This window comes from Plectrocnemia conspersa, unplaced genomic scaffold, assembly GCF_051122295.1.
Source record: "Plectrocnemia conspersa isolate PC_06_02 unplaced genomic scaffold, ASM5112229v1 ptg000001l, whole genome shotgun sequence".
Lineage (NCBI taxonomy): Eukaryota > Metazoa > Arthropoda > Insecta > Trichoptera > Polycentropodidae > Plectrocnemia > Plectrocnemia conspersa.
Window position 1 is genome coordinate 8722629 of NW_028277165.1, and position 72089 is coordinate 8794717.

The 72089-nt window shown below is 30.2% G+C and overlaps 1 protein-coding gene and 1 non-coding gene across 2 annotated transcripts; both read left to right on the forward strand.

The window, feature by feature from the left end:
• Positions 1–4512: 4512 nt before the first annotated feature.
• On the forward strand, positions 4513–42835 carry LOC148238708 (uncharacterized). The gene is made up of 7 exons (XM_088205490.1): positions 4513–4678; positions 4748–5041; positions 5102–5383; positions 5451–5723; positions 5789–6067; positions 6129–6427; positions 42500–42835. The coding sequence occupies exons 1-7, from the start codon at positions 4513–4515 to the stop codon at positions 42833–42835; spliced, it is 1929 nt and encodes a 642-aa protein (XP_088061616.1).
• A 3075-nt stretch (positions 42836–45910) lies between these two features.
• On the forward strand, positions 45911–45982 carry TRNAG-UCC (transfer RNA glycine (anticodon UCC)). The gene has a single exon. It is a non-coding gene; the product is annotated as a tRNA-Gly (tRNA).
• The last annotated feature ends 26107 nt before the right edge of the window (positions 45983–72089 follow it).

A 72089-nucleotide genomic window follows, 5' to 3' on the forward strand; every position in this document is an offset into this window, starting at 1 on the left:
ATATTTAAAGGTATTTTTTTACCACATGCTATATGTCGTAATAAAAATTATGTTGATATAAACAATAGTTATACATAATAAAAAAGTTCAAAAGATAATGTAAAACAATAAAAAACATTGCTTATTACTTTATTGCTCTTCCAAATATTTAAGCATGCCTTGAATGTTTTTAGATAGTAAAATACTATTATACATATTTTTATCAAAAAACAATTTTTAATATAAATCACGTGATATCGGAATTTAAAGTATTAGTATTTATTTTAAGTACCATACCATTTAGTTATATTTAATTACTCTTATCAGAGTAACAGATTTTTAATTTACTAATACATTCTTTAATAGATGTAGCATTAAAATTAAATGACACGCAATATCACAATACTTATGTATCATATCAATTATATTACAAATTTGCCGATAAAATAATTTTTACGATTTAATCAAATAAAAGTACAATGTTTTGGACTTTTTCCCTCACTGTAATATTTTTATATATTCTCCAAGTAATTTTTGAAGATCAAGATAAGCTTTTGATATTTTACTGACTGCTTAGCTGGGCCTGGTTTAAAGTGAAAGTGAAAGTTGAAGTTCAATGTCTTGGTGGATGTTCCTGATAACAGTTTCTGGTAATTGTGAGTTCAGAAAAAATCATCTTCAAGCTTATATGCACTATGAGAATTAGAAAAAATCATTCGCTATTCCAGGTCTTAATTTTTATACTAATGTGATGATTCGGGGCAGAAACGGGCTATTTGTAATTGTATGATATTTTTAGGCTTTGAGAGCAATGGCAACCAAGATAGAAAAGCTAGTAACAGTGTATTTCATATACATATATTAATTACAACATATATAATGAAATGTGGCGGTGGAGCTCAAATGGCATGTCTTCGCTGGAATGTCGAGTTGAATTATTATCGGCTGTGATCTGTCGTAATGTGTTATTGTGGCAATTCTGAAAGATCTGTTAATGTGTCTTGTGCAGTGATTTTGTACAAAATTCATATGAAAAAATATGCGATTTATAGAATTTCAACAACTCAATTTTTTTTAATATTATTATTTTGCCGTTTGTTTTAGTTATGACGATTTAAATACATATTTAAAATAAGATGATAATTTTTGCAAGAAAATGCACAATTGAGTTGTAAATAATACAGCGGTACATCGATGTTGTAATACACAAAAACCTAAAAAATAATTATCAACTGTGTTTTTAGAGCTAATCAGTGTTTTAAGAAATATAAAAAATTTAAATATTTCACTGCGAATACAATAAACGACTATTTACAAATAGTTAAAAATGATTAGAATAAGGAATAGTTAAAATAAATAATATAGTACGTATATTAAAATATACGTAGGTCTGTGCATGCCATCGCATTAAGTATCGACCATTCGGCTTTGTTCAGGTCTTCTATATTTGTGCTCTGTCTGCTCATATTTAATTTTATCGTGTTAATATTTATATAATTTAAATTTTTAGTAACATTGACTTTGTTAAAATTGAAGTTTAAAAATATTTATGAAGTACAAGAGATTGCTCAATTAAGTAATCATTTAAAGTAGGTAATAAGAAAACACAATTAAGTGAATCAGAACAGCGCACAACAATTTATTAGCTTTGAATATTATTAATCCACTAGTTCTGGATCACTTGACAAATGAGTGCCGCATGAACTGAATAAAAAATTAAAAAGTTTGTTCTTATCTTTTGTTACGCAAAATCAAAGTTTTGTAACAAAAAAAATTATGACAACATAAAGTGGTTTTTAAGAATAATTTAATATAGTTGCAAAGCATTTTTTTTAACAAAAATTAAATCAAAATAAAGTTGTGGTCCTCGATTGTTTGTGGTCTTTGCTTTTTTAAATCCGTAACCGTTACAGCTAAGAGTTATTATCAAGAAATCGATTTTAAATCTATTAAAAATTGAATGCGATTATTTGAGAAGAAAGTTTTTTCTATGTTATTGTCTTAATTGCATTAAATTTTAAACAGTTAATTCAATAAAAATTCTATAAAAAGTTAATTTTATAAAAAAATATAATAATATAATAAAAAATATAATGATGTCTTACAGCAATTAAGTCTTTGTTACCAATTTTAAAAGACACAAAATACTTGTTTACCGTGGAATGACATGGATAAAAACAATGTTGCTGGTCCACTTAAGCCTACTGATAGTTATTATAAATATATTTGTGCAGCTAAAAATAACAGAGCATCGACGGATTGTAGGTCAAGAATACAATGCTTTTTGCTAAGAGGTAATGGGATTCGAATACAAAAACGATTCGATTTTTTTTTAAATATCTGAGAAACTAATAGCATTCCATTTTAAAGCCATATTTAAGGATGCTTTAACAAACGTATTGAACAAAATGCGAATCTTTCATAAATTGTTTTGGTGAAACGCGCTTTGCATCATGTACAGCAATGTTCAAACATCACTACAAATTCCTTGACGAAAGTGTAACAATGTGATACTTAGCAGGTTACATGAAACAGCATTGATTTCTCAAATAATTTTCAGTAACATTAAGAAAATTTCCTTGTGTCTTATTTATGTAAATACAAAGTGAGTTTAAAACAAATTTCTGCTTTAAAATGTGTGAGCTAAAATCGTTGCCTCAAACACATAAAAAATGTTAATGCTTTCATATACAACCTCTATTTAATGCACATATTTAAAAAAACAAAGCTTTTAGTTGGAGAGATTAACACATGACATATTTTTCCATTACAGATAGAAATAAAAAATGCTTTTAAATTTTACAAAAATAATTTATAACTTAAAACAATATTATATTCCCAGCTAAATTGTCGCTTTTTAATAAATGGTATTAAACATATACATATGTTAACATAATGTTTCTTTTTTATATATATGTGCTATACTTTTTTACCCTTATTCAGCGCATTATGGATTTAAAGCTAACTAGGATAAAAATGTATTATAAGGATGTATTATTAACCTTTTAGAATACGTGGGAGTAAAAGTCTCTCCTATATATTTATAATTAAGTCAACGATATTAAAGTTATATAAATATTTTAAGGGTAAGCAAAGAGTATCTTCGTTCTTTCAAATATTATTTTATTTTAAATTCCGTCTTTGCATCTTGACATTTACAAACTCAATACGTTACAGCGGCTTATATTAATGACATATTCGCAGCATTGCTTAAATGCAATCTATTGTTTCATTGCACAGGATATGTGAAATGGAAGTGTAAGTAAAAAAATGGTAACGCAACTACTAGGTATTAATCATATACTACAGAAAGGAATATTTTGACAATATTTCAGCTACATAGTAGATATCAAATAAAAAAATCTGATACTAAAAAAAAAAAAAAAAATTCTAGAACTGATTTTTAAAATCTTAATATTCTTCTGCCGGGATCACACCATGATTTTGCATCGGAATTGGTCTCAAAGATATGCATAATTTTAACTATCACCTATGAACGATCTAAAAGCACTTTTAAAAATACCGTCAATATCTACATGCAATGGTCGGCGCCAAATACACAGGATACGTTTAGTGCCAGATGCAATAAAAATATGGCGCAATACTTATTAATTTTAATAAACTGATTTAAGCCATCATACGAAAATAGATTGTATTTTTTAGTTTTATAGAAGAGGGGTAGAAGAAAAGATCGGAAATATATTTATATGAGAGTAGAGTAGCGATTGCATCCCTTATTCTTGAATACTGAGGCCACAACATCAGAGTTCAAAAACGCTTCATTTTCACACAGATAAAAATGTTTTCTGCTATACATACGAAGGTCTGTGTTTTATAATAAGGCTAATGTATGTATAGTAAGTCGTTGGGGAAGTCTGTCAAGTCGATAGTCAATTAAATAAATTTGGAACATCCAACAATATGTGCTAATAATTATTTAATCAAAACATATTTTCTATAGCTTACTTTATCATGCAACTAAGAACAATATGCAGATGAGGTCAGTTTTTTATAGATGCAATATATGAAACGAAAAAAGAGATAACAATATCAAGTCATTATAGTATTTTTTAATTACCTATCAACAATGACAATATCTAAATTGATCGACTAACGCAAACGAGCCCATTAAGATGCCAATAAAGTATCCGATAACAGTTCTATATAAATAGTATAGTTCGAGTTGTCTGTATCAGTCAATAGCCTACCTTGACATCTAACAGTTCAGATCACCATGAAGTGCTTAGTGATTCTATTTTTGGTGTTCGGCTGCGTTTTCTGCGCAAACTTGGATAGACACTGTAAGTATTTCGTTTTATTTTTTGATGATTCAGATTAAAATGCTAGATTTTAATAACAGATACAGTTGATCGGGTTAGAAGATCGCCACATGGTGTAGTGCCAATTTATGGTGAGTGATGATGTTTAAGATGCATATTGAAATAAATTTATTAATAATAAAATGAACCTCATCTAGGATATGGATCTGATTCTCGTGATACGTTACATGCATCTAACGCCCAGACATCTCAAATGAAAGGAACTGATCATTTGATGGCTGGACAAAGCTCGCACGTGTCTCAATCGAAACAGTCAGGTTCTGAATCTAGCAAGAGCACAAAAGTCAAGACTGGATCGAATTTCGCAGCTGGGAATCAAAAAATTTCAACTGGACAGTTTGGAGCTATGAACGCAGGACGTATGTGATTCAGTATTATTAGGTATATTAAATACTATCTTTTAATAATTAACATATTATGCGTTTCAGAATTTGGTTATGCTGGCTATAACAAAGGATTTGGCATTGGAAATTTAGGAGGAGTCGGCGGGGTTTCCGGAGTCGGTATGACTAGCACTGGTATGAGTTCAGTAAACGCTGAAGGAGTAGATGCTTCTTCTGGTTATGTAACAGGATCAAGCAACACAGAAGTGGAACAATCTGAAAGCAATAAGAATTATAATTCTGAAACTAATGACGCTAGTCAGACAACTGGAATCATCGCTGGCTCTCAGTTTGAAGGAGCTAGTCAATCTGTCGGCCAGCTCGATGTAGATCGACAAGGTAATGCGAAGCATGGTTATATTTGAAGATCAATATCATGTATAATGAATAAAATTTCAGCTTCGAGTTCTGGGTTTGGAGGTTATGCACTGGGAAGGTCTGGACTAGGCGTAAGTCAAGTTGGAATATCACGAGATAGATTAACTGCGTCCAACACTGCTTTGTCATCACATGCTGCTAAAGGTGCTTCTGCATTTGAAGGCGCAGCAGCGAAACACACTAGCTCCTCAAAATCTTCTTCTTCAGAATCAAACAAAGCCTCTAAAATCAAGACTGGAACAAACTTTGCTGCTGGAAATCAACAAATTTCTTCTGGGGCTTTCGGGCAAACCAATTTAAATAGTAAATCCTAACTGAGTAAGTAAAATTAAAGAAGTGTTTATTGATTGCTCTCTGGTATACTCTGTAGCTCAAAAATACGGAATGGCTGGATTTGGAAACTATGGTGGTTTTGGAGTTGGAATGGACCAAAGCGCTGCTAGCGCAAAATTCGGCCAAAAATTAGATGCATCTTCTGGATACGTCACGGGTTCTACTAATACTGAAATTGAGCAGTCTGAAAGTAACAAGCATACAGAGGCTGAAACACATGAGGCTAGCGAAGTAACTGCTGTAAAAGGCGCATCTCAATTTGCTGGAACTGATTTAAGCGCTAGCAAGCAAAATTTAGACCACAGCAGAGGTATGCACGTGTAATTACTAAAACATTAAAATTTATCTAATTTAACTAAATAATTTTTTTTATAGATGAGTATGTTGCTCAAACTGGAATCCGTGGATACCGTACTGGTGTAGTAGGAGCAGTCATGTCTGATTCTAGCAGAGATCATCTCGCTGCTACAATGGTTGCTTCTGGATCAGCTAAAGGATCAAACGCTTTCAGCGGAGGACATACATCACAAGTATCGAATGCGAAAAGCTCATCTTCAGAGAATAGTAAAGCTTCAAAAATGAAGACTGGAAGTAGTTTTGGGTATGGGGCTCAAAATGTGCAAGCTCAACAATATGGTGCCACGCAGCAAAAACGTAAGCAGATGGCTTTTCTAAACTATCAACCTAAACATGTATTAATAATGTATGTTTTTAGATTCGAATGCTGGTTTAAACATCGGTGGTTTTGGCCTTGGTGGTCTGATAACCACGCCGGGTATGAGTGTTAATTCGGGAAACAGTGATGTTAGCAATGTTCACGGACAGTCTATGGCTTCTTCTTCGGGTTATGCCCAGGGTTCTTCTAATACGGAGATTGAAGAGTCTGAGAGCAATAAGCACTCTGAATCTGAGAGTAACTCGGCCAGTCAAAGTGACTTCGCTACTGGAGGAAGTCAGTATGAAGTACAAGGGCAGTCAGCATCTTTGCTAAACAGAGGTCGGGAAACCCAGAAGGTGGGAGTCGTGCACATTTAGATGGTTTTTAAGTGATTTTTATAATAAAGAGTAATGTAAAAATAAAGAATAAATATATATTTTTACGTTAAAATTGTAGTTTTTACTATAATTCAATATTTATAAGATAGGCAAGCATCATTGACTCAGATAAGAAATATCAAAAAATGTCGCAATTCATATTTGTAACAATATTAACACTTTCCACGTGGCACACAATTTTAGCCCTTGGTTCCGTAACGCGGCAATTATTTAATGACATTTGAGAAAAAATCATAAGTGGGATATATGAACGGATAATAACCATATGTCCTTATATAAAGGTACCTTAAAAATCTTTTTTGTTTTTTTTTTACTAAAAGGGAATATTTGGTTATTCGGGTATTCCAAATTATTGATCTCGACACAAGAATGCTACGAACTAAGGTGTCACAGAAGACGCGAATAACTGACGGATCGTCAAAGTGAAAGACGTTCCTCATAACAAAGTCGAGCATCTTGGAAGATTTATCACTGACGTCGTGTATGTGTAGAGAGAACCTCCACTTGCTCTCAAAAGTGATTCTGAGATCTTTAGTGGAAGTTTCTCTAGTCAAAATGTTCTCATCGAAATCGTAAGAATAAACTGACGATGAACGGGATTGAGAAAATTATGCAATATGCAACTTGAATTTGTAATTGCCGTATGTATGTCATTAATAAATAATATAAAGAGCAGAGGGCCCATGTTTGACCCTTGAGGAACCGCCGAAAGAGTAAAATATTCTTTCGGCAATCGGCCGCCATAGGCTACAAACTGTCTACGATCGCTTAAGTAACTCGAGAATAACCGAGTTAAATCATCCGACAAACCGAAATTCGACAAGTTTTTAAATAATAACCCATGACAAATCTTGTCAAAGGCCTTATTAAAATCTGTTTAAACGAAATTATGAAATCATGTCCATGATTTCAAGAGCAATTGAATTTTTTATTTTTTATTTTATTTGGGTCCACAAAATATACTTTTCACAATAAATAGAATTTACATATAATGATATTTTTATTATTATTTAAAATAATAAAATTTGTACTTTATCTTAAAACAAAAAACTATACACAATGTCACAATAAATTTAGTACGTGCGTCTTCTTTTATTTTTTTGTAGAATGTGAACAAACATAATATTTTCTAAAAATATGTAAATATTTTTAGAAAATGTTTGTTGTTGGTCTTAATTTTAAAATATGGTTTGCAATGACATTGGCTTCTCATTTTGTATACTTTTACAAAGATTTTCTTACAAACTCACATTTTTTCTGATAAGATCGTTGAACATTGCGTATGAATTTAACAAATAAAGAACAACAACGTGAAAGAAAACTTTCTTTTACTACTTCACTGTTTTCCAAGACCATTTACACTCTGGAGCTCCGTGTCCTTTTTGTCAACGTTGCCCATATTTTTATTATAAATAATGACAAAACTAGGTTAGGGATATAACAGTTATTAACACAATAACTGCCTTAGAACGCAATAAATCGCTATCAAATTTTGGAAAATAAAACCTTGTTAATATCTTAGTTTGTTAGTAACCTTTTTATACGATTTTGTTTCAAAATAGCGGCGATGAAAAATAAATAAATAACTTAAAAAAAAAATTAAAAACAACACGGTTTTTTTATGTAAAATAATATTATTATTTTAATTTTAAATTCCTAAGATATAATAATATTGAAATTGTTGAATAAAAGTCAAACTATTTAAAGCATCTGGTTTTACCAGTCCATCATATGATGCGTTGGTGACCTGACTTGGCTGCACATCAATGATGTGCGAAGCGTGGAAAGGGTTAATTAATCATATTTTTTCAAAGCAAATATTATATCAAAGTTTAAGAAGTGATATGATAAAAGTTATTTTAAAATCATAATTACAATATTAATACATATTTTAAAACATATTTTATCCAAGTATATGAATTCAAAAATATAAACGTGTTTAATTCTACTTAATAATATTGCCTTTTTATTGGCTCATTCTGTATTTACGTTGTATAAATTTACTATAATATATAAATTTTGTTCGATTTATTATCACGTTTTAGTCGCACATTATTCGCCTTGTAGATTATAGCCCCACCACCTTCCGACATAGCGCAATATTTTCAATTTTCGAAACTGATGCAAAATTTCGCCCATGCATGGCCCGGGGCCAAGGCCCCTACGTGTACACGGCTCTCTTGTACTACAAAATACACCATCATTAATCTCTGACCATGGCCATATATAGCCGTGGGCAAACGTTCAGCTTTTGTGTGCGGGAATATTTTACAGAGCGCTACGCAATCTGAATATTTATAAGCAAGTCCGTGGATTGATGTAGAAAGCTTCACAATCATTTATTACCTCCTAGCCTCGTATTTAGACTTCATTATTACTTTATTCGCGTATAAACACTTATATATGCTATAGTGACGCTCTATTCACACCAATCCCTTGTCATTTATCTTAATTTTGATGCTCATATTTCATAGTGAAGCCACCGAGAAAAATATATTCTATCAAGATTGATATAGGAAAAACCCAGATGAATAATCTGATACCGATATTTATTTTATACGAAGATATTAATTTTGCCTAAATGCACTTTTTCACAATAATAATATAATTAACTGATTTTTTTGTGTCAGCCTTATATTGGCTGTTATTCAAATGAATAAATAATACACACTCCTTAATGAATTTATAATCATAACTACAAACAGTATTTACTTCATATGTACACTTAAAAGTTAATTACTAGTCTTAAACCAATTACTTGTGTAGTATAAATTCTTAAAAGATTCAGATAATAAACTAAAATAGTTTATATATAAAATAGCATTGTGAACATTATAAATAAATTGAGCCGCTGTAATATGAGTTTATTAAATGAGTTTACAGTTTAATTATTTACGTGTTGTATTTATGATAATGCAAATGATCAGCGGACGAGGCGCCGCCGGTCATAGTCAACCGTCGACATCCGCCAGTGAATGTGTTGCCCTATGCTATCGTTATAGTTGGCACTAAAAAATGCTTTAAATGACCTGCTTTTTTATTATTTATTATTCAACGAATTTTTATCAAAAGCTAGGCGCGTACGGTGAAATACATTCCCTTTCGCTCTCTTGCATGTTAAGTCACTAGAGTGAGTGAGAGATAAGGGTGTGCCTTACATGCGTTCCGCACGCCTACTTCTTCTCACTCACTCTCGTCACGTATGTGCCTTTAAAACTACATTTTAGAAAGAAAATTAACCACAAATAAAATCTTTTAAGATTTTTTTTCAGCTTATTATGTATTTAATATAAGCGAAACATAAATAAAGCATATTGTTACAGGTTTGTAAGCATAATTGACATTAAAATGTTTATTATTGATATAAAATTAGATGTTTTTCTGACCATTTTTATATTTACCATAAAAACAACGATTGACTTGAATGATTAAAAAGAAAATTTGTATCCGACATAAAAAAATATTATATCAAACTACAATTTAGTCTCAAAACATTAGTAAAATTTGTCAATAAAAATACAGTTTTTTTTAAAAATTGCCACAAAAAAATATTCAATTATATTTTTTAGTATTTTTTTGGAAAATTAGCGGAGAAGATTATCTGTAACTAAATGTAATGTTTTTATGTTTACAACATATCACAGCTATTGTATACCTAAATGTGAATTTCTGTATTGATTTTCTAATTTATAACATTCAATTTATGACATTGTCTGTCAAATTTACTAGCACTTTATCAACGGCAATAAAATGGCAAAGCTTTTCGCCATGAAAACGGGTTGCATTAATCGCTGTTTCGCTTTTGTTTGTTGCAGCAGTCGTTATTGTCGTGCTTCCCCAGAGCGGTTGTTAATTTTCCCTATTCGGACACCAAACTTTTAGCACTTAGTTTCAACAAAGTGACACAATTTGCAAGAATATGGCCGTTAAATTTCTCTCGACAACGCCAATGCGACCGTTCCCAGTTTCATTACCGTAGCGTTAGTTACGAGCGCAATATCACTCTAACATTGTTTCAAGAAGGTCTGTGATTAATATCGAGACACTAATTACAGCTAATTGATTTGAAAATATAACTTGAAAATGTACTTTGGTCGATAATATAGTTCAGTATATACAGTAGCTAACTAGGAATCGTTGAGATGTTTTGTTTATACACATATTTTATTGCATTATCAGATCTTGAATTAGGCTTAGGAATATATTTAGAGCATATTTGTGATTTCATTTTTTTGCATTTAATTATTATTGTATCTAGTAATAGTAAAGCTCGACACAGCACATAGCAGTGAATTCAGCAGAGCGTGAAGCCACTTTATTACCAGCATTGTCTCGGATTGAAAGGTAAATTTTTAACAAGCTTATAAATAAAATATGATCCATTGTGGTATTATTTAAGACTTGAAAGCTACTGGCCGGCAAATGTCACTCATAAGATAAAAGAGAGAAAATAAGGTAAATGGCATTGCGTGGGGTTTAAAAAAATTCCGATAAGGCAAGCTTTGTATTATTTGATCGCAATTTGACAGATATTATGGCTTAGTATCTGTCTACTTAATATAAATAAATGACAGCTGTCAACCATTATATTTTTCCATTGCTTTTATATATTAGTACTTTAAAAGTTTTCAAGTCTTAACTCAAACCATTTAGTAGTAAAAAAATACATTAACAAATATTAAGTTAAGACAAATATCTGATTATTTTAATAAAATAAGTTAATTTTATTAATCATGTATAAAAACAGTGCTTATTGGTCTTAAATATATACCATATATTTTAATAATATAAAAATTACTATGGTTAGCATGCATACATTTATGATAATAAATATGCTTAACTACTTCTTACATAATTTGTTATGTTTGACAGTGTATGAGAGTAGTTTAGTTATATACGATAATAAATGGAGCAAATGGCGTTTTAATGTCCGACATTCGTTGAAAGTAATAAAATATTACAAAATACAATCGTTCATAAATGTTTAGCAAGTAATAAAGTTATGTACCTTTATGTAGTTAATTTTATATGTTAGAAGTATATTAGAATTCACATATTATATATATGCTTATAATAATTTATTGTACACAATGTAGAAAGCACATGAGAAATTACAGCTTTGTAATTAATTCACTAGTAAGCCAATTCCTACTTACATTTTCAATATCATTTCTATCATATACCCGTTGATAATATTATATTTAGCTCAGCTTTGATTGGGAGTGTGTACAGCGGCCTTTAATATTAATGGCTTTATATGCAATTAGATTAGGTTGAAGTATATTTATTGCTGAATCTTGTTGGATTTATAACATAAAGATGTAAAAATAGATTTAGATTAATCAATCATTGATTTATCTAGAAGAGAATTATTATAAATAATATTAAATTTTAGCATTAGGCAAATGGTGAACGTAGTATTGCTTACATGGAAACTGATTGCTCACGCGGATTATTGCTCACATGTTACAAAGCAACAAGCTCAAACGAAAATTGGTCACAAATCACTCACACGGTTTAAGGAAAGATAAGTTTTTTTAAATTTCAATATTAATTGAACACAAAGTGAAAAAGTTGTGATATAATTTTTTTATCGGAAACTTTGTATTTATAAAAATTAATAAATAACAAGATTTTCACATTAAATACTTTTCAGCCCATCTTTTAATGTAAATGTATAAATAAATACGTATGATAGATAAACCACGTTGCTCAATATTTATTTAATATTTAAGAAAAATATCAATTTCAATATTTGTCAATATTTTATCATTTTCGATATAGGAATTTCACCACAAAACAAGAAAAAAAATATTATAAAAACACGTCCTGCGAATTCACACTGTCCCGCGATAATGCCTGCGGCTGGTCACTGCTTTTTCCCACGCCTGTCACGTGTTTTGTTTACAAGCAAAATATTTTTTCAGCCGAGCGCCCGTCGAAACATTTTATATATGTATTTAATTAAAAGTATTTTTTCACAACCGACATGCCAGTCCGGCCCTGCGTCTCACGGGCTGTGTCAAAGAAAAACAGCGCTGGATTTTCGGCTGGGCTGGTGTAAATAGCGGGACTCGTTCTTATGAATATGCATGAGCTTCGCTATCTCCTCGCAAGGATGCTATGCAAATGGAAGATGTACCCCCCTGACGCCCACCCTCGGCCCTAGTGGCAAGTGGCTAGAATTTCCCTTAGTTACCTTAGTTAACAGATAATTTCCGGCTACGGAACTTGGCCGCTGATAACGGACTCGGAGACGTGTATGGACCACCTTCGTTGGAATGTTCATAAATAAACGCTTATTTATGAATAGACATCGATATCGATGATGCTATCGGATTGGATTTGCGACATTGGTTGGGTTAAAAGTTAGTTTATGTTGGGATTTTGATATCGAATAACTTTGGTGTTTTTCGAGAATAAAGTTTACATTGTGTTTTGGTAAATTAACTGTTGATTCTAAATATTCATATAATACTCTATCAAGAGCGATATGAAAAAGATGTGAAAATAAAAAATACGATGATAGCCCTATAGTTTTAAGATCATAACTACAAAAAGGTTTTGGCTTAACCATTTTATTTATTTTACTAGATTTTTATTCAATTTTTACCCTGTTTAATATGTAGAGGTTAAAAAAAATTTAGTTATATTTATTTTTAAATATTGCCATAATTTTTTTCTATATCGTGTTTTTTACTATGATTTTATTTAAAAAATATACTTTGTAAAAATCTCGGCTATTCGAAATAACGGGTTCAAAAAAATTTTTAAAATAGTTTTGTTACAGAAAATCACGGAAAGAAAAGTGATAAAGAAAAAGATGTTATTCAATCGAAATGTCATATTGACAAAAAAATCTCAAGAAAATTTGTTCGCCAGCATTATCCGCCATTGTGAATAACGGCTTTATAAAAAAAAATCGTTAAAAAAACGACAGATAGAGAAGTGTTAAAATAAAAATACGAACATTTAAAAAATTACAAAAAATGTATTTTTTGTTATAATATGTGTTTTTTTTAAGATATAATTATTGCCGTGGTTTTTATACTATATTTATAATATATTATAACATAAAACCTGTTCTAAAAATAGACCTTGTACATTTTTCAAATTTGTTTAGGTATGTTTGTCATATTGTTTCAAAATGGCGGCTATTCAAAACATTAAAAACCATAACCTTGTTGAAAAAATCTTATAAAAAATGTAATCAAGTAAAAAGTATTATAAAATGAAAATAAATATAAAAAAATTAAAATGTGGAGAACCACACAGATAGGTCATCGTCTGTGGCGGATCTTATTCTTGAAACTCGCGTTCTCTCTCTCTCTGACTCTGACCAAAAGTGATTATTTATCAATAAAGATAAATTATACAATAGTGCGATAACACAAAGGCTCTCGTTAAGATTAGAACTAAAAGGTTCCCCTATATACAACACGCAAGGATTCAACGGTGCTTTGAATGAATATTTATTTGTTACAAAACGGTCATGGGAAACAATATATGACCGGAAGACAAATATCACCGTAAGGTCATAATATTCCTGTTACACAATTCAAGCTCGGAGATATCCATAAAGTAATTGTAACTTTCTAAAGGCGTATATTTATTACGCATTGGCTAGATGATCGCTGCATGATTGTGATTTGTCAGCAAGCTTTGCAGCCCTGAATACTTATGCCTAGACTCCAATGAGGGCAGGAAACTTGCAGACGCCCGCCTGCCCACGGACGACATAGTGTCATGGATGCTAGCACCAAAGAAGGATTAACCCCACCATATGAGCAACGCAACAGGGAGAGATCAAACCTCCGCTATACTGTCGGTGCCCCGCTACTTGCAAGATCTCTGAGAATCTTCCGCCGACATCATCCCTCCACCAGATTCTCCACCAATGATTATAGAAAACATCTCGCCAATCATAATCTGTCGCAATATGTTTTGAAATGTAATAAAATTCTCACTAGTTTCCATCTCACAACTGAGTCACACCCCTCAAAATTAGAATTCCGAAAAAATAAAGTGTTTTTTTTTTTACATTTTTTGTCATTTATCCGGTTTTTTAGTACGAATAACTTGTGTAGATTTAATCAAATTGATATTAAAATTTATTCTGTTACAAAAATATCGTTTCAAAATGGCGGCCGCAAAAATTATTTTTATAAACTTTATTAAAAAATTGTAGGGAGTAATAAAATAGTTTTATAAAATTAAATAAAAATTGCTATTAAGCAGTAGATAGACTCCAAAACAAAATTATATTTTTTTAAATTTCGCTCGACAAATGGCTAGTCACGGAAAATCAAATTAAAAGTAAATTAAATGTTTAAGGCAAATTACTTACCTTAAAATCTACAATAATACGCTTTCCTGGTTTAGAGATACGTACGTATTTTAATACAACTTTAATCACAACAAAATATTTCGGTAAGAATCGCGTCAAATGAATCCGTAACTCGATGTTACACCATGATTTAAAAATAAATACTATAACTCACAATTATTCAAGTCGCTGCCACGCCACCTACAAGACCTCTGAGAATCTTCCAGTGACATCATCCCTCCGCCAGCTTCTCCACCACTGTTCGGAAAAAAAATTTCGCCTATCATAGTCTGTCAATATGTAATAAAATCTAATAAAATTCTCACCAGTTTCTTCCTGCGTCTTACTGGCTACGTCACAGATCTTGGGGTTATCAAACCTCGACTTGATATGAACATACAAAGTTCAAATCTCGAAAGATCTTTCTTCCTGTACGCAGCATCAAAGCTAAATACAAAAATAGGTTAGATGCAGGAGATGACATTTAATTGAAAATCTTATCGATTATTTTTTATTTGTGTTACTGTGCATTATTTATTCTTGTATTTGTGTGTATTAGTTTGTTTTGTATTTATGTGTTTCATAGAAAATATGGATTCATTTTGAATTTATCGTTTTACTTTCTAAACCAGTGTTTTCTCAAGAATAATCTGCGATTACATTTTTTATCAGCGGTAGCCTACCCTAACAGTTGTTATTTATAGTTAAAATAATGTTGAGGTGAAATTGGACAACCAAATTTTAAGAAATACTGTCTTAAATTGTTATCAAATTTAAGGGTTACTCAAAGAATAATATAAACTAAATTGGAAAAGGTTAAGACGTCTAAAAAAAATTTAATTTAAATTTATAAAAATAAACCAGTACAAAAAAATATAAACATTATTATTAATTTATCTGATCTAATATGTTTTGCAATTCCTGAACTTCATAGTCACATTTTTTAGCAATTACAGTATATATCGATGATAAGTACGTGAAAAATGGGTTAAAATTATTATTATTTTACAAAGACATATTTTTAGCAAAAATATTAAAAATCACTCAATTTTACTAAGTTACAACCGCAATATTTGCTGCGGTGGCGTAAAATGCGTTTTAACAGCAATCATTCTGCGCTTTGTGGGCGGATCATTTCGAAATTGCGAATACGTTATTTTCAACCCCAACTTAAATTTTACGTAACGGTCGTTAAAAATAAAATTAAAAATAATAAAAAAAGTATAAACGCGAATACCCGCGGCGAAGTTACGCAAAGGCCGCGGAAAAAAGGCCGATTAAAAACGCGAAGAATTTGAAATTCAAATTCGCAACGCAGTTTTGCTCATTTTTTTGTATTTTATATTAATACGAAAAATATGGCGTTTGCTTTTTTACGTTAAAATTTATTCGTAGTATTTGTGCAGTGAGAAAAAATTCATTTGCGTTAATAATTCAAAAAATCTCAAGATTAATAATGATCATTTAAATAAGTTGATTTTCAATAACTTAATTTTATAATTAATTTATTTATTTTAATATAAGTCGTTTAGCGTTAAAGATACAAGCAAATGTTAGAGTGCAGCTAGAGATTTTTTAATTTTAAAATTTTAAATTACTAATATGCTTTAAAATAAGATATTATAGAATCGCAACCGCGAGACCGTTTATTTTGTCCAAAACGTTCCTCTTTCCGAAAGCGTTTTGGCTGTCGTCAGATTGCTCGAAAAGTGTTACGGGAAAAGACAAATGTGAGCTTTTGCACAAGTTAGTCGGCACAGTGTGGGCTCATTAGGAATTTAGTCATGATTCGTGTCCCCGAGGACGCAGCCGTGGGGTTACGACTGTTGAATCTTTCATATTTCCTGACAGCGCGAGCTTTGGTGCGAATTTAGTGCTACATTGAAAAATGATAGGGATAGGCCGTTTACACAAGCGCTTTGTGCCACAAGCCGTTATTTATTGATTATCGTTTGATAGCCACTCGCCCGGGCTTTTTTTGCCATCCCTCTTGTGCAGCCTACGCCGCTGCTACACTCTGTACATAAAGTCGAGCTGCGGCTTAAATTTTAATGACGGCCCAAAAATCGCTTTGGGAGATCTTCGGGGAGTGCTCAAAATAAATATCTATATAACGCGAAAAGCTGTTAACAATTTTGGCCGTTTTATTAGCGCTGCGTGTATTGAATGGAAATGTAAACGTATTGAACAAAAAACAAATATAAGCAGTAATATCACCATGTAACTTGGCTAAATTAAAACACTATTCTTATTGAATGACAACATCACTTTAACAGAAACTTGCCTGACTGATTCGATTCTGAAGACAAACTCTAAGACTATGGGGCTGGAATTTTTTTCTAAGGAGTCAATTCATACATATTTAAGGTTTTCTAAATATTGATGTTACTCCCAATGTGCTCAATGGTCACCGAAAGCCCGATTGAGTAAAATAAGACTGCAACGATCATACACAACTTTATTAATGTAATATCAGTAAATGGCTGTACTGTATTAGTTATTAAATAAAATACTCGTAAACCACGTAGTGGTAAAAAAAATCCGTTTTTTGATTGTTGCTTTTCTGCTAGTTTTCTGATAATCGTGACGAGTTCTTAAACTGATAATGACCACGTGTATTGTATTATTTTGGTAGACATAATGTCATCACACAATTAACATAATGCCATATCTTATAAATAATTGTTCCAAACCGAACGTACTTACATTCAAATGAAAATTCTAGGTTATATTTTATTTTTGTTTAACTTTGAATAAACGGTGTATTTAATAATACACGTAAACAAAGGAAATATATTTAATTATAATAATAAAAATTGAATTTGATTGTTTAATTTTCGAGCCACCGGTAATGCATTCTGTTGTTTCGACCAATGAAAAATAAGCATTAACATATAAAACAAGATGGCCGCTGTAACGTGGCAACAGTTATAAATAATTTTGCTACGTGACAATAATTTTTTTTAATCGTCGTGTGCGTTGTTCGATTTGACTGAATATAAATAATCAGATTGCAAATTAGCTAGGTATGTTATAACTATGAAAATGAAATATACATAATGTGTAAAGATTATAAGAAAACATTGATTAAACTAGATAAACAATCTTCGTAATGAAATCTTCACAATTTGAATTCCCGTCGACGGGCTCCGAGGGCAAAAAGTGAGTTTTTTTTACAATACATAAGTATTACCAATGCAATGAGGATTGAAAGTTAATGTCGATAAAACCATATACATTTTTTTTATCTATTCATATTTGGCAGACTATCGTTCACGATGATCGCACGTCGATTATTTAGCTAAAAAAGTTTGGTTCTATTTTTGCGTAGTCATCTTATTGCTCACTCATGGCTTTTAAAAAATAATAAAATTATGAATAATATTTAAAATCTAAACACAATACTATGACGTAATATTTTGGCGAGGATGCTAATATTGAACTTTTAAATTAATTTTATATTTGTTCTAAAATGTCCAAAATATGTATCTACGTCATGGTTGTTTTTATCAATTTTTCTTTTGTGCAATCATTTCTCTTTCGGAACAGTCATATTCAGGATATTCAGTAACATCAAACTTATGTTGTATGTTCTTTATAAAAAATATAATACTTGCTGACAGTGCTGTTTGTCTTTTAATATTTAATCCAAAAAAGACAATAGTAAATTTGTTAGAATAACCGGAATATATTATTCATATAAACAAACACTTACCGGGACACTCTTAATTTAAAGTTTTGTTTACATTGTCTATAATTTCAATCCTAGATCATTTTTAATCATCTTTAATTAACTCTTTGTAAGAAAAATGTTGTGATTATAACATATTTCATTGTTTATTTAATTGCACTAAGCTGTGTTTGGCGCACGTCTAACAGATGACAGAAGAGTTGTCATATGTAAGCAAATTTGACAGTTCCTACTACGCAATTAATTTTATCGATTAAAATTGTAAAACACTTATATGTGTAGAAAAATATGTAGAAAAATCATTAATTTCTTAAAAATAAATGTTTAGTTTATAAGAGATTTAAATATAATATAAATAATGTGGATCTGTATTAGCTTCTCCATACAAAAAAAATGTAATTAAATTTTGGCAAACGTTGGCAATTTAAAAATAATTCATTTAATTTTGTGTATCCCTTCCGGAGCTCCTTAAGAAAGCAACATGAACCCTCTGCACTTTGCATTATTAGTGACATAAATATGGTAGTTCCAAATCCAATTTTTTTTTGTATGCAGATTACTTAAATATTGTTTAAATGCATTCGATATGTTTCGAAGATGAGTTTTCGTTTAGTGTCAGGAAGTGTTATACTGTGCCATTTTCTCGATTGTGTTTGCCATTAGATTATTGCTACGATCTAAGTGGTAACATTTTGACTAGAGAAACTTTCACTAAAAGTCTTGAACTTTTGACAGCAAGTGGAGTAGGGGTTTGAATCGAATATTCGAATATTAGATTAGTCGAACTACTTGGCCGATTTGTAACTATATACATATTTTAATAATTAATCGAATATTTGTTTATACTATCTCGAATGAAATAGAAAAAAATCTTAAGAAATCGTATAAACCAGCAACACGAATCCGAGGTGCTTTATAAACATTTATTTTGTTTCAAAATACTAGATAATGAGACGCCTTTCTTTAACAAAATTTGACGGCTTTGAAAAACACTTGTGAATATAATGGTTATAGACGGTTTCTACTATGACCGAAATTCGCAGAATTCGTTCAACGCATCTTTTATTTTAAAACAGGTGGACTTCGCAATTTTTTATAAAGTTGGTGTTACATTTTTGTAGTTGTTGTCTCAAGACGCAAAGATTTAATTTCAATCAATTCAATAATTCGATCGCGGTTTATTTCTTTCCGGTTATTTAATTGAAATGTGAATTTGCACAAAATAAGCACTGATTCGTTCTAAACAATATTGGCTATTGTTAATACAATAAATTCGTTAAAATTTTGTCTTTAAAATGTTCCATTTATACAACAAATTCGATAAAATTATGTTTTTAAAATGTTCCATAAAATATTTATTGATAATTAATAATTATTTTTATTAGTAAATAAAAATAAGAGCTAATAAATTGATTTTTTCTACCAATTGGTTTATTCAATTAACATCGATGAAAATCAAGAAAAAAATTACTAATAAATATTCTCTTGTATGAGCCATTTAGCTTCTCAACGAGTTTGTCAAAGATGTTTTCGACAAAGCTATGAGGAGCTGGAAAAATATATGTGGGATCTATTAGGTGTGCATCATAATTGTTTTTAAATATTTATGGTATAATTCCTGTTTGTATAATAGCCAATATAACGATTATTAAGTATTTTAATAACTATATGTATTGTTTTAGAGTATCGTGATGCATTGGGGTAACCTGGGTGACGTTGATCTTATTTTATTTTATTATAAAAAAATAAATATAAGCTACTTTAATTTATTTAATTTAAATGCGTTGATTTGCATTAGAACAACACCTTTGTGATATAAAATAATTTTTGACGTCAGTATTTTATGCAAACAGTAAACGGTTTTGAACTTCTATTAAAGCAGTATTTTTTATCATTTTTGCCAAAAAGACAAAGAATAGCAAGTGACGGTAAGGTTTCACGTGTTTGTTTAGCTTCCGGATGTCGCATTCGCTTTCTCATATGCATTATGCATGTGCCAATCCCAAAGTGTTCGGATTGCCCTACAGCCGTAAAAAATCACTTGGGCCCTTTTTGTGTTGCCTCAGGGTCCTAAAGAAATGCGCAATTTCAAAGCCTACACGGATGTCGTTATTGTTGACTTATGAAAATGTTTTATGACTACGATCGGTGCCAATCGATTTCGTTTCCTATGTATGAGATCAAAGACCTATCTTACTACATTGTTTATGTCGTCTCATTTCACAAGTATTTTTTTTACTAAAGTCGGATTAAAACTTTGGTGAAAATTTATGTATACACAATAAACTTTTGGTTGGGATTGTTAAATAAATTTGCAAAAAATAATAAAACAAGAAGAAACTGTTGGCTTCATTAGAAGCGGTCGAGTCGAGTTCCGAACTGTAAACGAGTTCATCCGCTTTATGCCGTTTCCGGCGTTAACGATCTACTTCCGGCCGTATTGGTGTTTTCCGGAAACGCGGCCGTAAATAAACAGTGCTTGGCAAAAATTAGATTGTAAATAATTGCGATGAAAGGCCGCGAAAAAGTTTTTATCAAAGAAGTAATTCGTAAGTTACGCGCTTTTGATTCTTTGGTAGCGCAATTTTTTTATGTATTTAATAATAATACTTATATATAAAACACGTAATCTTGTAGATTCCCACACAAGGACATCGCTCCAAACTTTTAAATATAATAAGTTATAGAAAAACTAACATAGATTCTGACCACACGATAATCACAAAAGTACAAGCGCGAATATAAACGGCAAATATGTATAAGCAGGGCCGCCGAGAGTGAACCCGGGTCCTGGGAAAACAATGATTCCGGGCCTCATGACAAAAATGGAATTTTATATATTTGTTAACATCATAATATATTTTTTTGAATAAATAATGAAGGGTACGAGTTAAATCTTTCTATGATACAATAAAATATAAAAATTGCCACCGAAAGCATATTTTATGCGAAATATTATAATTCGGCATTAAAAATTATTAAAAATATCTACACATAATATTTACCCAAAAATGTCATGTTTTCTTTTCTGCTCAGTGTTGCCATATAATCAATTTCCAGTCCAGGTCAAAAGCAATAAAAACGCTCGATTATCAAGCGTTTATAGTAAGGTTTTTATAGCAATATTACGAGTGAAAGTACATCTAAACCGAAATTTGACCAATAGAAGAGCGCAAAAAACAATTATCCCTTCTCAGAAGTCAAAAATCCACGTCAAATGCAATAAAATCGTGCTGTCGCCGTCGCAGTGGGAACGCTCGTTACCGAGCGTTCCCACTGCTACGGCGCCGACACGATTTTATTGCTTTTGACGTGAATTTTTGCCTTCTGAGAAGTGATAATTGTTTTTGCGCTCTCCTATTGACCAAAATTCGTTTTGAAAATATTTTGATCAGCTCATTTATATTAGAAGGTCATAGTAATATCGGTAAGGATAGCTATAATATTTTTAAAATAGTGTAACATCGAAACGAAGACAAACTGTGGAACAATATATAAGATGCAATGTCTGTCTGTACTTAATCTCTCGCTTATTTTTCCCTGAGAGTTGACTTAGTTTGTATTTTGGACTTGACCTAATGAAAGTAACTATAATTTAATCTTAGAACTTTTATTAGGTTAGGTTTGGATTAGAACAACAAATGGACGTTTCGCAACTGTCAAATTGAGTTTCATAGACATTTTAGAGCAGCACATTAGTGCCTATCAGCTAAATTAGATTTTCACTAGTAAAAATGTATATCTACTGGTGAAAATGTATTTAAATATGATTTTACTGAAAAGACATATTTTAAAAAATATTTTCGGGATTGATTGAAGATTGTTTTTTTTAGATTTTATATTAGAAATAAGCACAATAAAATTAATGTATTTTTTCTTTGTTATTAATCTTTTCGTTATCTATTTGTTAAATATTTTCTCTCATGTCTAATTTATTTTAATTGTTCAAAAAGCAATTAAGTCAACAATATTTTGTGAATAAAGCTTAACAAAAACGAATCCGCGTCAAAAAATATAATTTATCCCTTTGAATAATATTTTTTATTGTGAAAGTACTACATAGAAAGTGGTGCTTTTGAAGGCAATGTTCCGCTCCTTTTATTTATTGTCTAATATGTATATAAAAGGATAAAGAAACTTATACCTGAAACACATCAGTATATAAAAACATCTCAAACGACTATAGTTTAGTTCAGATTCATTATTTGAGGTTGGTTTTTATTTTTTTTGAATATATATTCTTGGTATGCTTTTTCCAGAATTTGGCCCTGGGAATTTGTCTCCTCTCCCTTCCCCCTCGGAAGGCCTGTGTGTTAGACCTCACCTTCGTAACAATATATTCAACGTGAATTGCTTCAAACTTCCAGATGTCCAAAGGGCAAACACTAGGGAATTGAACTATGTTAGAAACTATGCCATAATAAGCAAACAGTGGATTGGTTCAACCAAAACCAAAGACCCAAAAAATTTGGCGTACAAAAAACGCTACTAAGTTATTTCACACGTAGTACCAAATAGGACTATTAAAATAAACACAGGGAAGAAAAACGAATACACATAATTTTAAGATCATTTTAAGATGTTTTCAAATATCAAATACAGATTTTGAGTATTAAACTACATGTTTTGAATATTCCTAGTCCCAGATGTGGCTTTTTTAATGAAAAAATTATGTTATTTACTGTTGGCATTGATTTTGTAAACAATCAATAATCTTAACTCAATTAAAGTGTTAATTAATAATACGAAAGTAGTATTCTACTTTTTCAATATAAAACAAAGAATGTAAGGATCGACGAGATCAAACCAGTTCACAAGTATAATCCTGTTCAGAGTTCAGGCTTAAACTAAATCCTCCATTGAAACCCAATATTTACTTCAATCGTTCCAAATAGCTATAAACTGCATTTGAACTTGGCGCCTTGTCATTCTTTAAACACCCACAGTTCTTTCGCTATCTTCGCCTGGACCGCAAGAGATGATTTTCCGTGGCGGTGATTTTTCCACTAAGATAGCATCTTCGTTAAGCTCAGACGATCCACACAAGCCGGTTAACACTAGTGAGCTCTTATTTATGTTAGCTCCCCGTCTCGCGAGCTACACGCTTTTATCTATCGTGAGCTATACTCGACCATCGAGACGGGGACCAAGATTCGTCTTTTGTCCTCCCCCTTTGCTGCGGGCCTTAAAAGCTTTCATCTCGAATTTGTCTCTCGCAAAAGCAAACTTATTTCGCAGCATCTGCGAAATAATCAGACACGAACGGCATAAATTATTAACGTTCAGAGATGACACAATGGGAGTCACTTGTTTGCTCGATTATTGAAGACAAACATTGATTGGCGAGATGCGTCAACAAGCATTGATGATGCATGATGTGATTGTAGATGAGCCGTTTTACTTTGTTTATTGTATATATTATATAATAAACATTGCAGCTCAAATGGTTATTATGTGCACGCGCTCGGTTGTGCGTAATAAAAATAAATAAATTGCGTGATCGACACGATTTTACTCGATTCAGAAATCACAGTCAATAAAGCGCTATCTCGTCTATTCATGAGTAATACAGAATACCGATATTTGAGTACGTAAATCAAGATATAGAATAAAAATATAATTTACATAATAAAATCAAAAGTACTTGATATATAAAGCTTTTAGAACTTAAACTAATATATTCAGTTTTGAAATTATAATTAACAACAGCCATGTTTATTGAGTTAGAATGTATATAAAAATAATAGATATATTTATAAACTACGTATTAATCAGTCTAAGTACAAAACAAACTCATCTCTCAGAGGAAAATAAGCGTAAGAATAAGTACAGATACATATCGCATCATATTGATCCATAGTTCGTCTACATTTCAATATTACACTATGTTTTAAAAATATAATAGCTATCTTTACCGATATTACTATGCACTTTTAATATAAAAGGGCTGATCAAAGAATATTCTAAGCATATTTTGGTCAATAGGAGAGCGCAAAAAACAATTATCACTTCTCAGAAGGAAAAAAATTCACGTAAAAAGCAATAAAATTGTGTCGGCGCACTGCGACGACACGATTTTTTTGCTTTTGGCGTGGATTTTTGACTTCTGAGAAGAAATAATTGTTTTCTGCGCTCTTCTATTGGGCAAAATGTAATTTAGATGTGCTTTATTGGATTCTCACTCGTAATATTGTTCTAAAAAGTCTTAATATAAACGCTTGATAATCGAGCGTTTTCACCGCGATGGCACAATTTTATTGCTTTTGACCTGGACTAAAAATTTACTACATGGCAACACTGAGCAGCAAAGGAAACACGACTAATTATAAGGTCAATATTATTAGTAGATATTTTTAATAATTTTTAATGCCTAATTAAAATCTTCCGCATATGTCGCAACGGTTGGTCATTTTTATATTTATTTGTAGCTATGAAAGGTTTAACTCATACTAATTAATATTTATTCCAAAAATTATATTACGATGTTAAAAAATATATTATATGCCATTTTTGTCATGAAGCCCAGAATCAATCTTTTTCCAGGGCCCGGGTACGCTTTTGGCGGCCCTGTCTATGAGACTAGTTTGCAGTATTCTTTAATCAGGATCAGATCAGGAAAGTTCAGAAACGGTTCTTGAAATATCTTTATAAGAGGGTGGTTATAATCCATTATTGTATCCCAGAGACTTTTTTTAGGATTTTCAAAATACGATTCACTGAAAGTTATATTGCAGAAAGTTATATGTCGCTTAGCAGTTTTTAAAAATACTGAAGGGTGCTGCCGACAATTAAACTATTCTTAAGGAATTCTAGTTGTGGGTTTTGGGACGTCTTTGAGAATCACGATCGCGTCTTCTTTGCCTATTAAAGCCAGAACGTCTGCACTAACCAACCCGCTTATGACTATCGCCATCCGTTTTTTTTAATCACTGGCACTTAGGGATTCCAATCCCGGGATCCCGGGATCGGGAACGATTTTCAATACCCGATGAGTCCCGGGATTATAAAACATAATCCCGAATTTTTCGGATTGATTGATTTATCAAGCACAATCGAATTATTATTGACAACATCGTTATATTTCGTGTACAAGCTTGCGCGAGTTGCACGTGTCATCTGTGAATCTTTGAGGCTGTGAGTCTGAACGTGCTTTTTTCAGCAGCAGGCTGCTTAGGAACCAAAATCAGATCAAGGCTAAATGATAAAACACTTGATGCTTTGATGTTACTTCGTGAGTTTTATTCAAAATAATGTTTTCAATTAATTGTGTCTATGAATGTACATATGTACATACATTGTCAAAAGTTCATTTTTTTCTTCTCAAATAAATATATAAGACCTTCCCTTTTTTATTTTTATTATATTATTTTCTATTTTAAGTCCAAGACTAAAATTATACGTACTTTATACATTGTACGTTATAAAAAACAGATGTAAAAATATATTGTATTATTCATTTTAAATTATTTTTATCGATAAAATAACATGAAAATTATCCCGGGACTGATCCCGGGATCCCGGGATCGACTAATTGCAATACCGAAATCCCGGGATCAAAATTTTGGCCCGGGATTGGAATCCCTACTGGCACTGCACATTGATCTGTTTAATGTCAGCTACGAAGAGTTGATCCGGAATGTATAATTTCATTTTAATATTCTATGATTTTTATGTATTGTAGTAATATTTACTATATATTGTTTTTTTCCAAATGTGACGCATTAGAGTAGCTTGTTAGGTCGCGATGTTCTTAATTTAATTTTAATAAAAAAATAAATATATCAATCATTGTTCTAGTTTTTGTTCTATCAGTTGATCATTGATTTATAAAAATTATCAACTTTTTTTTTATAATAAAAAAATTATAATTATTGGCAGCGATTATATTAAATAAAAACTTCAAACGAATAAAATGTATCAAAGGGTTAAACGTATAATGAAATAATGTTTTATTTAAAAATATTTATATTTGGATATTTTTCAGGAAGTTAAAATGGGCGTCGTTTTTGTATTTTCGGAGAGACGACCGTGAAATTTGAACCGGCGTTAGTTATTTTGCCGAGATCCACATTTTATTGGCACGAGTTCAAAAAATATTTTTCATTATCAAATTTATTATTATTCGCACACACAAACCGCGCCAGCAAGTGAGTTACGATTGTATGAATATTCATATGCTGTTTTTGATGTATGCGTTTATAATATATTATATTTTTTGCATAAAACATAGATAAATTATATTAAAAATGCTTTTTGGTATTTTAAAAAATGCTTGGATAAAATCAGTATATATTAAAAACACAACCTCTATATAGATAGGTTAACAAATGTAATTAAGCAAAAATCAAAAACAACAATTAAAATAATATTTTAATATTATATAATGACGCCTTTATGCATTTAAAGTGATGGTGTAACGGTTAATATTTATTCGAAATATCGAATTCATACAATAAATATTTATATTTATCTTAAATTTACACGCATATGTATATTCATACAATATACACATAAGCGAATGATATTCTTCCCATAATGCCTACAACAATCGGTGTCAGATCGCATGATGATAACCAATTTCTGCCCATTCGCACCGCCCACCGAAGATTAGGCGAATGAGATTAGGGCTTAATTTCTTTAGCGTTTCGTTCGAATAGCGGCAAAATAATTCCGCAGCGGAACCGAACATCTTCCTCTTTGATCTAATTTGTCCGCAGGATTGGACTACGACGTCTCAAAGTACCAGTAATTTATTTAGTCTTTCCACAGCCGTTAATTCAAGTCCCCGGATTAAGCTCGGCGAAAGCTGCTTGCTCTCTTTGAAAGAGTTTTTCTTTTGCCGCTTAGATCGTATCGGATAGTGACAGAATCAAGAGGCTGAAAAAAGATTTCCTATCTATAGTCCACACATACGCGCTTATGCGCTAGTCACCTTTCGCTGCTAAGTAAAGTAAATCTATCTATTATCAAAATAAATTACACAATGGACTTTCTCGCACAATGTTAATTTATAGCGAAAGTGATTAACTAGTATTTATCGGAAATTGAATCTAAATAGAAGTGTCAAACACTTTGAATTAAAACTTTTTTAATCTAATACATATAATTTATTAAAAATGGAGCTAAAATATTGGTTTTCAAACATATATATATTGCTAAATTATTTGCAAATTTCGATTTGTTGCAAATGGGCGTAGATTATGAGCAGGATCAGTAAAGATGGTAGAAAGCTCTCCGAAAATAATACAACTGTATGTTGTTCTGATGACTGGTTAACGACTTTTATTTATTTTAATCGCTCTATATTTATATTAAATATTTAATACGATACACGTGTTTTAATGATAATTATTTATTTATGAGAAACACGTGTATATAAATATTAATAATATAATTTAATTAATTTGTAACATGTGTCTATTCGTTGTTGCTATGCGAATTTATTTAATAAAAATAATATGCAGTTAACTTGTCGCTTCTGACAATTCTAAATTAAATTTTCATCTAATCAAAAGACGAAATTGGTGAGGAAATTATCTTTAAAATTAAATTAAGACCATGATTATCTCAATGCGTACATAAGAGGTTACCCTAATGCGCAACGACGGCAAAACAAATTAATAATACATGCAAAAAATATAATATATAAAAACTATACACAAAAAAGTATGTATAGTAAGAAAATGAAAAAATCATAGAATATTGAAATTAAATAATACGAACTAGACTAGCTCCTCTTACCTGACATTAAATATAGCAATATGTATTGCCAGCGTATTGAAGAACTGGATGGCAACAATCATAGATGAGTTGGCTAGTACTGACGTTCAGGCTCTTACGGGCATCAGAAGAGGACGCGATCGTGATTCTCGAACACGTTCCGGGAACCAAAATAAAAAGAACCAAAAGAATACAGCGAATCGTGTCCCAACGCTTCTATAATAATTGCTCTGGGAATTATGCACATATTGCGTTTGGGGATTTACAAGTAAATTTAAATTAAAATCACCTAGTTATTTCAAATAATGTTATAAAATTTTTCTTAAATTTGCCTTTTGATGCACACATAATAGACATATGTATGAAAACTAAAATTTGCCCTATAAGTATTCTATCATAAAAAAAAACATCTAGCTGTCGGTACCTCACTGCCGTGAGGTACCAAAGCTAGCGAGTGTGCGAATACCGGACCCTTAACTTTTTGAGTTTTAAATATTATTTATGCTTAGTTCTGATTTTTTTACCCTATTTTTAAATTCAATGGTTAAAATTAGACATTAAAACTACTGTGTAGCTGTGAGATTTACAATATAAATGGGAAGAGATCGCACGTGCGCGTCCGACAGATATACTGTTGATCCTAGTGCATTTTTGACTGTTACCTGGTTACTGCATTAATTTTCGCACTACATATACGAATATTTAGGAATTTAAATGATAGTAAAAATGGTTCAATCTATAAAAAACTACTTATTATTTTTAATTTATTTGAAAATATTAAGTAGTTTTTTGGCGCGTGGCGAGTGCTACGCACAGTTTAGTGCAATTAAATAAACAGTGAAATATGTTATAATCACAGTGTTAATTGAAAATGATTTTTGCAACACTATGTGTATCTTCTATTAGTAGTTGGTTGTTAACGACAGCATTTTATGTTCTGTCATTGTGACAAAGCGAACTTTGAAGACGCGTGATTATTGACAGCTGTTGTGATTTAGAGTGCTTTCAAAATAGGAAACTCCAATTGGATCAATCTGTATAAAAAGAGCAAAATACAAATTAAACCATCTTATAATTTAGATTAAAATAGTAGAAAGTAGTTTTAATGCAATTCCACTAAAATATTTAATGCAAATTTATTATAAAAAAAAACATATTGTTAATTGTATCATTTTAATTGAGAACTTGTGTAAAAGTCAGGGGGTATTTATCCAAATTTTCCCATAACTTATTAGTTAATCCGTTTCGCATCCGAACCCGCTAATCGTCCGGAAGCAATTTGGCAATATTACTTAATCTCACCATAGTTTACATTTAACTTTTACCGTTCGATCTCCCGATTTAGAAATTCGCCATAAACACGTACGCGCAAGGTAACACAATAATCAGCCCGTCTATAGGTATTGCACATTATACATATACAACCTAAAGGTTCTTAATTAACCGCCTGGAGCGCGGCATCCGTTCGGTTTTTCGCAATCTTACCATACTACTATGAAATACGTCGACAGCGATCGTCCACCTTTTGGCGCGCGCAAATTAATAATAATCCGCGAAATTGGCCGATCGGGGTCGGCTTTATCGTCGGGGTCACCAAAATAAATTCCAGACTAAAACCGACCTTTTATTACCCGCCGTTTCCTTCATGCCGATAAGTTCGAGCATGGAAATTGCCAACCATTAAGCTCCCCCAATAACTTTAACGGTGATGACGGTCAACCGGTTAAATAAAGACCGGAATGTACGGGACGCGAAATAAACTTTGCGCAATTATACCGCGTAAATATAACGCGTGTGTGTAGGATACGTGGTGCGATATACATGTTCATGGACTGTGCTTAGAAATATTTGGTATACTTAAGTGTTAATCTGTGCTAAATTTGTGTTGAATCGATGGAGATATATCTATAATATAAAACAGAAAATTAATATGTATGTCTGTATTTCTTTACAAAAACTCCTCCCAAACGGTGAACAGTAGCGACGTGACATTTGCTCTGGTATTTTAAGTTATCATTTTTAAGTCAACTGTGTTATTAGAAAATTACACGATACTGCAATACGTGACAATGAACAGAAACAGCGACGTTCTGACTAATACATTATTAACAAAATGTTTTTGATAAATTATAAGGTCTAATTTTTTCTAAATCTATGTTGACTTTTTGGCTGCTAAATAGTTATAGGTATATTAGCCGCATTTTACTGATTTTTCCTTATCTTTTTCTTCTAAATTGCTTAGCAATATAATAATAATAAAATATTATTTCGCTCCCACATTGCCGTTGCGTTCCCACTGCGACGGCGTCGGCACGATTTTATTGCTTTTGACATGGATTTTTGACTTCTGAGAAGGGATAATTGTTTTTTGTCCTCTCCTTTTGGGCAGATATCGCTCTAAGATCTTAGATAAAAAACTTACATTTTATTTTTAACATTTTAATTAGCGACTTACATTCTGATTTTTAAGAAATGATTGAAAATTATTAGAGCTTTCGTTTATCTTATGAATTTAAATTGTATGGAAAATGTATTTTTTTAAATAAATTACCTTATGGTTTTGAAGTGTGTAAATATGTTATTTTTATTTTTTTGAATTAAATAATTAAAGTTCTATAAGTGTTTAAATATAGTTAATCCACTTTTTTCTTCATTATATTAATAAACCAATATGACGAATTAGGAAATCCTGCCATATAATTGTGACCAAACATTTGTTGTTATTTGTTTTTATTTTTATGTATTTTAAAGATAAATTAAAAAAAAAAATTATTAATGAAATTCAGTTTTTTTAAGAGGGGGATTATTAGGGCTTAAATCCATTTTCTCGAAATTTTAGCAGTATGTTATTTTTTATTTTTTCTGGAATTTTAAGTATACAGTAGACCCTCCAATAACATGATTTTTAGATGCGTGTAGTTGGGGGACTAGAAAATAATAATTTTGCAATATGTACGTACGAATCAGGCGCGTGTGGTGAGATATCTTCCCTTTGGGTCGCTTAAACATAAAGTACCGTGTTATTGGGGGCTCTACTGTAAGAAATTTTCGGTGGCGCTAATTATGATTAAATTATAATAATTACAGATTTTTTAAACATTTTTTATGGTAATTTTAGAAATAATTAAATTTTTTTTAATAAGTATAATTAATTTTAATTAAATAATAATTAATAAGTAAGTTTAGAAATAATTTAAAAAAAATTGTGACGCTCATCGCAATTTAATTTTTACAATTGATTATATAAAGTGCTAATGCTCTATTTAATTCCTTGCTTTTTAATTAGTTTTACTTATACATTATATACATTTTTTTTATTCAATTTACCCCTTTCGTAAAAATATAACAAATTACTGAATCAGCCAACCACCCCTCGATTATTCTATGCCTTTGCCCACGATGGTCCAAGAAAAAATTAATCCGGCCCGCCCTTTCAAACATTTTTAAACCTCTGATTTAATTAATTGTTTTTGATTATAACACAGCAAATTAAATTTATCACTTTTGTGAATATTTGAAGACAAATAATTTATACCCTAAACGTACATATATTATTTTATTTAAAATGTTCAATTTATATTGATTAACTAAACATGTAAAAAATATACAACAATATATCATGCTGCGTTGCATTTCAAAACAGAGCTTATAGAGTTTTGGATTAATTTAACAAGATAAATATGCACCCCATGTCCAACAGTACCATTTACAGCGAGTCCCATATATCTTTATGATTCCACAAATTTTACTGACTTACTTACTATATATGCAATTGTATGTGTATTTGTGTGCGTGTGTCAGTACGCATGAAAGTCAGGGTGAATGTACGCACATTTATAATTTACGGCCTCCGGATTCCACGGTCGCGAAATTTATAACGGTCGCAAAAAAATTATATCACATTTACTAGGGTAGAAAAAATCCCGGCCTCGCTAATGCGAGAAATCAGCGTTTCACGTGATTTAATAAGTTATTCATGCAAAATCTCACGGTTGCACAGTGTATTTTTATCTCTCGACATTCGTACGTAAGTTAATATAGAGGGGTGTTGAAAACACTCACGGGTTATAATATAATAATAATAAACCATCCCTTGACTTTTTGAGAGCATTGAGATAAAAACATATAACATAATAAAATCCTCTGCTGCGCCCGCTTGTTTATGCGTGTGTTAATACAAACATATACATATATTACGAGGAATATATAGTTTTTTAGAATACACCTTCATTTTTTCTGTACTCTTTTGTTAATTTGGTAAGCCAAATAATGAAGTTGTAGATACAAACATTGTAAGAGTTACGTGACTGCTCTATATTAAGGTCAATGGATATTGTTCGTAAAGATAATTGATAGTTAAACTCATAAAAAACGATTGTTTTTATAATTTGTATTCATGCTGATCAAAAGCAAATACTCACGCCATTGTCAAACACAAAAAATAATTAGTGATGACAAATAGAAAATTAATTCTAATCAGGGGTAATTAGTGCGTTGATCACGATCTTGACCAGTCGACCGTCAAGCTATTTGCAATCGCCCGTAATATAAATAAAAACTATTTTGGCAATACTGTTTTCTGCATTGGTACTTGTTTTTACTTTCACTATTGTGGTACTATAATCAAAATATATTTTTTCTTTGATACGTATTATAAACAGCTCCTCATTTCAGTTGTCTTTAAAATAAATATGACGACAGTAAAAACACTTTTGCTCTCCGCGATGGTCACAAAAAAAACTAAGGCTCAAAAATGATAGTAATAGACGCACAATTATTTTTTGTGAAAATATATGAATATATGAAAAATATATTGAAAATAAATATACGCTATAGTAATGATAATATAAGTTTTTCTTAAATTACAATGTTCATAAATATTATTATTTTTTACGTAAAAATGCTATTTCGTTAATATTTTATTGTGTAGATTAATTAAATCCTTACTTATATTAATATATATATATATATATATATATATATATATATATATATATATATATATATATATATATATATATATATATATATATATATATATATATTTATATTTTTACTTTATGTAATGAAATTTACAATTACAATAAATTTACTTTGTATAATTTCTTTCTTGAATTTTGAGACAATGCTCAGATTTTTACTTTTCAATGTATACGATCGGTCGGGAAAATAAGAAAATAATACCGATTTTGTCTAGTAAACAAAGTAGCAATGTTTATAGGCAATGAATGTAAAATGTTTACAAGCAACGTGAATAGTCTGCAGTTTGACCATGCATACTTTGGAATTGTGGTCTTGCAATCTTTTTAGCAATAAAAGTGAGCAACTCCATACATCTTTTAACATGTAAAACAATGCATGTAGCGTATTTTTTAATTAAAGCAACTTCATTCCTTCTGACCATAAAATAAAGTTTAAAATAATGCAAATCAATTATTTTTCAAATACAAAAGCTTTATTGGGTATGACAATCAGGAAAAAATAAACAGTCACGAGAAGTAACTATATATTATACTTTGAAACGAACTAATTGTTGCAAAAAAGCTACTATCAATATTTATTATTTATTTTACAATTTTTATTTTTATTGACCGACAAATATTTAAGTTTATTAATCGTCATTCCTAGAGTCGGTCATAAAACTTATACTGTTAATAAAAATTTCTGGAGTTTAATCAGAAACCACTATCTATTTTATCAATAATCTAAGCCATTTAAAATATTGGTATAAATTTATATTTTAACAAAAAATATTTTACGAAAATTTTCAAACAATATTAAAAAAAATGCATTTTTCTAGAAATAATTTTTAAGAAAAAACACTAAACATATCTAAAGTTAAAGTGTAATAAAATCAATTAGAAAACATTAAAAATTGATACTTTGTTAATAACGGTTATCGATTTTTGTAAAATATAAATTTGATAAAAAATGATGTAGTCAATGCAAATATATAACTTGTACAAAAAAAATAATAAGGGGGAATATATAAACTTTTGCACAGGACATATAAACATCTAGTTACGGCGGTGAATACATACATATCAATGTGATAGTTCTTGGGTTGGTATCTATCAAAACCTTTTGATAAAATCGTCAGTAATGATAGTGATTGGTCGTTTTGTTATTTTACAGAATGAAATATATTTACTTTTATTTGGAAAATAAAAATTGTAAATTCATTACTAATGACATAACATATATGCGTTTTTTCACAAACTTTACAATACCTACAGACTAAACTGTAAAGTGCGTTAAACAATTTAACGGACTGCGAAACATGCAAGACATCATAATTAAAACTATGTAAGTTTGATCATGTTTACGCACGCAATAACGAAGACGCAAAGACTCAACCTATTAATTTAATAAACATACTTACAAACTGAGATACAGATCCGCATTTCAGCAAAGGTGTGCGTGAGAATTAGAAGTTTAGTCGGGTAAATGAATAAGCTACATTCGAAAAGCACCCCATCTTACGTCACCCATCAAATATTCGTGCGGGGATGCTGTAAGCACCCGCTTAAGGGCGCCCGTGACTGGAATACATATTCAAAGGGTTTTTTAGTGTTACGTTTCGGATTCTTGGATACGAATGTTTTGTGGAGATTCTTCGACGTTCGTTCGAAATGGAAAGAAGGCCGAAAGGATGGGTGGGTGTTTCGATCACATTGGCGCAGATTGACTTTTCAATCTCATGATTTATTTCTGATTTGTGAATGAAGTTTACCGAGCAATAGGTGACGCTTCTGATGCACCTGTAAATTAAATTTGTGTGTGCACTTCGCTAGAGAAAATTGGATCGCGCACGTAGACGTTTCCAGTATCAAAGGGAACCGGGGAAAGTAGTAAATGTAGTTATAACGTAAATCAATGACATAAATAGATATAACTTACTATATATTGGCTAAAATTGCCTCTTATTGTTTTTTTCTAAAAACTTTATTTCAAAAAAAGTAAGGAAATTAGTAAAGACGTCAAAAATATTTGCTCATGAATATTAAAAATACATTATATTTTATACACTTTTATATATAGAAATCTTGCCTGGTGATTTTTTGACTGTGCATCAGATACTTTTTGATTTTATTAAACTCTAGAAATTTTTTTTAAATAATTTTAGGATTATTCCAATTCTTTGCGTGCTTTTGTCAATTCACCATTTTAATGAAAGGTTTTAGAAATGAATGAAATATGTTAATTTTTTAATAATAAAAATAAACAATTTTTAAGATAGCACAACTTTTCACAAACATATTATTAATCTTTATTAAAATAAATATAACAGTTTTTCCACTTGAGAGCGTAAAATTCTCACAAATTACTCCTTTTCTATTTGTAACTGAATCAAAGCTAGACGTAAAAGATTAAAAAAGTTTTTCCTATAAGTTGTACATGTGAATGTTCATATACTGTGCTAAAAAAGGAACATATTTACTCTCGTGTGTCTTTAGTTAGAAATCGAACCGAAAAACTTTTCAAAAGTCGGTCATTAAAAGTTTTAAAAATATTGTAAAGCTTTTTGTAAATATACGAAACCGCACTCACAGATAAAAAATATTTTATAAATGATCAAAAAAATGGTTTATATAAATTTTACGTAATTTAGCTTGTTATTTTTTATTACTATTGCTTTAATTTTTTTATTTTTAATTTCCTTTATTAAACTAGAAAATGGTTTTAAACCAGTAATCTAGGTATATTAAATATATGCTAATAATCGAAAATTGAGTGTCACATTTTTAATTTTTTTACTGCTTGAGCGTAATTGTGCTAAGCAAAATATTTTTGTTTATGAGTGACGTTCAAGGAAGTATGAGGTTTTTGCTAGCACATCGTCAAAGATTGCGATTAAGAATTGAGGATGCTCGGCTCTGTTATGCGGAGCGCGTGTCACTTTAATAATATATTGCCGATTTATTTTATGTAAATACGCTAGTTCGTAGTATCCTTAAATTGAAATAAATTATTAAATCATTACATGTAATATTAGAGAAGCAAAGTACTTTTTGTTGTTACAGAGAATTTTTACTTTTTGTTGTTACAGAGAATTCAATATAATTCAATATAATTCAATATATTTTTTTTACTTTTTGTTGTTACAGAGAATTCAATATACTTTTTGGAATTTATTTGGAATATCTTGACAAAAAGAGGTACGGGTCATATCCGTATTTGTAGCTTTACGACACAATTTATTGTATTATTGGAATACCGTTTTAATACAGCACTTTTTTAGGTTGCCGTCAACAATCTAACAATGTAGCTGCAAGCTTAAGCTTGCAGAGTCACGACCGCGTCCCTTATTCTTGACCGTCAGGACGTTATTGCTTAAGAATGCTTCTCTTGCTTGAGCTATCCATATTTTTAACAAGCACATTATGTTATGTGCACTATAATTGCTTTTTAATTTTTTTTAAATGTTTAATAGTATAATTTATGTTAGTATAAAGACCAATATGTTTTATGTTATAAGCCATGATAGTCAGATTTGTAATAAAAAAATTAAAATCTTGTTAAAGAATAAATCGTGTTAAAAATGAGTTGCTTTGACTTATACATATTTACAATAAAAAATCTCATTTCAAAATGAGAAGTAAAATGAAAAAAGTATCACACGCCTATCGCATTAGAAAGTGCCGTATTAATTTCGGGGTTTGCGCTAAAAAGGGCAAAAAAGGGTGGGCAAAAGGAGGACAGCGGTGCCTCCCTTTCGCGGACATAAATCTTGGTCGTCGTCATCGGTGACCGGCCTCGGTCATAAATCATTGTTCGCAAAGATGACTTAGCACACGACCTTCCTTCTCGCTCCTCGTACATTTTCATTAAGGGCTAGGGCAGGACAGGACTGTCTTGTCTTCTTGCCCCCAACCCTCACCGTCAGTGGCTATTTTCGCGTATGTTTCTGTGCGAAGATCGTATTAGCGCCGACACATGGGACCTGTCCGAGTATGACATGGTGACACGTTAATGCTGCGAAATCTAAAATTTTGCACACGATGACAGCGACGTTAAAAACAGGAAAATAGGATCGTTTGATGTATTTTTTCTACTAAACGTATAAAAACAGTTTTTTAATGATAATGATTTTGAATTTAGTAAATTATATCATTGCACAATTACTATTTGTGTTTGCTCATTTAAAATAGTATATACATATTTATAAAAAATACCTTTATGTATGATTTTTTATTATAATAATTTAAAAAATGTTTGTGCTTTCAAATGTGACGATTATCATCTTTGGAAAACTTATTAATTTTTTCGTGTTTTTATTCAAAAGTTTTCATATACACAGCACAATCCCTAACACGAAATAAGTTTAAATAATAATCATTAGACTGCTTTGAAGGAGTTAGTCCTCTTTAAAAATTGTCTACATTGAAGAGATTGTTGTCACGATGTTGACGTGCTATCAGAGTCTGGTTTCGTATTTTTACATCACCGGTGATATGAAAACGTTTTATAGCATCGGTAATGTATTCGACAAATCATTACTTATATCTCTATCGTAAACATACAAAGAAGTATTAATAATACTACATAACGCTTTATTTTTGAATCTTTTAATTATTTTCAGTGCTATTTGAGTGCTTTGAATTTTTTTTATTGGTGTTACCAATTTCAGTTCTTCATTTTCTTAGTTTTATATTTCGCTTTCTGTGTCGTTGTTCTGATTTGATATTTTATTCGCTTTGAAGACATTCTCAAGATAGTTTGCAAAAGCATTGGCTTTTTGTTTGTTATCTCTCGCTCAATCTCCATTTATCGTTTTGATTGGCGGCATATGCGTTATGACTTTTTAACCTTTACGTTACTTTCCATAAAAAATATTCTGTATCTTTATCTAGTATTAAATTATTTAAGTAATTTTTTATTGAATTTTGTTTTAATTATTGTACTTTATTAATTAATATATTTTTATCCTTAAGGCCGCTGGTTTGACGCCATATTCTCATTGTCCTTATTTTTTCTCGATTGTTAACTAAATTTTATCTTCTTGTAAATGGCATCATAATTAGGACAGCACTACCTCCTTTTGCTTTACTTTTCGGATGTATGATATGATATATTTTATAGCCTCTGATCTTGAGGTGTGTCTTTGAAATGATATATATATATATATATATATATATATATATATATATATATATATATATATATATATATATATATATATATATATATATATATATATATATATATATATATATATATATATATATATATATATAATATTTAAAAAAACTTATAGTCATCTTTTCATATTTTCTGTTCAGTAGACCATTGGGGTATTATACCGCTATTATTACATTTTTTGAGATCATTTGAGTTTTAAGTGAGTGTAATAATTCTGTTGTTAACATTTTCCACTCTAGACGTTCTTTTCTCGATTGCTTTAAATTTTGCAAATTAAGCTTGCAGCATTTGTATCTTACTAAGCTTATCTTAACTATTCTAAACCTCTTGAAAAATGTACTACCTTGTCACTTAAGTATATGTGTGACATTATTTTCTCATAAAAGTAAACAATTTCAATTCAAAGTCTCTCTGAATTCCACTGTGTGAATAACAGCTTAAACATGTATGTTGAATCGATTACTAATTTGTGTATCTTTATATCATATTGAATAACCTCAATCACGTTTTATTACATATCTGATATTTTTCGTTCTTTCTTGGTAAGTATATAATATAGTAAGACTCTTTTCAAAACTAGTATCGTTTTTTTATCAACGCCTCCCATAAATCGTATCCCAACATTGGTTTATAAATATGGCGAGGCAACAATGTTTCAATCAATCGTATCGTCCGATCTGGTGCGGATTTTCGTCCCTTCTGAGCCATTAGGGCGAGATCGAATCAAGCCGCTGATGTGCGGAGGTCCACCGTCCCTTGGAGGGTTGCTTTACTGCACTTGGACGGAATTCAATACCGAAAGCCAGACGCTTTATAGCTCGACGCGGTCGGTACGCGATTTTACGATGCGAATTTTCGGTTTGTTTCGTTTTGCCACGCAGCACCACATCTGTACTGCGGAGGAAACTGTGAGCCGATCCTTGGAGCGTTTAGCGATAATCGAACCGAATCCAGCTCCTTATCGCCGCTCCCTTTTGTATTGAAACTTGGCCAATTCTTGTGCAGGCGGGGTTGGAATTGAATTCGGGTGTGGTTTAGCAATGTTCAATCGTGTCGCTAAAGAATCGTGCTACCACCGGTATAAATGGTTTCCATGTCTAATCGACAATTTAACTGAATATAATTTTTGTTTATTACTACATTGATTTTCCGAAAGCGTTCCAAAAGGATCTCTCCGTGTGGCGATAATAGCGCTAGATAAGACTGCGAGATTAGTGCATAGTTCGGAAGGACTTTCGCGTATTTTTTTCACCACACATCTCCACATTATCGAGGGTATTAAGGAAATAGACAAAAGCTCCACCTATATACCAGATGGTAGGTGATGCAGGGGGTGGGTTTGGGTATCGGCGAAGCCCCTACACGCTCCGCACATAATCCGCACGTTATTAAGAGTAGCATGGAACCGAAGCCTTTTTCGCCAGCTAGCCTATTCAATTTATTTTCATCGCGTAACTTCATTACACGATGAGTCCAATATAATCTCTCTTTGGTATGATCGTGAGAAAAAAGGCAATTAAAGGTTATTTAAGGTAAATAACGCACCTTTTGCAATCATATTTTTAGATTTTAAACAGACAGTACTTACGGTAACAAGTTGTGAAATGTAGATTAAGTTATGAACTTATTGTTCATAGTTTTAGAAGAATATATCCTCGGGCAACTTTTCCCATTATAAGTATTGTATAGCTAACTTTAGATGTAAGATTTCATCAAAGGGATTATTTGTATTAGATATAGCGCAAATATATATTTAACAAAGCTATTTTAGGTTTCCTAATAAATAATGTATTATATTAAGTTGTAAACTATTCTATCCTTGGTCTGTAAAGTAGTTTATAGCTAGGTAGGCAGAAGGTTTTGATTTTTTTATGAACAACAATATATTTTACGACGATTATGATAATATTGTTGCTATATTTATAAAAAAATTAAATATATACCATGAATTTTCAGGACCTACTTGTTTTCTGTTTATTCATTATCAGACGTAGAAAATGTAAATAATAATTTAAAAAAAATCTTAAAATAAACAATTTGAATCGCCCATTTGACCGTCGCCCAATTTACAGTGTCTCTATAGTATGTATGTATACCAAACACAATAATTCATTAAAATACTAAATTAATCTAACGTAGTGGCGCATTTCTGACCATACATATGGAAATTTTCGATATACAAACATATGTCATATGTGTATGATTAATAATAGATTATTGTTTTTACAGTTTAATATATAAAACAATAATCGTTTGATTAACTGAAATATATTATATAATATTCGAAATCAGTCATTACTCGAGATAGAGTGTAGTCATCTAAAATAGATACCCAAAAACCAACCGCGATGCTGTGAAAATTAATTATTATATTTTATTTATTGCATATAATTAAAAAATATGTTATCGAAAAAAGTTTCACTATATTTTTTTTTTGTATTTGTTTATCGTAAAATAGCAAAAAAAAATCTGGCGTCAAATAACAAAAAAAAAAAATGGTCTATACCTGCCCTATAACTTAACGCATTCATTGCAAGTCGAGTCGATATATATTTGTCAATTTAATGAAACACTAAAGAACAAATCTAATGATAAATTTAAAATCAGCGTTTCATTTTATTACAAAATATATGTATATCGTACGTATGGGGATGGGGAGCCATACTTTCGTATGTACGTAATAATTAATAAATAATAATGTTTTCATTGATTAATCATTTTTTTCGTCATAACGCTTTGGCACATAAAATAATAATTTTACCGCCTATATCTCGTGAATTTTAATTCTTTGTAAATTTCTTACAATTTACTTATATTTTATATACCGAATTCCTAAAATATTCATTACTTGATATTCTCCAAGTATTTTTGCGCTCTTATGACGTGCTCTCTTTTTTAAAGCGCTCATATGACTCTCTGCGCATTTGACGCACGCTATTTTGTTACAGCGTTACTTTGGTAAACGCTCTTATGGCGGCGCTCATTTGACGCACGTTCTTTTGACCGGCATTTATTAGGTATTTAAAACGTAATTTATATTATAAAACTACTTGGAAAAAAACTATTGTATCATTTTTGTATTAAACATAAAAAAGTTTTTAGTATTATATAATTTTACAAAAACATTTGTGCTTAGAAATAATTAGGAATTTTTTTTTTGTTTATTAAATATCAATTGTAAAATATGTTAAAAATTTATTTGACAAAAGTGTAAACAAACCGCTAGAAGCTTTAGAAATTTTTTTTATTAATTAGTTTTTATTTAAAATATTTATATTTTAAAACCAACTACTTTAATGAAAATTTCACAAATGACAAAAAAAACTATTTTGTATCTAATATAATATAAAAGCTGTTAAAATTGCTTGAATATTATAAATTAAATACAGAATTAGTGTTAGAAGTTTTATTAGGTTATTTTTGGGTTTGAACAGCAATCAGTCGTTTCTCAACAGTTCAATTGTATGAATATAGCTTTATTAACTAGGGCGAACAATTCATTTAAAATTTCACTGGTAAATAACAGTAAACTTTATAATCACTGCGCAGATGATTCGGGCCATTTTGTATGTGTAAACTACAGCAACGCTAATGCACAGCTTATTTATTTTAATGCACATATATTCTATGAAATTCTTACAATAAATGCCCATTTTATTTTATATATTTCTTTTTTGCATTGTTTTTATTAAATATTTGGTTAAAAATATAATGTAATACTGAGTTACATTTTGGTATCGAAACTTTTGATGTTAAAGATTTTGATCAATCTTGACAATTCATCGTGATTTTTTGAATACATTTTTTTATTGTTTTTTAATACTTTTACAATTACTACATTTTTTACATTTACTGTTCATATATATTTTTCAATTGAAACCATAAAATATATACTTCGTGCAAACAATAATATACACAAAACAGTTCCATTAACTGTTCACTGGCTAAAAAACTCATTTACTAAGTTCTTAAGCATTGATTTTTTGAAACGATAAAAAAATATGTAAAAATAAAAATATAATTATTGTGTAATATTTTAATTGCGATAGAAGTGCAATGTTTGTTATATATGTAGTTAATCTATATATAATGAATATGGTTAAAATATACATTACTCACAAAAAGCGACAAATCACGTTTTCTCCGTCAGCTCTTTAAATCTGAACCCATTCATTCCACGATTCTCGGTAGTAAATCGCTACCACTTTCGAATGTTTCATCCCAAACTTTATTGACTGTAATAGACCACAACACAAAGCGGCGCAATAAATCCTCGTGCCGAAAGCCAGAATCGGCACACGTCCTTATCCCCGCACATATCCCCGGAGATCATCAATCTCTCGGGGTAAACTCCTCTCACCTGGAGGATCGATCTTGGGCCAATCACGCAATGTCAGCTCAAGTTCGTCACGTGACGACTCTTCCAGGAGCAAGGGGCGCTAATGGCGGCCGTGATGGAAGCGGAAAAGGATCCGGGAGTCACTGAAACATAGGGCTTCGGATTTGCTCGAACGTCTCGTCTCACTTCCGGTCGCTTCCGGCGCGCTAATAGTTCATTTCCGGGACGTAACGGCTTCCTACTCTCTCCTCATATACACTTTCGAGGTATACTGCGTTATTGAAGGGGCAAACTTTTAGCGTTCATCAAGGTGTCTTGGCACTATGGACATTTAAGTGTACGTACACACTAGAGGGCTCCATTATTTACCGGCCTCCATATAAGCTGATTAAGTCAACATTTTCAGGCATATTGCAAAGTTCGTTTGTAACTTATGGTTATAAATTTTGCTAGACATTTATTTATTAATAAAACTACGTATTTTTTTAATTATTCAAGTCATAAGATATAAATTATATTACTAGCTATACATAAAAAAATATTAACCGAATAATTTTGATTTTTTTTACACTGTAATTAAATTAATTGTATGATCAAATATTATTTTAAGACAAAAGGTAAACATTAAAAATTTAATAAAAAAAGTGAAGAAATATAATTAATGAATTTTTAAAAGCGATTAATATACCGTTAAAATAGTATTGCTTGTGTTACTCCACACCGAGCAAGCATATGTTAAAATATGCTAGTTTAATTATTTGTACATTAAGATTATAATATGCTAATAATTTTTAGTATAATCTTATCCTAAAAAGAGTCTTTCTATGTTGCTCAAATATAGAATTTTTTTTTTTTTTTAAAAGATTTTTTCAAATTTCTTATTTTATATAAGTATGTGGTTAGCTTTGGTTCAAATGGTTTAATGTAGGATATGATTACTGTTTTAAGGTGTGAATAAAGAGATATGAGACTTCATTTAGTGAGAACAATACTAAGCAATATCTGTTGGTGTCTTAGGTCTTGTTGAGGATTTTAAATTTGTATTCTGTTTTATATTATACTAAATTTATATACGTTAAGATTATTTTTAAGTATAACAATAATAAACTGATTAATATTTATGCCATAATTCACCAAAACAGTAGCTCCTTTATCAGGTAGATATTTGAACCATTTACGTTATGGTTTGGGTTGATTTGAATTTGAGAATTGTAAAATATATTGCGACAAGCGTAAAGCAAAACCAATGCCAGTGTCAAAATGTCTGCCTGGTTAACACGATATGGTTTACCGATAAGTAAGTGCACGTTAAATAAATCCAAATTAGGTCAACCGTATCAAATATGCTACCACGGGATTGCACTTGCTCCCTTGCATCTGGTAGCAAAGTTGTTCAGGGAGTGCTTAATGGCTTTTCCATTAACCCGCATTTCATGCAGCCATTTTTTTCTATACCGGTTCTATAAAATTTTAAAATTACTTGGTGTTGATTGAATTTTAAATTTATTTAGAATCAATGTATGATGCAATGTATAAAAATAATAAAAAATAAACGTATAAAAACACAAGTGAGCATCGAATAAAGCATATCTAAACCAAATTTTGATCAATAGGAGAGCGCAAAAAACAATTATCCCTTCTCAGAAGTCAAAAATTCACGTCAAAAGCAATAAAATCGTGTCGGCGCCGTTGCAGTGGGAACGCTCGGTAACGAGCGTTCCCACTGCAACGGCGCCGACACGATTTTATTGCTTTTGACGTGAATTTTTGACTTATGAGAAGTGATAATTGTTTTTGCACCCTCCTATTGATCAAAATTCGGTTCGAATATACTTGGATCAGCCATATTATATTAGAAGTCCATAGTAAAATCGATAAGGATAGCTATCATATTTTAAAAACATATTGATGTGCAGATAAACTATGGAGCAATATGATGCGATGTCTGGCTGTACTTATTCTTCCGCTTATTTTCTCCTGAGAGATGATTAGTTTGTATTTTGGTCTTTACCAAATTATAATTCATTTTAGAAATTTTATTAGGTCAAGTTGGGTTTGGGTTTGAACAGCAAATTTACGTTTCGCAACTGTAAAAATTGAGTTTCAGAGACATTTTAAAACAGCGTAAATTTCACTAGTGACTATCAGTATATCCTATTACAAATGTGCTGCAGCTGCTGTACATTTCACACTATGATTTTTTTCAAAAAAATATTTTTCTATTGATTTTAATTTAATGTTAAAAGAGTCAATTTAAAGAATGATGCCAGATAAAAAAAATGTTGAGTTTGCACTTTGGGCTCGCGTACTTGACTAAAAATATTAACCCGAAGATATTGATGTTCAGTGGCCATTTGTAGAGATGAAATTTAGGAATATGTCAATCAGACTACCAAAAACGAAAGAGAAACGATTCTTGGATTTCGTGAATACATTCTGAAAAATCATTGCCTATGACATAAGCTCTAAATTTTTGATCCATTAAAATACGCTGATCTGTAGTTTCTCAGATTTCATTAGGCCATAGACACCAACACTAAAAAAAATCGAAAAGATTTGTAAGGCGAGAATTGAAAGCAACTTTGGAAATCACTTAATGTCTTACAATTTTATTGCATATTTGTTCGTTTAACTTTAAATTTTATGTATCAAAAGTAAATTTTTTTTTTTTTTTTTTTGATGCGTTTCGTGGCATAGGAAAAGCTGCTTTAAATTTCATTTAAATGCTGTTTGAATATAATATTTTTTAGTAAAAAGTGAGTTCCGGTATGGAACTTTATCCTTCAAGATAAGATACATGTAAAAATAATAATATTTTAGCTAACGAACATAAACAAGATAAATATCGATGTATTGATTTCCAACGTCCGATAATTGAAAAGACACAAATAATATATGACATTACATACATATATACGCAACTGAACTCACGTCCCTATCGTTTGTAGTATTTTAATAGCGTTAAAAATTAAATTCCTTGAGGTAAAACTAAAGTTTTTATAGCACTTAAGATAAGCGTTAAAGTTTTATAATAATAAAACGATTACGCGAGACGAGCAGTTAAACGAGGTAAATCGTGGCTAAAAATAAATACGCAGATAAGTGGAGCGTAGTATATGTATGTAGTTTATTTTTATATAAACAGCTATGATAGCTATTATCTTTAATAATTTTTAGTCTTTGGAACGGATCTGATTTGAAATTTCTCGCTTGCAGGTATGTGCGATGGTGGTGTAATGGTCAGCATAGTTGCCTTCCAAGCAGTTGATCCGGGTTCGATTCCCGGCCATCGCACTTTTTATTTTTTTGATTTCTATTTTATTAGTTATTTTTTAATTAACAGTAATGAAATTGAAAACTAAATCAAAATTATTTATTTAAAAAATCATATTTTTTTATTTTTTTTATAAATTAGTTTTTAAATAATTCAGAATAAGGTTATGATATGTAAATATTATACAAATTAATATATAATTGTGTAATAACATTTTTATATAAAATTTAAAATATTTATCATAAAGATTTAAATATTTGCATGCATCTAACTAATATTATACATGTAATTAGATATATAATACGAATATCTTATTACATCGTAATTGAGTCTTAAATATCAATTCTAAAAAAAATTAGAACCTATAAATAATATTTTAGAAGTGAAAGGAATAAATTAGATAATACATTTGGATAACCGAGAAGTAGTACTATTATTAGAAAGTATTTAACAAGACGAGTACATAAATATAGTTAAAATTTACAAGTTTTTAATATTTATTGGTAAAAACTTAATTTTATTTATATATTTTTTTGATTTTTAATCGCATTTTTCTAACGCATATATTTTATGCATATATTTTACAATTTTGTATATTTTATAAATTGATTTTAAAAAATAACAAAAACCATAATTTTTTGAATTTTTTTTTATATTTTTAAGACAAAAATTCATCATTCATTGTGAATTTTAATACTTATCGCAAATTGCTAAGAATACGTGTCTTCTTTTATTAATCATTAAAAATAATGTTTATTTTTATACATAAAACAACTTTTAGTAAAAAATTCAAAATATTGTTGTTAATTAATAAAAAAAGATCTTCAAACATAAAAAATATTATAATTATTTCTAAATTAATTTAGCTAAGTTTCGAACCATTTAAAGCATAATTATTATTTTATTCGCTACTATCTTCATGCGTTATAAACGGATCAGGGTGCTTTTAAATTGCTTATAAAAAAGGTTTAGTCTTAACTGAAGGCATTTTGATGAAAAAACGATAGCTTTGTCGTTAGAATTTAAAACAAAATCGGTTTGTAAAAATCTAAAAAAAATATTTTTAGTTAGTAAAATTAGAATAGAATTAACCAAACACATTTTGCAACTTTACTTTAAAGGGCTCGCTACCATTGGGGCCCTCTGACCGATATATAACTAAAAATATAGTTTTAAGATACAAACAATTCTTCAGACATATTTTAAAATATGCTTACTCGGTGTGGGTAACACCAGTAATATTTGTATTATAAATTGTAGTTATTTAAAATAAAAGTATGAAAATAATATCAAAGCACAGATTGCTTCAGTGGCTATAGAATACATTTGATGGTTCCAGATCTTAAGCTAAATAATATACTCAAATTGCACCGAATCTACTGTTTTTTAATTTTTTTCTATAATATTTTTTTGAAGACGGCGTGTGGTGAGTGTAGTGGTGGCTTTGGGAGAATCAATATATTAAAATATCTATAAGCAATGTTTGTTTAAAGTTATAGTATAAAAGTTATAACCAAACATCTGTGTAAAAATAAAAATTCGGTGACAAAATTGAGTTGCCACTAAATATCTCGTCCAGTATTAAAATTCTCGCCATATGGCAGCAGAATATATTACATTGTACCTTTGGGATCTCTCAAAGCAAGTTTCGATTCACCGGAATAGAAATCTGATTGAAGTTTTCTGTTTCTACACTACATCAAAGCTACAGTCGAGATTGCATTCAAAACCGACGCAAATACTTTGCGAACACAGGATCGGCAGGAGGGGTTTATGTTTGTTTTGTCGCGAAAATATTTCCATTGCTAACGTTACCGGTAAAAAATCTATGGATACGTTCACGTGTTTGGGTCATTTCGTTTTCGGGAAATACTTGTACGTGTTAACCGAACACGTTTTTATTTTATTGCCTAGCTAGGAGTAGCAATACTGCCGAGACCATATCAGTATTTTTCAGGAGATGTTACTCCACGTACGTGCGCTGAAAGCGCACAAATTAATGAAAAATCGAACAGCGAGAAAAGTGCACTTTCAGCATCCTCACATGCGATTGCAATCTCTTGAAAGATTCCTTCCGATAATGTTATAAAAAATCTCACTAGAATTCTTAAGCGAAGAATTTTTGCCGATGGTGTTTTATCACACTCACATTATATGTAATAATAACATTCTATCTTTTCTATGTTTCAGAATAGTTACCATTTCATTAGATCTTTTGGTGTAGGGTTTTTTATTAGATCATGATCGTCTTAATTAAATTTGGCTATCAAACGGTAAAAATGCTAAAATAAGACAATTGAATTTATTTAAGGCCAGTAAAAAAATATTATACAGAACACTTACGACCGAAAAATATAAAAATCTGTAAACTAGAGATAGTCTTTAATAAAAAATTAATAAATACAAATTTCTACCACTAAAATTTGATGTCACGCTATGATGTTTGTTAATATTGATATGTTCCTTACAAAAAAATCATGGTTAATTTACTAATAAATTACAGCTTATTAACAAAATATATAAATTATTGATACTGAAATATCGGTATTTATTTTTCGTTCTTTATGTTCTAAAATATTTATAATATTATTATCTGTATCTAGTCACAAGACAAATAAAGATTTAAGTAGTAAAACAATTATCAAAACCAGGTGTTTGGTTTTGGACGATTTTATGGCAACCAGAGCTATATGATTTTTATCCATTCGCAGAATTTACATATATTCGATTAGATTATCAATGCACCATCACAATATCGGATCAAAGCATCTTCGGATCTCCGCTTCGCTCGCCTATGCAACGAGCGAAGCTAAAGAATGGAAATTGAATTTTATTCAAACTTTTCAAAGAGCTTTTGCTATCTGGCGACCGTGCCTGGGTGTTGGCGACTTAAAACTCTCCAGCAGCGAAAAGTTTGAATGATATTTTCATTAAATTACCCGCAGTTTTGCATATTCCAGGCGAATGTTTTTAAGCAGGCGCATTAGGGGGGCGTTTTTATTCTCAACTACCGCTCCTTACACCGAACTATTACACTTTCATGGGAACGAGCTCAGAAGGTGAGCAGAAACAGGTACAGGTACATAGCAGAGTGAAGTAGGCTAGTTTTGGGTCGCATCTAGACATGTTAATGGAAATTCTCGGCGTTATGAATTATCTAGACTAGTTGTTGACGGAACGGGAGAGATTTCTGAGTCTCTAGAATAAGGAGATTTACATTTTGTGCGGTATTTTTTTAATAAGAATATGACACATCTTATTTAACTATAATTTTTTTAGCATTAAAAAATAGAGTTAAATGGTAAAGCGACTTATTCATTTAAATATATTTTTGATTAAAAAAGTAATTGAATCTTTCTTGATAATATAATATTTTTCTTTGAGAAAACAATATTTTGATGTCATATGTTTTTCTTAAATATTAATTTGCTCGGGAACCTCCTGCGAAATAAAGTCTGAGCGAAATGTAAATTATCATTCGAGTCATAAAAAAAACCTCGTTTTGTAACTTCAATTTCGTCGGCAGGCCTACCTCTCAACCAAGCCCCTACTTTAATTAATTTAAATTCCAAATTTTAATACTTTGTCTTCTTAATTTTTCATCTCGTCACTTTCACTGTTTGTTTGTTTGTTTGTTTGCGTGTCCTCTTCTCGGCTTTATTTGCTGTGTTGCGGTGGCAGGAATTCGTTTATTGCGCACCGATCGTTTGTCACCTGTCATTTCAGGTATTTCTTAGAGCTCATGCTTTATTTCCTGCATTTTCCGGCTAACTTGCAGACGATTCGCGTTGCTGCTGCGTTTAAACTTTCACAATATCGACTTGAGAATAATTTTTAAATTATGCTGTACAAAGTTTTGCCGTGTTAAAGAAAGGATGCATATTTTACGACGAGTTGCCTAACTATATTTTCACTCGGAATGTGTTTATATCTTAAGAGTCAAGGTGAATTAATTTCAATAAAAAATATAATGTTGTTTTATAAACCTTATACATTTTTTTATATATGATCAATAATCTATTAACATCTGGATTTTGCAAATATTTTTTTAACGACATTAATGTCTGGCTTCGATTATATAATTTTTCTTTAATTGCCCGATATTGCTATGTTACAAAAACAATATAAAAAAAATCTTTAATTTATTCTCATCGGAGCGGGTTCTTAGATCACCAAAGCAATGATAAAACCGCCGGCCGGTTAAAGTAATAGAAAATCGCAAAACAATGTTGGTTATTAAAATACTTTCGATCATCCTAGAAAGTATGCATATTTTTAAACATCCTAACAGATTATTCAGATTTTAAATATATTTGGGTATAATCAATCTATAATTAACTAAGAGCTTACAGTTAGTACAACTATATATATTAATTTATTTTATTTTAATTGTAAATTAATATACTTGTACAGCAATTGTTATTAACTTTATTGCATATTTATTTTAAGGAAAAATTTGTAACATTTACATCGCAATTTTTTTAAAAAGTAAGAGCATCTAATATTAAATTTGAAAATAGTATACACGTTTTATATACTACATAAAGCTAGTTATTCTATGAATATCTATAGCTAGAAGCAAATCGATGTTTAATTGCACGTGAAATTATACTACTGCGCAAGCTTAAGGAAATAATCCACGGACAATTGGAATTATGTATATTTGTATAGTTCAGTATTAAACTTGAATAAGTAAATACTTATGTCGTTTAATATTTGTAAGATGATATTTTTATACTTTTATGTTTACGTGATATTGTATATAATATTTAAAATTATATTTGTACTAGTAAGCGCTAATAAATTATTTTTTTTGGTTTGCTATATTTACTCTAGTAAAAGTATTATTTTACTAGTGTTTAAATAATTTCAATAAAAATACACATTCACTGCAGCCATTTCGTAAATATTTTTACTTCTTTTTAAAAACTAATTTATAACAATGCTGTATTTGGATACTATATATACTCTTTATCTAATAAAAATGTATCTTAGGAATATAAATAATAATGCAACTTTTTGCTTAGACATTCGACTGTAAAATAATGAAAAAAATATTAAAAATTAAATTAATTTTCTTAGCTAAAAATATCACAATTAAGATTATACGCCGTTAAAATCTTTAACAGTAACTCCTGGGCTGCCATATAAACATTTAAATATTTTTTCATTCTAATGGGTCACGTAGTCAGTTCGAAGGGCTCCCGGAAGGGGCGAGACTTTTGTACTTTACCTTCCCACCCTTTGTGCTTCGTTCAGGTGAGCCATCTCCTTCAGGAGCCATTCTCTTCCACCGCTCCAGATCCACTCTTTAAGCGTTCCGTTATGTTGGGCAATCGTGGACGGAATTTTTAACATTGCCTACCCTAAAATTTAGATTCATAAAAAGCACTTGCGTCTCACAAAACGTTTAAGCCGCACACATTTGACGACACTTTTTATATTTTTTCGGAGGAGGATCTAACTTATCGAATCTGACAACTTTACAAACATTTTTCTATAGCGATTTAAATCAGCTTCCATATTTGACTAAAGAATATCTACGATGTATAATATAAAAAAACGTTATTATATTTATTACTTGGGCGGTAAATAATTTATATAATAATTTTTGCGCTATGGCTCAGTGTCATTGAGTTTTTTCAAGTACACTTCTGGTGCTTCAGATGTGCCAGCTGGGCTGATCAAAATCCTGACGATTGAAATGGAAAAGCCGTTTGGCTGTCAAAGTCAATATTTTGCAATACCAAAAGTCTGTACTTAGTCATCAATATTAATTTAGTAAACTCAAAATCTAATCTAAAGTGTATTTGAAAATAACAATAACTTTAATAGCACATAAATAAAAATTCTCATAACAATAAAAAAAGTAATAACTTTTGTATCGGTCACATTTTTTTGGCGGAATTCTTTTGCGGTTGATAATAATGTAATTATTATTTTGCGTCTAATTAAAACGATATTTTTTTATGAAGCTACTCTTAGCAGTAACTGCTCAAATTTTTGTTAAAATAGATTCATATTAATGTAAATTTATGTTAAACTTTAAAGTGAAATCTATTGAATATATATTTTTGTAAATTAGCAACGCTCGTATATTAAAAAAAAAATTCTCTATTTGAGACAATTTAATAAAGAAAAACGCTAAACATTTGTGGTATAAATAATACTATACATTATAAATATATTCATTGTTTATAACATTTTTGCTTCCACACAGTTTTGTTATAAATAACTTATCTCATGCATATATTTATTTTATTATTTATATATATTATTATTAACACCTATTTATATTATAATGCTGAACGTAATATTATATTAGGTATATGTAATATTAAAATATATTTTTATAGCTTTTAAGCTCAATGGGTGTGATTTTGCATTCGAAATAGACGCCGAGAGAACTGGTTACAGTTTATTTTATAATTATATAAAAATTACCGTTTATATAAGATAAACATAGGTAACAATACCAATAGCAGGTCATGTAAGTGTTTGCTGGCATGTCGAGCTGTATTATTGTCGGCTGTGTTTTCTGAGAAAAGCTGGGATCTGTCGTAATGTGTTTCCATAATTATGCCGTGCAATCCGCTGATATGTATCTAAACTTGACGCGTATTTCACTACGTCTCTTTTCGTGTATATTTTTTAAAACTAGTTCAAAACAGCTTCAGCAACGTTTGAATGTATTTTATAGCGCGCATCTATTCCAAACAAAGAGTACTTTTGAATGATGTTTTGAAACGAATGTGCTTTTAGGTGGTCCATAAAATATTTCTTATTATTGACGCAATTGTTTTGCATATATAGATGTACGCTCAAAATTTTCTATTTAGGAGAATTATTTATTTATTCTGCAACACAGTATTTAAGCCATATGCAATATTTATTAAATTTTAGAATATGCACGACGGTAACTTTATAAAATATTTTTTGAAACACATTTTTCGATAAAGTTAAACCAAAAATAAAATGTGAACTATACGAGCTACTGTAGGTAATTTTGTTTCAAGTCATATTTAATTAACATAATTTTTTTTTATTGTTAATTAAATAGCAATGGTTAATAAAATACAGTACTTATTTGACCAAATGTGTATGTACTTAAACGAATAGGAATCTCTCGATTAAAAAAGAACTAGGTTTTCAGTAGTAATGAAAAATTCCTGAGTACTTCCGAAGTATTTAGTTTATTTTTAATAAATTAAAATGTGTATATAAAATAGTTTAAATTTCCATAGTTCCATTAATGCGTAAGTGACATTTTAGTTATGTGACATTTACTCAATATTCAGGGTGCAGGAAAACCGTTGTAAAAAATAATTACTTTCGCATGGCTCGTTTGACCGAGCAATAAACCACGCTCGTTACTGTCCGAAACCGATTTGAACAATATGCTTAATTAATTCCTATTCAATATCACCAATTGACCCATTCAACTGGGAATACCTTTCGTATCAGGCCATCGGCCATTACGACAATGGGGTATACTTTATCGCATAATCTCCATTGACTGGCACGTGACTTTCATAAGCAACCAAAAATATAATTATCTTTATTATGAATTGAAAACATTCGATCAACATTTAATAATAACATAATTGTCTGAAAAATCAATTAATTCAACATAGTTTTAGAAGTAGTTTGTTTTTCTTTGTATGAATAATGCACATCTTAATATTTTGATAGTATGACATAAAATAATAATTTATCACGAGATTTTGCATCAAAGATGATATAAAAAGATAAAACGAATTATAAGCTGATCTGTATCGCTAGTTGTTACGTTATAAACTATTTTTTGGATCAAATATAATTAATATTGACTACATTTTTAATATTAAATTTTATTAATTTTTAATATTAATTTTTTAATATTTACAGCTAAGGCTTTATGTAGATAGATATTACATACTATTAAAAACGTTTTTACACATTTTTTTTGCTTTGATAAAATACTATAAAAATATTGTTTAATTGCCTTTTTATGAATTGGCTTAAAAATATGGTAAATGGCAAACAAATCTTAAGTTAAGCTAATTAAAAAAGTACATTTAATAATGATCTAATGATTAATTTCTGTCTTATGAAGCTTGAGGTATTTTTTAATACATAGTGTTAAAATAAATTATCTTTTGTATTATAAATTAATAAGTGGTAATGAACTATTTATAAAATAATTAAGACTTTGAATATTATTTCGGTAATATATATTATTCCTTGAATTCATTTAAATGTAATGTTATGATTTTAATAGATAGTAAAAAAATAATGTAGGAATTTAAAACATGCCTTAAAAATTTAAATAAATTTTGGAAACACTGAAATATACTTAATATATTTCATCGAAATAATTCGTAAAATATAATTGTAAAGAATAACATAAAAATATATATTAACTAATCAATTACAGTAGCAGGGTTTTATGTATTACATTATTTTTATTTATATAATTTAGATTTATCAACACAGTTATACAATTAAAAAAATGTGAATTTTTGCATAATTAAGCATTCAATTTTTGTGGCGGCCGACATGTGTAGCACCGACGAAAAAATACGAAATCCTAATGGCGTGGCAATTTACCAAGATTATTATTTCGATACGGCATTTATATTTCTAAATTTTGGTTTTAAACCTCGAATACTGCTTTTAATGGACAATCCAAACGATAGTTATAATTTTTTTCAAAATATATATAAATGTCTTAATTTTGAGTTTTTTCATGAATTTATTTTCGTTGCAAGGCATACAATATATAATATTACGTTTAAAAAGTTTTAGCTGCGCGGCCAAATGCACCATATAGTATATATTTAAATAAAATAAGTAAAACATGATTTACTTAAAGCTTAAATTAAATTATATTTAAATTTATTATATAATTTAAATTTTATCATTTAACTTTAATTAAATAAAATTTTTAATAAATTTAATATTTTTATCTCTAATCCGTATTTTTTGTGGAGCATAAAATTTTATATAAAAGTACGGTAGTTTCTTCAGTTGTCACTTTAAAATCGCATTTATGAATTATAATTAGGGATATTGTGTACAGTACTTTATATGTACATATTTCTTATTGGTAATAAATATTTTTCAGAAGCAATGAGAGAACGACGCACCATTTATTTAGCGACTTGTGAAAATCCATAGCACAGAAATGCTACGATGCCACGTCAGAATGAAAAGTAATTATTCCTCTTGAGAATATATGATGCCAATTTGCTTAGCTAAAGAACCACATACTTTACAATTATAGAAAAAACCTTGAGTTTTTAGCCCGCGGTCCATGCAAAAGGTTACATATAAGTAGCTTTTATATATTATATTTTATAATCCATATTATCATAGTTGAAGTATACCTTAATAATTTGCAATATTTAGTTAAAAGGATAAATCACTACCTTTACTGTCTGTCATTTTGTTGACCATATTTTTTTTCAAATTTTTTCGTCTGTATATGGGATACCCTAATATACATATACCGTTTTTCCATGACCGTATTAATACTATATATTTTTTTTTAATTGGTCTTAACCGTTTAGAACTAAAACGTTGGAAGGTACATTGTTACGTATATGCTGTAATATCCCTTGGTTGTATATAAATAGATACCATTATTTCACAGCAGATAGAGTGAATGACGCTAGAAGCGGAAGTGACGTCTTAGAACAATTATATATTAAATAAAAGTATTTTATTAAGTACTTATAATGGTAGTTGTCTGATTAACAAAATACTCATGCTGGACGGAAACTATACTAAAATTAATAAATACTTTTATTGTCTATACTTGTATGACTTGACCTGCCGATGTTTGTGACTTAATAGGGTAAAATTTGTGATATACGTTTGAAACCTGTCTTTGTATATGATCTGTTAAAAATTGTACTGCTTGCGATTTGCTTTGTCGCCGATGATAACGTAATATTAAGATTCTCACGTCACTACTTAAATTTTGAATGTTTGGAACTTGCCCATCTACTCCCATAATTGTATCCTGCTATCTTTGCTTTAAGGCCCATATTTGTTTATCTTATCGGCAATATACTTTTATAAATTTGGGTGAGCAAATTAAAATCTTCTACAGTGTAATACGGTACATAATCGTATTTCATGTGCTATTGAACTATATCGCTCCAATTAAGGACTAAGGGTTGTAATCTAACATCTAAGAAATGAAAAGGATTGATCGAACCGTATTAAAATAGACGTATGCTCCATCGGAGCACCATGGCGAGAGCCGATCCTGAAGGAGCAAATTATCCTAAAAGCATACGATAAGCCCTGGCGGTGAGATAACGTCGGCACATGGCGCTACCCATGCGGGTCCATCGACCAGCATCCCAAAGATAATGCCGAACCTTTTCCGATACCCATAAGCACTTGGGCGAACGACTCTCTGGCCGGCCACCCCTCGCGAGGCTGGGGGGTGGTCATAAAAAAACCAAAAGGTGGCCGTATAACCTTTTGCGCGGACGCCGCGGGATTTTGCGGGATTTGCCGCATTATTCGGAATACGTTCGCGGGATTACCCTAGTCCTGGACCAAATCATTTGGACGCCCCTCCTTGAATGTATTATTAAACGCGTGTGTAACACGTGTTGCGATTCCGGCCCTGGCTGATTTATGCCCATTTCGCAGAGAGGGAGCTTGGCGTTTTGGGTCGTGAATTATTGTGCGATTTCGCGACAATAAACCACCTATTTTGCAGGATTTTTACGTGAGAGATTGGATTTTGTATTTTATATTTAATTTAATTACTTAACCACAAGTCTCTATATATAACATATAAAAAGAAGTGTTTTTTAATACATACTAGACACGAATGTTATAAGCCGTTTTATTTATCATATACATGAGTTTAGGTTGCAGGAAGTTAAAATATTACCATAAAAAGATTAACAACACTCCGCTACGACATCTTGCAAAATGACTCATTGTAATAATACTTATTTTATTAAAAAAAACATGTTTTATGGTTACATTTTGTCATTATAACTACCATTTAAAATAAATGATAAAAATATCAATGCGTCTCGTAAATAAAGCCCACATAGTATTTTATAGAACAATGAAAGAGAGATCTTGTGACTAAACAGTTGTAATTTTGCACGAATCATCTAGTAGCACGTCTGTCTTAAGACACTAATCAACCATGTCGAAAAACTTTTTAATTAATAAGTACGCGCGCTAGATAAGCAATATATTTTACCACGCGCACAATACTATTGTTTTTCTACCTTTAGGTAACCAATCGACAAAATGGTTAACTCACTCAAACCATTATCTCTAATTGCGTAGTCATGAGATGCGACGTCTGTTTATATTGTATAGGGATTTTAACGACCTGTGCATTTTGTTACAATTTAGAGGTCACCTAAACGACCATTCCAAGTAACGAAAATAGAAAGCGTTCCGTTGTGAAAGTAAGGCGACATGAAGTATATTCACAACACAGTGAAATATAGATCCCATGAATAAAAACTTGCGTTATTAATTAGAAATATTGCACGGACTACCTAATATAATATAATTTAATGATTCGGAACGGACACACCTGTTCCGAGTCATTAGTCATATATAAGTACCGTAAAAATATCTTTGTTTGGATAGGACGCGCTCTAGCTACAATATATTGTTGCGCACAATACTATTGTTCTTCTACCCTTTATTTACAGATCGCTGTAGTAGCTATCTTGACCGTTTCTATTTTAGGACGTAAACACATTTCGTGGGTGTGTTAAAAAAGCGATGCAATTGACTCACAAACATCCTAATCTAAGACTTACCAGAACTGTCTTTAACTATAATTTTTATAGATGTGACATTTAGTCCCATAGAGCCGCTAAACACTTCAGCGGATTGTCCAGAAAGTATCACACAAACACATCACGACAAATATTACCTACTTCACAGACATGACAGCCGACAATAATACAACTCGACACGCCACGAAGACTTTCCGACTTAAAATGTATGCTATTTCAACTCTGTAAAATCCGAAAAATAATTTTAATAAAAAAACAACAATTTAATACTGCATAAAATATTCAACACTCGAAATATATATATTTTTTATATTTTCTACGAGAAACCTGTTTACTTTTTGCTTTCGTCGAGTAGAGCCAGACGGCCAGGAAAGAGCAAAAAGTCGTAATTTGTTAGTCAGCCAGCTTGCCGCTGCACCGAGTCTCTCCGTGTTCATTTTTGACTTTCACGGAGAGTTTTTCGATCCTAAGACACCTGGTCCCCTTCAGCCGTAAAGCGCACTCGGCACCCGCTTAATAAAACCGTAAAGAAGTTGTGTTGTGTTTGTTTGTCGCTCTGTACCTCGACGCTCGCTTATAGGCCGACCATAACTCAGTCGACACAGTTTCGTGCTCGCGATAATATGATGTATTAGAACTTTTCCATTGTGTGTGCATAGTAGCCATAGCGTGTACCACTACTTGCCGACAATAAAACTTTCCACTCGTATATCACGCGGCTACATTGTGTTCTGCGGCCGTTTCGGAACACAAAATGCGTCATGCTTCGGTGGACGAGCTGAAAAAATGCTGCATACACACAAAAAATGGGATAAAAAGAAGGAACGGCGTGAAAGCACCGCCGTGTAATGTTCCAATTCGACGGCCTTGAATAACACGAAATATGTGTGTGGAGAGTGCGCTTTTTGTGTTTACGGAATACATGGATGAAATCCATTGACAAAATATGTGCTTTGAATAGAGAATATACCTTTTTTAAAAAAGTCATTTTATCCAATAAAAACATCGAGGTTTACTTTGACAATTTTTTAAAAATTGTTATTTTATTTTTACACATTAATTATAAATCTTTAAGGCTTAGTAACACTAAGGATTTGTAATCATGAGGGGTGTGATTTCACAGCCAGAAAGACGCATATAGTTACTATGATGGGCGAGTATCGTTTTCTCAGAGCAGTGGTAGAGAAGCTGGCGGAAGGATGATTTTCCGTAGAAGATTCTCAAGGGTCTTGTAGATGTATCTGCCAGGCGAACCGAATCTGCCAAGTCTCCATTGGAGACTAGCGTTAAGTATTAAGGGTTGCAAAACTCGCTGACGAATTATAATCATGCAGTGCATAGGTGTATTTTTTCAGGACAGTGCAAGAATATGATAACTGTTGAGCACAAATATAATACAGTTGTTAAGAAATTAACAAAAGTATTTATTGCACTATTGCCGGATAAGCCATAAATACACTTGATAGTCTGACATCTTTCTATAACTAAACAAGAATACCGATTCATTTGACATGCATTATTTCTTCATGTATTTTTTTTCTGTTTATATGTGTATAAATTAAGGGTGCAATAATTACATTATTATTATGATTATTCATCGTATTATTTTCAGAAAAATACTTTTTATATTTTCTTCCAAAAAAGTATACTATGCTTCAATCAGCCCTTTATATGATACGCAAAACTTGTGTGAGTTTGAGTCCACATTTGTAATTCGCTTGTTTCAAACTTTCAAAGAGAATGTGTCAGTCCTAAAGCTAGACAAGACATTCTAACTCACCTACCGCAAGTGTTTCAATCCTTTGTAACTTCTAAATACAATGCTCCTTCACAGATTTATTATTATATACTATATCCATATTTAGACCACTCACTAGTTTGTTCGATGTAGTTTCGTATATTTATATATGACTATCTGTATGTGTGTGAGCCCATAAACGCGTATGAAGACATTAAGATTCAGGCCCAAACATTGGGATCGGACCCAGGGGGATCAATACTTTTTTAGGTCCTATAAAAACATTTAGTTTTTTACGATATCCGCCTCATTACCCATGGCTCCTTAAGATTTTTCTCTCGGCTTTTCTCGATTTTCCGCGCTTGCTGAGATATTTTTGCTAGGGAGGGAAAAAATGAAATGAATCATCCGACGCTGATTTCGTGAGCAAAAAATATAATCTGTACCGGCGATAGTGGCTCTTCTTTCCTAGATATATAATTAAGTCAACGACGTTGAGGTTAAATAAATTATTTCATGAAGTATAAAAACATATATTTCCAATTCTTATTAAACTATTTAATTATTATTTGTTTGTATTTATAATTAAATATTTATTCAAATCCACCGTTTATAATATAATACCGTATAAAATATCTGACTTTCTATAGAATATTTATACCTTTTCTTAATTTGTTATCACAATAAATTAACCCTGTTTTAATATAAAATTTTCTAACATTTCTCAATGGTGATCGCTTTCTTTCCAAGTATGTTTCTTTTGATATCATTAATATATTTTGTAGGATCAATATGATTTATAAATTATTTTTGTTAAGTCAACTCTATGGTGTATAGTTTTGTTTGAGAGTACTATATTTAATTAAAATATTTATAAACGTAACTCATCATCTTCTTTATTATAAACATGCTTGTAATCAATTAATAAAATTAAATATTTTTTAGAATTTTGTAAAAGCTGACTTAGGATAAGGTTAATAAATAGTTAAAGCAGTTAACAACTGCAGGGTCATTTGCTCCAGTAAATCTTGAACCGCGTGGACTGGTTTTTCGCAAAATCCCCTTTATAACCGGTGGTGACCTGCAAGATGTGTCGACCGGATAAGGTCCCTTGTAAAATGTCTTAACTTTACGGTGGTGTGACCCAAGGCTAGAAAAAAAATTACGTCGTCGGATTTTTCTCACTAGTATATAAAGCAAACATAATACATTGACTCCTAAAAGCTACCTAAAAATATGTAATATTTCTGTTGAATTTTATTATTTTTTTTAAAAATATTTATTATATGTTGAATTTTCCTTGGAAGTAAACTTAATATTTATAGGTTTAGTGAATATGTATTACTAGTAAAAATTAATTAAGTAAAATCAGTCAAATTATATCGGACTAATGAGAATTTATTCAGTAAAATCATTAACAATCAACAAATTATGGACTACCATTACTATGACTATTGTTTTAAAAAATACACGTAAGACGACACATCACCTGTTAAACAAATCCAATTTCACCTAATTAAAGTTACAAAATTTACTATAGTTTATGGACTTTTTTAGCTCATGTTGATTTTGGTTAGGTTTGGGTTTTAACAGCATTTAAATGTTTCGGAATTGAGTTTTATCGAAAGTATTTAGGGCAAAATGTTTCTATCGTATGTAGTGAATTAATACAGTTACATTAGTTTATACTCCTGTGGCGACTGTTGCTACGCTTAATGAAATACAGACGTTTTTCGGAAATAAATAAAAATTGCTTTCAGAGAAAAATAGCGTGACTTATCAAAAAAAATATTTGATTACGTCATGCATTTTCTCAGAGATTTTGATTTCAAAATCCTCGTTTATTTCACTTTATTATTTAATGAAAAAGCATTGTCACGCTTTAAAAATAAAACGTAATAGTTAACAATAGCATAGATGCATTCTTTACGCAGAAAATAGTATTTTTTTGCTGCTTATGAACAGTATGTATATATATAATATATATGTATTCAAAATTATATATAATATATTCCCCTTGAGCACCTACGTAACGTAGTACTTTATATATATTTATACTTAGCGGATATGCGTTATATTTTGCGATTCACTTCCGGCGCATTTAACAAAGGCCACTCTGTAGGGTTGGCGAAACGAGAAGAGAGCATCATCCACTTTATCCATTTTGTTTCGGAGGCGACACGCCCCGCGGAAAATGTATCGCTCATGAAATTATGGCAAAAATAAATACAAAACCCTTTAGCCCATATAAAATTCCCCGGCCGGGATCAGATATCACAGCCATTGAATGGGGCTGAAGGATGATTTATGGCTTTGAAATGATATTACAGCTTTTTGCGCCGAACCGCAACCGACCACCCCTCTGAACGATTCTTACCGTAGCGTAAGTGGAGTTGGGTAATTAATTTGCTAGGGGTTAAAAAACCAATCGATATGTTCAATATGATAAAGACATTTTACTATCTCTATAGTATCCTAATATTATATGTATAGTCTTGAACGGTATAGATTAAAAATGGAATGCACGTTATGGACGTTCTGGCTAAAACGTGCATTCAAAGATTTCAGTTTTTTTTAAATAATCCATACTGTGCAGTTAGCTACTTGCATTTAGGCAATAAATGCCCTTTTTATTATTGTTTAATTTAAATACATGATTAAAATGTCTATGTCTTAAAAAATATTTGTTGCTCAGTCGTAAAAATATATTTATCTATTTTTATTTTTTTGTAATAAATGACTCTTCTCGACTAACTGTAATATACAAGCGTATTTCAGGTACACAATAGGAAATAGATCTTCTATAAATATTAATATATTTTACGGACCAATATATTCCATCATCGATTCTGAGAATATTGGGTAATCGTCGTTTCTTTATCGCTACCCATCGTTTAACTTCAAAAGCTTCATAAATTGCCCGATTATTGTGAAGATTTTTTTCTGAGAACGTTAACAAAATAGCCAAAGGATCACCCCTCAGTCTCATTAAATTTTATATAACATTCTCATACTTGTCTACACACACAAGCCGAATCAATGTGGAAAAAAGTGGATGGGTGTATTTCATACAAAAACGTCGACTGCGTGAGGCGCAGCATAAAGAAAGAACACTTTTGTCATAAATTGAGTCGTAAAAAGGGCTTGAACTGCGGCAGGTTAACTCTATAAAATCTCTCTATAAAGGGCTTGCAAAAAATACACAAACACATATACACACGGACCGGTTAGGTGAGTTTTGGGGTGCAATTTTTTTTCTTTTTGCCTCAGTGCGACGAAAGCGCGGAAAACCTTCATAAGTGTAGAGGGAAAATTTTACGATCGAATCTATACATGTATAGTAAAATAATATACTATGCGTACTATATGTTGCGCGTGTGTGCGTACTGTAATATAAATAAGAGCGAGTTACTGTTTGAAGATTTACTCGGAAGCAATATAAGTTGGCGAATAATAACGTATAAAATATGCTGCGAGCGTGTGCGTATTGAAATGCTATTTATGACCTTTCTGGGTGAACAATAAAAACAAAAACACCATGTGCGAAATTTTATATGTACTACTCCTATACCATTATTGTTATACATTCGCTGTATTAGGACCCTTTTCTTATTTTATTGAATAAAAAATATCTATGTTTTAAACTATCTTGTTATTAATATTCAAAAGCTTTATAAGTGTTAGATAACCTATTGTATATTATATATTTGTGATAATAGAATAAAAAAATACGATGGTAAGTCAGATAGTTCCCAATGATAATGTGTAAAGTTAAAATATATTCAAAATAAATCTTAACTCTAATTTTTCTTAAGTAATATGTAGACTTTTAAGTGTTTTTTTCGCTAGCTTTGTATAATTTAGCATAAAAAGTGAAAAGTGAGTGAAGTGAAAGTGAAATTCAATGATAATTTTAGTATCTGTTAAGGAAAAAATCGTTAAAAATAGTCTGTAAGGTAAAAAATTGCAAAATACTAGACTAGAGTGTTTCAAGCCTTTTTTATTTTTATTATAAAAATGTTTTTTTTTAATCTTGTTTCAATACTAAAAAAAGTTGGTTATTTTTTTCAGAGCTTACTTAACTTTTTCACTGCGGCTGATATTTTTGGGCGCCATTTCGAAATTTGTTACTCAAGGTCGGCCGGCAAAAAATTAATCTCTCGCCAGACGACCAGTTTATGAAAATAAAGTTGTATGTGATTACATCAGTTGTACGATTTGTAAATTTAAAATCGAATGGTAAATGTAGGACATATTGTAATGGATCTATACACTACTCCTGCTTACCTAATGGCATCTGATGTTCTTTAAAATCTTTACAACAACAGTATTAATGAACGATGTGTAAAAATCACAACAATAAATGGTATCAGTCATCGAAACCTGCCAATTTATATCAATAGATATTCATTAATCTATTACTTAAGAAACTAAAGCTACTGATAATTTAATTTATGTTACTGAGCATTTTATGATATTTTAAAAAATTCAAGTTTTGTTTTCAATAGTCACCAATTCTCGGGTAATAATTTTTAGTTTTATTTTCTTATATATAATTGTTCTAAGCCGTCGCTTCCACTTCCGGACGTGCATATTTTAAAATGAAACATTCTATGCTCAACTTTATAAATCGTAACGCTTTATGAACGGTGTATATAATAATACACGTAAACAAATGAAATATATTTAATTATAATTAATAAAAGTAAAAATAGTGTTGGAACGATGATTTTCAAATCTCCGCTAATGTATTCTTTTGTTGTCGACTAATACAAAATATGCATTCAAATATAAAACAAGATGGCTGACATTACCGTGACAACAGTTTTAAATAATTATTTTTTATTATTATTTTTTTTTAATTCGTCATGTGCGTTGTTCGATTTGACTGAATATAAATATTCGGATTGCAAATTAACTAGGTATGTTATAACTATAAAAATGAAATATATACATAATATGTGTAAGGATTATAAGAAAACATTGATTAAACCAGATAAACAACCATAAAACAATCTTCAAATTTTGAATTTTCGTCCACAGGCTCCGAGGACTAAATGTGAGTTTTTTCTTTCATAATACATAAACATTATCATTGCTTTCGATTTAATGTACATATACGTTAGATTTGACTGAACCAGGTACGTTTTAAACGTAAACATGTCATTTATGGATTGTATTTGAAAAACGTTGGCAATTTAAAATCATAGATTTTTTTTTAAATTTTGCTTGAAAAAACATTTCCAACAAAAAGGGGCAAAGTTTCAAAATAAGTACTGATGTATTTATTTTTTCATGAAATGCGTTTCTTCATAAATTTGAAAAAATAAATTCTGTGTTATTTTATTTTTAATGGTTTTATAATTAATAATGATCATTTACTTATTTTTTTATTACAAGCATAATTTTTGTTGGTTTTAATTCGTTACGTTATTTGACTGTATATACCGTCATTTAATTTAGATTAATTTTCAATTACGTTTGACTGTCCTTGAAACTTACTTCAAGGTTGTATATAATTTGGTAATAAAAAAATGACGTATAAATTCTTCAGCGAGGGGTAATAATTAACCCCGCCACAAAACAGCGCTAACGATACGCTTTATAGAAAGTTTAGCTCACTTTCAATGCATCTTTCCAACAATAGATACACCGTCCGATAGAGAGGCGACCTCCCAGTCTGACCTTGCGATGTAAACTTTCGGTCATTATAACCGGGGATGGGTTACTTGCAAATATTGCTTATCACGTGATTACCGCTTCATTACCCCCGAAGAGGAAGGGCGGCGCGTTGAGGGGGCGCGGAGCAAGATTAAAACTTTCACCCTTCTGGTGCGATCACACGAGCTAGCTGACGACACAAAATGACCAGTGACCCATTAATGTACACATCTATATCTATAAGATACTTTCATTTTATTTTATATGTATGTGTGCATATACTGCGGCCATAATGACTCGCGCCATAAATCCAAAAATATGGTTGTGGAAAAGTGTGACTGGATGCTTTATGTTCACGGGTCATATTGTCGGAGCGAAAAGTGAAAACGGAATAATGTGTATTGTTTAATGTGTTTTCACAATTAAATTATGAAAAAGGGTAGGGAATATATAATAAGTTTTTTCTGTATTTTCTTTTATAAAAATCAAGGTTTTGCGCTTCAAGTAATATTATTTTAAGACAATAGAAAAAAAAAATATATAAATCATAATTAAATACAGAAAATACTTTAATATATTTTACAAAAAAATAAATTAAAATTTTATTGCTTTTAGTATAAAATAAAAATAATATTTTTAATTAGTAAGTAATAATAGTTCTAAAATTTGAAGTCAATTATAATAATATTTAAACAAAAAAATGATAAGCATGATTATTTTTTTGTGTGTAATACATGCATTATTTTTTATTAACAAATACGGCCTTCTTGTAGTCTTTAAGATGCATTAAAGCTCGGTTGGACTAAATTGGACGGTAAAAGTGGAAAGAGTTGCTTTTTAAGTAGTGGAATGTTATCATAAACATAAAATCGCTACATTTTAAGACGGGATTTTAGAAACTGCAATTCAAGGCCTGTATGTCAACTATTTTTGTTAAAGTAAGATCCAAAGGTTTTATTGCAATCCTATTACAAGTATTATTAGATATGCATAAATATTAGTTTGTTGCACCGACAAAATTCAGATACTTAGTAATTTTTCTGAAAATATATTCTATGACCTTCTTAATGAATCCGTAACAAATAATTTTAACGCAATGAATAATCATATATAAAGGTGGTTTGGTCAAAACTAGGAAATCACTCTATTTGTTTTAATTTAAATAGCTATACGTTTATAAAATGTTAATTATAATATAATATGAACGAATTTAACGTATCTAATTTTTTTGAAGTAACTATTGTATATACAAAAAGGATAAAAATAAGAAATACATGGAGTTTTAATACATCAACTTTTTATAAGTCCCAATTTATAATAATGAGTAGTTGAGTTTTTAGCGTCAAAGTATCGTACAAAAACGTGAAACGCGCTTTTTATTAAAAAAATATAATGAGAATTATTATGGCCACTAAGTCATTATGGATGGCTACCCCTTAAAATATCGAACAATCGCTAGATTCAGAACTGAATGCATACCTAACAGGATAGATATTTTTTGTTCTAATAAACTAACCTAAGATTTGATTTAGCTGCGGATTATAAAAAATAACTTATACCGTTGGATCTCACTTTAACAAAAAAATAAAAACAGTTTATAAAATCGCTTTTAAACAAATTAGTTAAGGTAGATAAATAATTATTTATTTTCAATGTCACAATAGGCCGTTTATGATATGTATTATATATAAATTAGGATTTTTGTTTTGCTCCAAAGTATCTACATACATTAAGCAAAAGAACAAGGACTATAAAGTATGTTGAAATATCTTAATTTTTCGATGGTGTATATATTATACATATTTCCATGAACTACCACTTCGCTTTTGACTCGGATTATACGAGAGTTTAGCCAAACTCGCACTAAGCAGAGATAGTCCAATTTAATTGAGATGCTTTGTAAAGTCTAAGAGAAGCGGTAGTTGTAATATTGTTTATTCGATCTGGTCACACGGAATCTTCAAGAGCTTAACCTAATCTATCAAGTACATGTATAGTATATAAATATTACAAAATTATCATGATATATTTTAAACGCTTATATACATAAATATTTATTTGACTGAAGTTTTATAGTGATATATATCTAGTATCTATATAATAAAATAAAACCGTCTATTCTTTTATATGTATTATAATTATTATTGCATATTTGTTGTATGAAATATTATAGTACACATTAAAAAAAATATTAATATATTTGTCGAAGCATGGAAAATCATATTCAATTTATTTCTGTAACAACTTTATTATATAGATATCGGTTTACTACTTCTGATCTTATCCTTTGCTCGTCTCAAAGCAATCTCACAAGGAACTATATATCCCAATATCTTAACAAGACTGACCGCATTTTCGCTCGTGAAATTCAGCACTACTAAAAGAATTTCTCGAATCGAAATTACACATTTTTCATCCTGAATTTAAGCGAAAGCTGTATAGAGAATTTTATAACATACACGAAAATGATCTATATAAGTTAAAGAGGACTTAAAATAAAATAAATGACTTACCTTTTTAGAAAGATACACAATCTACTCGGTTTCAAAGATCTTTTGAAGCTTGAAATATATAGTTGTAGTATATTTTTTTCTTAAAAATCAATTTGATCGTGTATCTCTAAATGAAATAAGTTTATTTAACTCATTCCATTTGTTATGGAGATTTGTCGTCTTGAGAGATTTGCCAGATCGAAATCTACCATTGACATAAATCAAAGCTGCACCGCCCACTACCAGTCTTGGCAAAAAATCTCATTCTTGTGTGTTGCATCACTCTTCATTTGGCTGGTGGGATTCTTGTGGTGGTGAATAATGTGTTGTCGCCGTGTTCATTTGTCCGCAAGGTGGTGGACAAACAGGCCCATGGCCAAGCCCTGGCACATAATGATTACGGGTAATTTGTTAAAGAGATCCTTTGTGCCACTATTCACACACGGGTGCCTGATGTGACCACACGTGAAATCAATAATATCAAACTGAAGCTTTTTAGAACGGTAGTTTTTGTACACAAACCGCGCAGATAGGCGTGCAAAGTTATATACGTATGTAAATTTTAGGGGTTGTCCAAAATAATTGGATTTGTCAGCATCACATTCACTTCTTAACCATTGATTCTTCTTCTTTTTGTACCTTCTATTATCAGAGGTTTTGATTGTGTTTACTGTTGTAGGAATATTTCAATGAAATTTTACTCAAATCGTTCTCTCAAATTGCATAGCCATGAAATGAGACGTTTGACTAGACTTTGTAGGGTTTTTAACCACTTGAACAATTTGTTAAGCCTTAACCATTCGAACAAACGATAAAAAATGTTCCGCAGTACTTCTTATTATTTTGCCATGTTTGATTCTATCAATTGAAATCAAATTCTTAGCATACGTTTATTGATCCACATGTCAAAAGTATCTATTTTTTGGATTAATTTTGATTTAAGGTTCTTGTCTCTACTCTGTTTAAGAAAATTGTCAAAATATAACAACGAACATTCAAATTTTTAGCTGAAGACTTAGGTCATGGTTCAAACAATAGTCTCATTCTGAGAAGTTTTTGCCATTTATTTTCGAGATCTTGCTTTCTGAAATAAGTTTAATTTTTACTGCATTTATACTGTGTGACATTTTTATTGGTTTATTATTAATGGTTATGTTTGGTGAAGAAAGTCATTTTTGTTGCAAATAATTTGGTTTGATAAATGTTTTTTACCTGTGTTCTACGGTCATTATCTGCAAGTAATACTGTATCATCCACAAATCTAATGTTATTTATAAGTTCATCATTCACCGGTGTCTCTAGATTGCTCTAATTTAAATCGCACTTTTTGATATTAATTTGGAGTTCATGTTGAATAGGAAAGGTGATAAAATTCTTGTATACCACGTAATAATTTATTCCTAACTTCAACATAAGCTGTTTGGTTTTAGTAGAAGTTTTTAATGTGATTACTCTAAATTCCAATATGTTTAGAAACTGTATAAATTTCAGATGTTTGTCAAATACTTTTTCATAATCTACAAAGCACATAAAAATATCTAAATTAACATATATTGTACTCGAGCTATTTCTAAAACCAAACTTAATATCGGTTATTATTTTAAGTATGTGACTATATTTTTGGCATTTTTTGCATTTAATTTTTACGCAAAGTAATACAGATAGATTTGCTATTTTCTTATCGTCTTCTAGCTCTATTTTTCATTGAAGTAATATTTTTACTTGTATAAATATAATTTTACTAGCTGTTTTAGTAAAATTGTCATTAGGTCAAGATGTGCTTGGTTTATTTTTTTTAGGTTAGACTTATTTATTTATTTATTTATTTTATTAATTTATTTAGCTTAATAGCTAATCTTTACATCTAACAAATTTAGTAAACATATATAAAAATATATGAAAAATACATAACAGAAATAAAAAATAAAAGTATACAATAATAAAGTCTTAATATTTTAATTTATTTCTATATGTACGAAGGTGTTTTTTTATTCCATTTATGAAACCCGTTATATTTTTGCTGTTTCGGATTTCTCTTGGAAGACTATTATATAAATCAAAACCTCCGTACATAATTCCCCTAGCCGTACTCGTTTTCTTATACCTAATTATCTTTAAATTTTCTCTATTTCTAGTATTATATTTATGTACATCTTTATTTCTTATTAAATACTTATTAAAATATTCTGGTAACATATTATTTTCTAACTTATATATAAATACTAAAACATTCATACTCAATATTTCTTGAACATTCAACCATTCTAATTTATCAATCATACTTTTACAATTAGTTAATCTATTTTTATTTAAGATTACTCTCATTGCCCTATTTTGTAATTTTTGCAACATTTGTTTATCAAATTTATTTAACATTTTTAATAGTGTTGCACAATAATTAAAATGGGGCAATATTATACTATTGTAAATTTTTTTTTTTGTATTTATACTTAATATATTTCTTAATCTAGATAATAAACCTATTTTTCTACTATTTTTTTTAATATGTAATTACAATGTTCTTTAAAATTTAATTTTGTATCAACAATTACTCCTAAATAGGGATTCCAATCCCGGGATCCCGAACGATTTTCAATACCCGATGAGTCCCGGGATTATAAAACATAATCCCGAATTTTTCGGATTGGTTGATTTATCAAGCACAATCGAATTATTATTGACAACATCGTTATATTTCGTGTACAAACTTGCGCGAGTTGCACGTGTCATCTGTGAATCTTTGAGGCTGTGAGTCTGAACGTGCTTTTTCAGCAGCAGGCTGCTTAGGAACCAAAATCAGATCAAGGCTAAATGATAAAACACTTGAAGCTTTGATGTTACTTCGTGAGTTTTATTCAAAATAATGTTTTCAATTAATTGTGTCTATGAATGTACATACCTATGTACATTCATTGTCAAAAGTTCATTTTTTTCTTCTCAAATAAATATATAACCTTCCCTTTTTTATTTTTATTATATTATTTTCTATTTTAAGTCCAAGACTAAAATTATACGTACTTTATACATTGTACGGTTTAAAAAACAGATGTAAAAATATATTGTATTATTCATTTTAAATTATTTTTATCGATAAAATAACATGAAAATTATCCCGGGACTGGTCCCGGGATCCCGGGATCGACTAAGTGCAATACCGAAATCCCGGGATCAAAATTTTGGCCCGGGATTGGAATCCCTACTCCTAAATATTTTATATTATCCACTATTTCTATACTAGAGTTATTTATTACTATTTTGGTACTATTATCTAACACATTTTTATAATTAATAAACATACATTTAGTTTTATTCTCATTTAATTTAAGTACATTATTCTTTAACCATATTTTTAATATACTTAATTCATTATTTAAATTATTTACAATTTCTTTAATGTTATCACCTATGCAATACATTAATGTGTCATCCGCAAATAGATAAATTTTACATTTTTTCACGTTATTAACTATAACATTAATATACAAAACAAATAACAATGGTCCCAATTTAGACCCTTGTGGTACTCCATAAGACACTAATTTCTCTTCAGAATATACATTATTTATTTTAACTTTTTGTTTTCTTTTATATAAGTAATTATTAAACCATCTTAAAACTATATCACTTATACCTATACTCTCCAATTTCTTTAACATTATTTTTCTGTCTATTGTTTCGAAGGCTCTCTTGAAATCCAAGAAAACTGCTCCAATGATTTTGTTTGTATCCTTAGCCAACAGCCAATCATTTATCACTACTTGTAATGCAGTTTCAGTGGAATGCTTTTCTCTGAATCCCGATTGTTGTTCACATATTATGTTTTGAGAAGTAATAAATTCCTTTAATTGTTTGATTACTACTTCTTCTATTATTTTTTCTATACACGGTAGCATGTTGATTGGTCTCATTTCTTCAACTTTTTTACTATTTTTTATTTTAAGTATAGGTACAATAGTAGCAATCTTTAAATTTTCAGGCATTTCTCCTAAGGAGAGTGCTTTATTTATTAAATAATTTAATTTAGTTCATTAAACAATTAAGATTTTTTAAGTCTTCGAAATACTTAAGAAATCATATTATATATCAAAATTTTATAATTTTATAGTATAACGAAAAGAAAATATTATTAAAATATATTATATTCTAATAAATAAAATTCCAGTTTATATTGCCAATATTTATTTTATATACCATGTCTAACTATTTAATAATTCCATTCGCTCGCAGCATAGGCACGCGATTGGTCTCATTTCTTCAACTTTTTTACTATTTTTTATTTTAGACTTGGGTTTGTACAGTGAATTGCTGTTTTACTAGTATAAATTTACTATCTAGGCTAGGTAAAATGCATCAATAAATTCATTTATAATTTCATTGGTCCAGTGAAACTGTGCTTATTAATTATTTTGCCATTAACATATGATGTGTCGCTCTATAACTATTTTTTTGAAACTGTTAT

Excerpts from the sequence above, each read along its gene's own strand:
- LOC148238708 (XM_088205490.1), top strand. The coding sequence starts at position 4,513 with ATGAAAGGAACTGATCATTTGATGGCTGGACAAAGCTCGCACGTGTCT. Across the intron at positions 5,384-5,450 it reads CGGGCAAACCAATTTAAATA|CTCAAAAATACGGAATGGCT; the intron begins GTAAATCCTAAC and ends TATACTCTGTAG. Across the intron at positions 6,068-6,128 it reads TGGTGCCACGCAGCAAAAAC|ATTCGAATGCTGGTTTAAAC; the intron begins GTAAGCAGATGG and ends GTATGTTTTTAG.